The sequence below is a fragment of the Schistocerca cancellata genome, chromosome 3, assembly GCF_023864275.1.
Source record: "Schistocerca cancellata isolate TAMUIC-IGC-003103 chromosome 3, iqSchCanc2.1, whole genome shotgun sequence".
NCBI lineage: Eukaryota > Metazoa > Arthropoda > Insecta > Orthoptera > Acrididae > Schistocerca > Schistocerca cancellata.
The window spans coordinates 265,189,839-265,261,927 of NC_064628.1; the positions used below are offsets into that span (position 1 = coordinate 265,189,839).

The 72,089-nt window shown below is 39.9% G+C and overlaps 1 protein-coding gene and 1 non-coding gene across 2 annotated transcripts; one reads left to right on the forward strand and one right to left on the reverse strand.

Moving 5' to 3' along the window:
- Nucleotides 1–11,487: 11,487 nt before the first annotated feature.
- LOC126174916 (uracil-DNA glycosylase-like) lies at nt 11,488–53,004 on the reverse strand. Its single transcript, XM_049921353.1, has 6 exons — nt 52,536–53,004; nt 52,266–52,416; nt 45,143–45,185; nt 30,279–30,367; nt 29,712–29,890; nt 11,488–12,095 (listed from the first exon to the last, which is right to left on the reverse strand). The coding sequence occupies exons 1-6, from the start codon at nt 52,821–52,823 to the stop codon at nt 11,940–11,942; spliced, it is 906 nt and encodes a 301-aa protein (XP_049777310.1). The 5' UTR covers nt 52,824–53,004; the 3' UTR covers nt 11,488–11,939.
- A 784-nt stretch (nt 53,005–53,788) lies between these two features.
- On the forward strand, nt 53,789–53,863 carry Trnas-uga (transfer RNA serine (anticodon UGA)). The gene has a single exon. It is a non-coding gene; the product is annotated as a tRNA-Ser (tRNA).
- Nucleotides 53,864–72,089: the final 18,226 nt, after the last annotated feature.

Genomic DNA, 72,089 nt, shown 5'->3' on the forward strand with positions numbered 1-72,089 from the left:
TGTGTGTGGCCCCTATGCTAGGCAACCAACGATTCAGTCTCTCCAGTGCAAGACATATGGCAGAATCTCGATCGTATAACTCCATAACTGACAGATGCCTTAGATAGACGCAGTTGTCACCTGATTTCACGCATAAGGTGCAGTCATAATAAATGGTAGTAACAGAAAGTGTCGCATCAGTAAGACGAATGTCTGGGGGGGATTGAGTTGGACAGTATTTGGTGGTCATCTGTTGATTGATGTAGAGCTCTGCACCGCACATCTCCTCCCAGTCGAACCCGGAAATTGGCACTTTAAAACACTTGAGTACATGTTCAATCTCGTTATAGCTTGGATCCCCCAGACATGATGCACCTCTATAGCAATGTTCACACATTTGTATCCACTTGAGGTTAAATTGTATGTGGTGATGAAAAGCGTGGCTGCACCAGACGTATTCTTATCTGCAGTATCTAAACTCTGTGGAGACACTATCACAGTAATGTTCGACTGGGATGAGTCATATGTCGGCACCCAGTACTGACCCCCATCTTGTTGTTTAACACCACCAGCATTCAATGTGTCGTGTGCAGGTTGTGTATCCTCATCACAGAAGTCGATCTACATCTACATTTATACTCCGCAAGCCACCCAACGGTGTGTGGCGGAGGGCACTTTACGTGCCACTGTCATTACCTCCCTTTCCTGTTCCAGTCGCGTATGGTTCATGGGAAGAACGACTGCCGTAAAGCCTCCATACGCGCTAGAATCTCTCTAATTTTACATTCGTAATCTCTTCAGGAGGTATAAGTAGGGGGAAGCAATATATTCGATACCCTATCGAGAAATGCACCCTCTCAAAACCTGGACAGCAAGCTACACCGCGATGCAGAGCGCCTCTCTTGCAGAGTCTGCCACTTGAGTTTGCTAAACATCTTTGTAATGCTATCACACTTACCAAATAACCCTGTGACAGAATGGGCTGCTCTTCTTTGGATTTTCTGTATCTCCTCTGTCAACCCAACCTGGTACAGATCCCACACTGATGAGCAATACTCAAGTATATGTCGAACGAGTGTTTTGTAAGCCACCTCCTTTGTTGATGGACTACATTTTCTAAGGACTCTCCCAATGAATCTCAACCTGGCACCCACCTTACCAACAATTAATTTTATATGATCACTTCACTTCAAATCGTTCCGTACACATACTGTGATTCCCTGTGATTGTAAACTAACACAAAATTCAATTTTTAGGCATGACTATTGCATTTTCTATACTGTACTGAAATGTTTAAAAAATGATTTCTTACTCTGTGGCTGAGATGGTTTCTCAGGTTCAAACTTCATAAGCTCAAACACAACCTTACATGGCTAGCCACAATATGACTAGAAGAATGTGTTCGCATTGATAAGGCTGATATGAAGTTGTCTTCCAGTGGGGGGGGGGGATGTGGCTTCTCACTGCTTTCCAGTTACAGTACCAATAATGCTGGGCCAAGAGGTTTCTGTAATACGGATGCCAATTCCATTGTCTTACTCTGAGCACATGACATAGCCATACATAATACTTTCATCCTCGCGACCTGCAAACACCTGTGAATATGATAATGTCTGGGTTGGCTGACGAAGACAGTTCCTCCCAATTTCTCTACAATTATGTTCCTGATTCCTTCATACTTCTGCAATGAGCCACATTTAACAAGTATTTCCGCTGACATAATATACATGTCGTCCCTCTTATCCAGAAGTTCATGGACGGATATATCCTTTTCGCTTTGAATCTTAGATTTCACAACCTGCAACAAATAATCAATACGTTTCGAAATACTAGTTTTAACTTCTTCTGTGCTATCAGTGGTAAAGAGATGAGCAACTCCTTGTCCTGCTCCAACAAGTGTGCTATGTGAGCTATAGGATCCCACCTGGCTGCTACTGGTTCAGATGCGGCGGTGGCTGTTCCTGTAGGTCTCGACGAGATGGCGGTCGAGGCTTATGCAGGTCTGGACGTGTCTGCGGAGCTGGGCATGTTAGCACTCGATCCTGTTGAACAAAGACGAGGAAGCATTATATATGGTCCAAAAGTGAAAAGTCTGAAAAATACTAAAGCTAACCAGAGAGAGAACAATGTGATGGGTGAGACTTTTCTGTTTATTTCTATTCTGCATGACTATGCTGGAGTTTCACTGCTGCTGTTGTCGGCGCTTCATGGTTTTTCTTCTTCTCCTGCTGACTGACTGACTGAACAAGACTGAGGCCCCAGAGCTGCTGAGCTTCACCTATATCTACTACAATGACATAATCAGATACTTCAACCCTACTGGCTGAAGTCGAACACGTGACTCTATTAAGGGCTCCTATTGGCTTCCACCATTTACCCTCACCCCAGAACGTCATCAGCTGGCGTCATGGCAGAGCCTTCTGGTAGCAGCGATATCAACTAGACCCACACCAAGTGGTGGATACAGACTGTATATGGCCATCTTGAATAACGGTACTTGCGTCCTCACCCAACGTCACAGTAGCACCCTCTGGCGGCGACGATATGAACTAAGTCAGTTGGACTCTGGAGCTCGTGGTGAACACACTGGGTGCCACCATCTTGAATAACGGTACTTGCGTCATGATCTGACGTCGGGAAGGTCACAATTCGTAGTAATAGACGGAAAATCGTCGAGTAAAACAGAAATAATATCCGGCGTACCGCAATGAAGTGTTATAGGCCCTCTATTGTTCCTGATCTATATTAACGACATAGGAGACAATCTTAATAGCCGTGTTAGACTGTTTGCAGATGACGCTGTCATTTACTGTCTTCTAAAGTCATCATATGACCTAAACGAATTGCAAAATGATTTAGATAAGATATCTGTATGGTGCGAAAAGTGACATTATAACCCTGAATAAAGAAAAGTGCGAAGTTCTTCACATGAGTACTAAATGAAATCCGCTAATTTTGGATTACGCGATAAGTCACACAAATCTGAAGGCTGTAAATTCAACTAAATACTTAGGGATTACAGTTACAAATACCCTAAATTGAAACGATCACATAGATAATGTTGTGGGTGAGCCAACCAAAGACTGCGATTCATTGGTAGAACATTTAAATGATGAAACAGATCTACTAAAGAGACTGCTTACACCACGCTTGTCCGCCACATTCTGGAGTATTGCTGTGTGGCGTGGAATCCGCATCAGATGGGACTGACGGATGACATCGAAAAAGTACAAAGAAGGGCAGCTCGTTTTGTATTATCGCGAAGTAGGGGAGATAGTGTCACAGACATGATATGTGAATTGGAGTAGCAATCATTAAAACAAAGGCGTATTTCGTCATGACGGGATCTTCTCATGAAATTTCAATCACCAGTTTTCTCCTCTGATTGCGAAAACATTCTGTTGGCACCCACCTACAAAGGGAGAAATGATCATCACGATAAAATAAGAGAAATCAGGGGTCGCACAGAAAAATTTAAGTGCTCGTTTCTCCTGCACACCGTTCGAGAGTGGAATGGTAGAGAGACGCTTGAAGGTAGTTCATTGAACCCTCTACCAGGCACTTTATTGTGAATAGAAGAGTAATCACGTAGATGTAGATATCTATTATAATTTGAGAAGTGTAAAATTATTATATGTCTGACAATACAAACCTCCAGTCCATCACTATCCAGCTTCTGTGTTGTTTTGCCCACAAAAGTAACCAACACTAGAAGAGTACCGTCTGTATAATTTGTCTCAGGTTTAAGAAAAGATAGTTTTTCAAGCATTTCAATCTTTACGACATATTTATTGAAATATGTTTTTTACAATGATATAATTTTGCAGCTACATTCATTGGTCTAAATGCGTACTGTCACTAAAATGTGTTGCGAATAGCGTTAGTAGTAAAGAAGTAATAAATTAAAACACCATGCTTGATGTTGAAGTTTTACTGACTGGACACCAAACGTGCAGTAAGTAACAAACTCTTTTCCTTTCATTATTTTGTGAGGGGTGTCAGTGAGAAAAAGTTCAGATTCCGAATGGCTTAAAGGCCTGGTCCAACTCGCAATTGGATGCCACCTCTGAAACTTGTGTGTCTCTAACCTACCCCAATAATTCGACCAGTGAGATGGTACCTTCAGTTTATCAAGGAATCTGAACCACCTGTCGTTTCCAGCGAATCACTGAGGTGTGAAGGCTACGATAAAGAGAGATTGAAATATTCTGTGATCCAACTGGAATTCGATCCCGTAACGTTTCTGTTTCCATGCAAGTTCTTTACGGGTGGCACAGTGAAAACGTGAAGCTCCATGTATTGCTGGATGCAATGGTCTTTTGTGGGGTAGTTTGTTGTTGTCTTCGGTCCAAAGATTGGTTTGATGCCGCTCTCCATGCTATTCTACCCAGTGCAAGCCTCTTCATCTCTGAATAATTATTGCAACCTACATCCTTCTGAAAGTGCTTAATGTATTCATCTCCTTGTCTCCCTGTACGATTTTTAACACCCACACTCCCCTATTTTCTTCCAATACTAAAATGGAGATATGTTGATGCCTCAGAAAATGTCATACCAACTGATTCCTTCTTCTAGTCAGATTGGGCCACAAATTTCTTTTCTCCCCAGTTCTGTTCAGTAGCTCCTCATTAGTTACTAGAGGCCTGCATGACCGAGTAAGCGAGCACAAAATACGGGATGGGACGGGCACACCCTAGCTGGATAGGCTGCCCGCACTAGTTCTAGTGACCGAGTACAGATGCCGTGACCGAATACGTAACAGCTAACTTCAAACACATTACACGTGTCATTATCCGTGTGAGACTGCAGCCAGTACGGGCTTCTCATTTGTGGTGTGTCTCTCTCTCTGTAATCATGCAGCGCGAGGAAGCCAGTGCAATAAGACGTAAGACTGAAACTAATGTTTACACATGGAAGAAACGGGAAGGTCTAAAAACCCAAGTGTGGAGTACATTTCTGTTGGTTGTAGACGAAACAGTGCGTCTACTGGGTACGTATCGTGCATAAACTGCTCCACATTATTGTGCTTCCAGTCGGGAACCACTCATTTAAAGAAACACAGTTGCAAGAAACCTCACAAAGATACAGCTCCTTCAGGGATACCGGCAGTAATAAAAAATAGTATTACAGAAAAGTGTGTTGCAATGTGTGCTAAAGATATGAGACCTTTTAAAGTTGTATCCAGTGAAGGTTTCAGAGAACTAGGCCAAGAATTAATACATCTAGGTGCGCATTATGGAGAAGTTAACGTGGCAGATGTCATGCCACATCCCTCTACTATAAGTAGACATGTCAAAGCTGATGCAATACGAAACAGCATAATGCCTTCTGTTATTGCGGAGCCGCGTGGGATTAGCCGGCCGGTCTTAGGCGCTGCAGTCATGGACTGTGCGGCTGGTCCCGGCGGAGGTTCGAGTCCTCCCTCGGGCATGGGTGTGTGTTTGTCCTTAGGATAATTTAGGTTAAGTAGTGGCTATGCTTAGGGACTGATGACCTTAGCAGTTAAGTCCCATAAGATTTCAAACACATTTGAACATCTGTTATTGTGGAAGTTATTAATGAAACATGTGCTGCGGCAGTTGATATGTGGACTGATTCGCATGATCAGGTGCACTACTTGACGCTTACAACACATTACATTAACACAGATTGGTCTCTTGTGAACAATGAAGTTAAGTAGACGGAAGTAAATATTATGAAAGAAATTGAAGAGAGGATGGCTGATTGGAACATTTCGCTGGACATGTTGCACAGTTTTGTTTTTGTCTCCGACCAGGGTGCCAATGTAATAAAGGCTTTAAAAAATCACTAAAGGATTCCTTGTGCTGCTCATTGTATAAACACAGCACTTAGCCATACTTTCGATGAAGGTAACTTTTTGTTAAATCATGCCCCGAACATCGCATCAACAATAAATAGTGCAAAATGCATTGTAAGGTACATTAAGAAAAGTGGCCTCTGTTCGTCTTTGAAATCATCGTTGAAACAAGAGGTCTGCACACGCTGGAACAGCTTATACGCTATGATGGAATCCTTACACACTCAGTATAACGAAGTTGCTGCTTTGCTGACGGGAAAGGACTCCGTTTACAGATTGCAAGGATATGATAATGAGCTTGCAGGAAAAATTACGCATTTTATGAGACCATTTAATGAGGCCACAGATGAATTAGAAGGCGAAAAAGAACCGACAATCCAGTTAGTTCTTCTTTGGTTTCACAAACTGCAACAAATCTGTAGTGTCAGTGACACTTGACTATCAGGTGAATAATTACTGCAGTTATGATACGTGATAGATTTATAATTAACTAGCGTAACTGATGTGTACTAACATACGTATTTTTTAAAGGAGGTACAAAGAATTAAAAATCGAGCCTTGACTTTCGTTTGTGAGAAGATTGTGATCATTTCCAGACATAAAATTGCTAAGTTTCTTTGGCTGTCTTTCCGTGATCTTAATATGCTTGAAATAAATGAAAAGCAGGAAATTCTTAGCAATGTGCGACAAATGTGTGCTACTTACGCAGGTACAACATGCAATCATTAACATAATCGTTTTTGCATAGTTACTGGAGAGTGTATTACGGAGAAACGGCAATGTTATATTTCGTATAATATTTTATTAACGTAAAACACCTCGTTTTAACGGGAACGTTTCGATGATTTCCACATCAGTTCTGTATTACTTATCTCTCTTGTTTATTATCATAGATCCTTCAAGTACTGTGTCATCACCACCCAGAAAGAGAGATCGTTTCAAGGAATGGAGGAACAAGATCATCCGCAACAGATGAAGTAGATCTCTACATTTTAATGCACCCCGGAGATGATGACATCTTAAAGTGATGGAGCAGACATGAAACAATCTGCTAGACGTATTTTATGTATCTCAGCAACAAGCGCACCTAGTGAAAGATGCTTTAGTAAGGCCGGCATGTTACTAACAAATCGCCGCAGCCAATTAAATCCGGAACGCGTTAGTGATTTACTGCTGATCAACAAGAACTATAATTTTATTTCTGTTGCAAACAAATGAAAAGTATGACAAGTTATGTCTGTAAATGTTTTTGGTATGCTTTCTTTATGAAGATGTTTGTCTTCTAGATTACAGGGAAAGCACTTATTTAATGTTTCTTATTAATGAAAGGAAAAATATATTTTCTGTTCGGAAATGAGAGTCGTTTTCTATCCGCGATTGTATTGAAATATCATTTTACTTTCCAAGTGCTTTATGCATTTAGCTGTCACCACGTACCCGTTCATGGAAACGTTACTTTTGTATTAAAAGAGAGAGATACAGAGATAAATACATTGTGTGTGTGTGTGTGTGTGTGTGTGTGTGTGTGAGAGAGAGAGAGAGAGAGAGAGAGAGAGAGAGAGAGAGAGAGAGGGGGGGGGGGGGTTGGATTTGTACAGTACAGTGCAGCTAGCCGGGGCGAGGCGAGGTGAGACATAAGCGGCTCAGTCCCCCTGTCAACAGGCGAGCCGTGTCCGGTCAAACATTGAGCGTTGCACTATTAGTTACGTAATCTACCATCTAATCGTCAGCATTCTTCTGCAGCCCCACATCTCAAAAGCATCTATTCTCTTGAAGATTAAAATTCCCTTGGTTGTTGTACCATGTCATTTTTATAAAATACTTTATAAACTTAAAACCAATAATTTAAATATTTTATACAATGACGCGGATGAACACCAAGAAGAATTTTAATCATAACACCAGCCACAAAAGGCTACGTAGTTATACTTGTTCTATTCTTGTTTAAACTGTTAATTGTGTATGTTTCACTTCCATACATGGCTACACTCCACACAAAAACTTCAGAAACGACTTCCTAATACTTAAATCTAAATCAATGTTAACAAATTTCTCTTCTTCAAAAAGGCTTTTCTTGCCACTAGAAGTCTACATTTTATATCCCCTCCACTTTGATCATAACTTATTTTACTTCCCCAATAACAAAACTCATCTACCACTTCAAGTCTCTTATTTCATAATCTAATATCGTTAGCATCACTTGATTTATCCATGTTTTGCTTTTGCTGGTGTTTATCTTATATCCTCCTTTCAAGAACTGTCCATTCATTTCAACTGCTCTTCCAAGTCCTTTGCTGCCTGACAGAATTACAAAGTCATCGGAAAATCTCAATGTTTTATTTATTTGCCCTGTACTGTAATTCTTTCACCAAATTTCTTTTGTTCCTGTTCTTATTGCTGAGTGTACAGACTGAATAACCCTGCCTCACTCCTTTTCATCTGCTGCTTCCCTTTAATGCCCTCAGCTCTTGCATATGCCATCTGGTCTCTGTACAAGTTGTAAAGGACCTTTTGCTCTCTGTTCTTTTTTCTCCTTGCTGCCTTCAGATTTTCAAACAAGAGGCTTCCAGTCAACACTGTCAAATGCTTTCTCTTTAAGTCTACAAGTCCTTAACCTGTCTTCTAAAAGTCATTATTGCGTCATGTGTTCCTACACTTCTCCAGTCCACACTTATCTTTCCCGAGGTTGGCTTCTGCCAGCTGGTTGGTTGGTCGTTGGTGTCAAAGGGACCAAACTGTGAGGTTACCAGTCTCTTCATCTGATATGTATCAATAATCCTCTGAGGAAGGATACAAAAGCCAAATCCTGGGAAGCCCAGTAGTAACCAAGATACAATAAGACAGAGAGAAAATCAAGGAGAAATAGGAGGGGAGAGGGTAAGATGGGTGAGCCACTCATTCCAGAATGCAAGAGGAGGACCACAGACCTTGCTTCTGCCAATTTTTCCATTCTTCTGTGATGACTGGGTTAGAATTTTGCAGCTATGACTTATTACACTGATAGTTTGGTAACTTTCACACCTGTTTTCTTTGGAATAGCAATTACTAGTCATTTTGAAGTCTGGGGATATTTTGACTGTCTTGTATACCTCACACACAAGATGAAACGGTTTTGCCATAGATGGGTCTCCCAAGATCATCAGTAGTTTTGACAGAATGTCATCTACACCCGAGGCCTCATCTTGACCTGGGCCTTTCAGTGCCCTATCAAATTCTTCTCACAGTTACAATCTCTTCTTAATCCATGTCTCCCAGTTCTACAGTATTGCCTCCCAGCTATTTCCCTTGTATAGACCCTCTATATACTACTCCCACCATTCCCTTCTTTGCTTAGGACTTGATTTCCATTTGAGCTCTTTGATATTCATATAGTTGCTTCTCTTTTTCCCAAAGGCATCTTTAATTTTCCTGTAGGCAGTTCCTATCTTTCCCTACTGATGTATGCATCTACATCCTGATGTTTGTCCTCCTTCCATTCATGCTTAGCCATTTTGCACTTCCTATTCGTCTTGTTTTTCAGACGTTTGTATTCCCTTTCACCTGCTTAATTTTTATATTTTCTCATTTCAACAATTAAATTTGATACCTTGTATTATCCATGGATTTCTAGCAGGCCTTGTCTTTTTACCTATTTGATCCTCTATGCCTCCACTATTTCATCTCTACCCTGCAGTGTGTGTGTGTGTGTTTTGTCTATTTTTGACAAAGGCATTGTTGGCCGAAAGCTAATTTCTGACAGTCTTTTTGTTGTGCCTATCTGCAACTCAGCATCTCCACTATGTGGTGAGTACTAACTTTCCTTTTCATAATGTTACATTCCATCCTGGATTTTCCATTGTTTGATCTCAATAATCTCATTTTTTCAGTGCATCCAGGTCCCATCTCCTTAATTTCCTGCCTTTTTGGAATTTCTTCAAGATTTAGTCTGCAGTTCATAACCAGTAGATTGTGAGGTACCTGACTGCAAATGTCCACTGCAAGCAGTCAACTTTCCAATGTTCTCTTGGAAACTGATTTGAGATGAACCTGAATCTCACTAACACCAACAATTCCTGTTGAGTTTGAACCCAACTGTCACTGGCAAGGTGTCACACTGGTCTCTGGTTCCTGTTGGTTAGGATCTTTTTACAAAGACTGATCTTATGCCATGTTACACTATTTGGTTGTATACAAATCCTTGTAGACATGCTGATGTGGTCACAGGCAATTACAAAAATGATGGTTCTTTCCTGCCATCATATTCTGCCTCCACACCAACCCAACTTACTCAGCTGATTCCATATGAACAACTATCACACAACACCCATCTCAATGTCACAATTTACATCAGTGGTGGAGGTTTTCATGACCACTCTGTATGGCACAGTACACAATGAGGCAATACGTTAGTGTCTTGCAATTCGATGCAGAAACAACTCGCATTGTCAGAGCGCATAGAAACATAGTGTAAGCTACTTAACTGGTTACACTGAGATGACAGAGATACAACACCAACCCGTATCACTGTTGTATCACCTGGCGCAACATAGTGCTGCTCACTCTATACAACTTGTGTTGTACAATCCATGAGGGAAATTTCAAATCACCATGTGCATGAGAAACAAAGATGAAGTAAAGCTACATCAGTGTTTGTATTTGTATTAGTTCTTATTAACTTTTACTTTTCATGTAAAAATTCAAAACCGCACTTTTGTAATTTGACCACTCTCCACGATGCAGTCTTCCTCATTTGCTTTTGAGGAACTATTGGGAAAAAAAAAGACAATTTCTCCATATCTTACAGTCTGACATCACAGCCTGATGACTGGTTTTCTTTTCATTATTGCAATACTTCATAAATAATGAGTAAACCATCGAGCATGTTTTGAAAAGCTTACAGTGACTAATGTAGTCGCTGGCCAGTTTAATAAGTTTGGTGGGTTTTATGTCTAGATTACTTCGTACAAAGTATAGCTAAGATATCTACATTGTTTCTAACAGCAGAAGATGGGCAATACCTTTTTCAATCTCCAGAAAATATGAGAGTTATACTGGAGATTGCCTGTGATTGGCAGATACTAGCCACCGACGACACTATTGCCACCCACTATGCAGATGGCTCATGTTTCTCTTTGTATGCTGCCAATACAAACTGAAGCTGGAAATGGAAAACTTACTGTACTGAAAAGACACCAGGAGTCATCAGCGGACAATGCTTTTACAGATTACACTTCATCGGGAAACTTTGAACAGGTATAAAATAGATTTGAAAGCTAAACTCTTGTTATTTCTGAATGAGCACAGCTAGACAAAGCCGAGAAGGACATCCACACCTACCAGTTCTACACCAACTACAGCACTCCACAGCGACCTTTATCCTTTTTTTTAAAGGGGTACTAATATTTTTTTCAGTCAGGTTATTATATCATAACAGACACAATGCTTATGAATTTATAAAACAAATAGTTATGCACTTACTGCTGAAAATGGCCACACCAACTAACTTGCACTAGTAAAAATTCAGGCTGTGATGGTCTTCATGAAGTACATGTTTTAGCAGGGCCTACACTACCCACACATTTGAGACAGACACAATGCCCTTCAGGTGAGATATATATAATGCAGAAGTAGTTATCAAGTAGAGAATAAAGCTAATGTAATGTACATCTTGATACTGACACAGGGAAGTCAAAAATATTCATGACAACACATAGAAAGTAAGCGTTTATTTACACAAAGGAACATTCATACACTGCATCTTATCAGCTAATACAATGCTGAGAGATTCTTGTTTCACTAATTAGCTATCAGACTTTCAGTACAGGTCTTGCAAGTACAAAAATAATACTTCACCATTTTTCATGGTGATCGGAAAAATATTTGTACTCAAAATTTGTACTGCTGCAGGTAGGTATGGTTGAACTAACAGCCTTAAAAGACTATACACTTAATACAGCTCCAGTACAGAACTTTTTCAATTTGCTTCACTAATGTAAATAAAAAAAACAAAAGAAAATAAAAAAAATAAAAACATATGACTCTTTGTCACTGTAAAATCTATAGGTAAGAGCAGATCACAGTACTGTGGAAATTATGAACACAAGTACAGAAACTAATATCATCAAATTGGCACATAAAAATAAAGGAAGTACTGAAACACAATTTAATTGAGATCTTCAGGGAGGTGACACCAGTCAATCTCTCCACGTCCAGCCTTTCTTAGCAGCTCATTGCACTGAGAGAAATGCTTGCAGCCAAAGAACCCACGATGAGCAGAGAGTGGGGAAGGATGAGGTGCCTTTAAAAGATGATGTTTTTTCTGGAAATGAAAAAACTTTACTATGGTGGGATTTCTGCAAATGTGTCACCTTAATGGCCCCCTCCCCCCATTCACACACACAGGCTTTGAAATATACATTGGCAAAAGAGAAATTATATAAAAAACAGTTGGCAGAATTTATTATCAAGAATGAGAATTTTAATTTAAAGCTTAAAACATTTGCAATGACAGTTGTAGAATTGTTCAGCCACCATCCGGACTACTCGGTTGAGTTTCAGGACTTGTTTAGTATGCTTGTGTCATCATCAGACATTACAGTTTTTGAACAGCACCAAAAACTAGTTGATAAGTCATTTACACCCTGTATTTTATGTTCACTCACTCAGATTGGTTTTATCACTGAAATGCAAGGCAGCATAAACAGGTGCTTTCTATAAGACTATGTCCATGCAAGAAGGCTGCACTCAATACCAATAACGCGATAGCTTCACAAGCAGAATTTTATCAAAAGCTTTGACAAAATGCAAAATACCACATGAACGCAACAGAAACAAAAGCGGCTCACATTACTAAAGAACTATTTGTCGTGGCACATTATTGTGCAACTGTTTCTCAACCTAAAACTGTGTCCTTAGGCATAATAAGTTTCACGAAAATTAATAAATTCAAATGGCAAAAGACAAACAGTTGGTGACTTATGTTCTGCTTGGTACTGGAAGGTCAGAATACAGACAAGTGTGCACACAAATTATTCCCCCTTGAAGGTGACCACTATCCATTATCACCATTTGCATCATTCAGAATTTTCTAACCATCATAGATTTCAGCAACACACATCCATGTATGTCTCCTAATGCAATCTGCCCAGCTTTCATTTAACTGCCTCACTCTATTCTCATCACTTAAATCTAACAAAGAACACCACTGGAGTACCTACCATTCCATTTCCCTAGCTAATGTCCTGTCCTGTCCACCATCCATTTCATTTCAGCGTGTTCTCTGACCGATCTGCTTTCCTCTCTTTCTGCACCCCCCCCCCCCCCCCCAAGGAGCATTTAGATGGGCCTATATTACAGCAATATTTGGCCACAATAGCATTGCTGTCAAAACTGCTTATGTTGCAGGTAATTGTCAAGTGGGTGCCATGTTGTCCACCAAGGGTGGAGGATATCAAAAGTATCTGAATACCCCAAAAAACATACATCACAGACCAGAATGGCGCACTCCGCAAATGCACAGGCTTCGAACGTGGTCAGATGATTGGATGTCACTTGTGCCATAAGTCTGTATGCGATATTTCCACACTCCTAAACATCCCTAGGTCCACTGTTTCTGATGCGATACTGAAGTGGAAACGTAGAGTACAAAAGCATACAGGCCGACCTCTTCTGTTGACTGACAGACAGCCGAAAGTTTTAGAGGGTTGTAATGTGTAATAGACAGACATCTATCCAGACCATCGCACAGGAATTCCAAACTGCATCAGGATGCAGTTAGACGGGAGGTGAGGAAACTTGGATTTCATGGGCGAGCGACTGCTCATACGTCACACATCATGCTGGTAAATGCCAAACGACATCACACTTGGTGTAAGGAGCATAAACATTGGATGATTGAACAGTGGAAAAATGTTGTGTGGAGTGACGAATCATGGTACACAATGTGGTGATCCAGCGGCAGGGTGTGGGTATGGCGAATGCCTCGTGAATGTCATCTGCCAGTGTGTGTAGTGCCAACAGTAAAATTCGGAGGTGCTGCTGTTATGGTGTGGTGTGGTCATGTTTTTCATGGAGAGGTCCTGCACCCCTTCTTGTTTTGCATGACATTATCACAGCACAGGCCTACATTGATGTTTGCTTCTCACTGTTGAAGAGCAATTCGGGGATGGCGATTGCACTGATCGAGCATCTTTTTATAATGCACGGCCTGTGGCGGAGTGGTTACGCAACAACAACCACCCCGTAATGGACTGGCCTGCACAGAGTCCTGACCCGAATCCTATAAAACACCTTTGAGATATTTTGGAATGCTGACTTTATACCAGGCCTCACCGACTGACATTGATACCACTCCTCAGTGCAGCACTCCACAACGAATGGGCTACCGTTCCCAAAGAAACCTTCCAGCACCTAACTGAATGTATGCCTGCGAGAGTAGCAAGCTGTCATCAAGGCCAACACCATACTGAATTCCAGCATTACGGATGGATGGCGCCACGAACTTTTAAGTCTTTTCAGCCAGGTGTCTGGATACTTTTTAATCACACAGTGTATCTGTCCTTGTCCTTTTATGTTCCAATCTCACTTTCACCTTTGTATCCTACTTCTCTCACCGACAACACAGCAGTAACACATCTGATTAAAAAAATGTTGCTTACCTTTCCTCTCTTTCTTCATCTCCCAGTACCTACTGAAACCTATATCTTTCTGAATCTCCTTAGTGTATTCATCTCTTGGTCTCCCTCTAAGATTTTTACCCTGCATCCTGCCCTCCAATACTAAATTAGTGATCCCTTGACACCTCAGAACATGTCCTACCAACTGATCTCTTCTAGTCAAGTTGTGCCAGAAATTTCTCTTCTCTCCAATTCTATTCAATACCTCCTCATTAGTTATGCGATCTACCCATCTAATATTCAGCATTCTTCTGCAGCACCACATTTCGAAAGCTTCTATTCTCTTCTTCTCCAAACTATTTATCACCCATGTTTCACTTCCATACATGGCTACATTCCATACAAATACTTTCAGAAACGGACTTCCTGACGCTTAAACCTATACTCAGTGTTAACAAATTTCTCTTCAGAAACTCTTTCCTTGCCATTGCCAGTCTACATTTTATATCCTCTCTACTTCGAGCATTATCAGATATTTTGCTCCCCAAATAGCAAAACTCATTTATTATTTTAAGCACCTCATTTCCTAATCTAATTCCCTCAGCATCACCCGACTACATTCCATTATCCTTGTTTTGATTTTGTTGATGTTCATCTCATATCCTCCTTCCAAGACCCTGTCCATTCTGTTCGACTGCTCTTCCAAGTCCTTTGCTGTCTCTGACAGAATTACAATGTCATCGGCAAACCTCAAAGTTTTTATTTCTTCTCCATGGATTTTAATACCTACACCAAATTTTGCTTTTGTTTCCTTTAATGTTTGCTCAATATACAGACTGAATAACATCAGGGAGAGGCTACAACCCTGTCTCACTCCTTCCCAACCACTGCTTCCCTTTCATGCCCCTCGAGTCTTGTAACTGCCATCTGGTTTCTGTACAAACTGTAAATAGCCTTTTGCTCCCTGTATTTTACCCCTGCCACCTTCAGAATTTGAAAGAGAGTATTCCAGTCAACATTGTCAAAAGCTTTCTCTAAGTCTGCCTTTCCTTAATCTATTTTCTAAGATAAGTCGTAGGGTCAGTATTGCCTCACGTGTTCTAACATTTCCATGGAATCCAAACTGATCTACCCCGAGGTCGGCTTCTAGCAGTTTTTCCATTCATCTGTAAAGAATTAGTGTTAGTATTTTCCAGCTGTGGCTTATTAAACTGATAGTTCGGTAATTTTCACATCTGTCAACACCTGCTTTCTTTGGGATTGGAATTATTATATTCTTCTTCAAGTCTGAGGGTATTTCGCCTGTCTCATACATCTTGCATCCCAGATATGCGTTTGTGGCCAGTGGAAGTGTACAAACTCAGAAGAGTGTTCCTGGAACCACTCTGTAGCAATTCTGGACATGTAGGGTGTCTCATTGTCCTGCTGCAATTGCTGAAGTCCATCAGAAGGCACAATGGACATGAATGGATGCAGGTGACCAGAGAGGATGCTTCGGTTTGTGTCACCTGTCAGAGTCATATGTTGACATACCAGGGATCCCATATGATTCCAACTGCACATGCCCCACACCATTACAGAGCCTCCACCAGCTTGAACAGTCCCCTACTGACATGCTGGGTCCATGGATTCATGAGGTTGTCTCCATACACATACATGTACATCCGCTTTATACAATTTGACACAAGGCAACACGTTTCCAGTCATAAACAGTCCAATGTCAGTGTTGATGGGCCCAGGCAAGGCATAAAGCTAGTGTTGTGCAGTCATAAAGGGTACACGAGTGGGCCTTCGGCTCCGAAAGCCCATATCGATGATGTTTCATTGAATGGTTTGGACGCTGACACTTGTTGATGACCCAGCACTGAAATTTGCAGCAATTTGCTGAAGGGTTTCACTTCTATCATGCTGAACGATTCTCTTCAGTCTTTGTTGGTCCAGTTCTTGCAGTATCTTTTTCCTGCTGCAGCTATGTTGTGGATTTGATGTTTTACCAGATTCCTGATATCCACAGAACACTCATGAAATGGTCGTACGGGAAAATCCCCACTTCATCGCTATCTCGGAGATGCTATGTCCCATTGCCCATGCGCAGACTATAACACCGCGTTCAAATTCACATAAATCTTGATAACCTGCCATTGTTGCAACAGTAACAGATCTAACAACTGCGCCAGACACCTGTCTTACATAGGCATTGCTAACAGTAGTACCGTCTTATGCCTGTTTACATAAGTCTGTATTTGAATACGCATGCCTGTATCAGTTCTTTGGCACTTCAGTATATATAGTCATATGTTGGTTATTGTGAGTTTGCTGTGTACAGTTATGAGGAAGTGGACAAAAGACAGAACTATGAATTTTACAAATGCAATTCATCTGCATTGGAGCTGTGGGAGGTTGAATTTAACTGACACAAAGATCACAACCTGACAAAACATTTTGGAAGCTATTGCTGATGAGCTCAGGATCATGCTTGATGCAGCATACAAAAAATTTCCAAGTATTTGAACCTGTGCCAAACACAAGGCACAAAAGTTGAATAGGAAAAGGGAAAATGCATCCACATGGTTTGCATTTGATGCCATGAGCTTTGCACTATCCCAAGACTATCCCAAGACATACCCGAGGCAGGAATTGGACAGTATAAACAGTGGTGCGTCCTGGTGAATAAAAATAAAATAAAAATTTTACTCTTATTTCAAACTTCATTTAATGAACTCACTCAGTCCTTCTACTAAAGCACTGCATACGAGGGTTGTTTGTTAAGTAAGGGCCGTTTTTATTTTAAAAAAAAAGATACAAATACTTTTGTGAAAAAACTTTTATTTTCTGATTCTACACACTTTTACCTATTTTTCTACATAGTTGCCTTGTTTACTTAAGCACTTGTCATACTGTACAACTAAGTTTTTAATTTCCTCTTCAAAGAATTCGGCCGCCTGCTCCGACAGCCAAGAGTTCACGGCCGCTTTCACTTCATCGTCGTCATTGAAGCGCTGCCCGCCAAGATGGTGTTTCAAGTACCAGAAAAGGTGAAAATCGCTAGGAGCAAGGTCGGGGCTGTATGGTGCATGGTCCAAAACTTCCCAGCCAAAAGAATCAATCAAATCCCGAGTCTTTTGAGAGGTGTGAGGCCTAGCGTTATTGTGCAGGAGCAAAACTCCTTTTGTCAGCATGCCGCGCCTTTTGTTTTGAATTGCTCTGTGGAGCTTCTTTAGAGTTGCACAGTAGGCATCTGAGTTGATTGTCGATCCTCGTGGCATAAAGTCCACTAGCAAAACACCGCGCTGGTCCCAGAACACATTTGCCATAATCTTGCGCTTTGACAGCGTCTGTTTGGCTTTGACCTTGACGGGTGAGATTGTGTGTCGCCATTCCATCGATTGTCGCTTGCTTTCGGGAGTGATATGGGATACCCATGTTTCATCTCCAGTGAAAATTTGACTCAATATGTCATCCCCTTCTTCCTCGTAACGAATCAAAAAGTCCAATGAAGTGGCAAATCTCTTCCCTTTGTGGTCCTCTGTGAGGAGTCTGGGTACCCACCGAGAACACAGTTTCTTAAAGTTTAGGTTTTGAGACACAATTTTGTACAATACCGATCTTGAAACTTGTGGAAATTCCAAAGAAAGAGTGGAAATTGTGAATCTTCTGTCCTCACGAATCTTTGTTTCGACTGCAGCCACCACATCATCAGTGATCACAGAGGGCCGGCCTGAGCGTTCTTCGTCATGGACGTTTTGACGGCCACTTTTAAAGTCTCTAACCCGTTGACGCACTTTACCTTCACTCATTGCATTCAAGCCATAAACTTCTGTTAACTGACGATTAATTTTTGCAGCTGATAGGCGTCTCGCGGTCAAAAAACGTATCACTGACCATATCTCACACGCGGCAGGCGATTCAATAATCGTAAACATTATAAAGTAGCACAGCGATGCTTACACGTCAGCTACAGAACTGCAAATTGCATCAGTGTGAATGGGAAGGATGCCGGCAAGTGGCGCGGTGGTTTGTTGCAGCGTCCGCACGAACTACGGGACTATACGCGCGAACTGCCCTTACTTAAAAAACAACCCTCGTACTTCTTGTACAATGGGACATATTTATGAATACTGAACTTTAAAAAGCAGCTACATTAAACTTGTGTATGAATCACTAGAAGCTAAAACTCTAAGGGTGATCACGAGTCAGGTTGTTACTGGTATACTATCTCTCCTGTCGCTATTGGTTTTAGCAAGTCTCGGACTAATTGCCTGTACCAGATATTCAAAACTTTTCTTTTAACTTTAGGATCAGTTTTTCTGAAGCGTTTCATTTACTGTACTTAAACAAAAAAGGAAACATCCACTGGAGTGATGTTTACAGTGTTCATGGCGTGAATGAAAAATATAACATTTTTACTAATAAAGTGCTTACCTTATTTGAACACAGTTTTCCCAAAACCAACCAAGGTTAGAGCAAAGTCTACAAAGAAGCCATGGATTACTCAAGGAATAGAGGTATCTTGTAAAACAAAAAGAAAACTATACCTGTCAATCTGAAACAGTTCCGATGTTGATGCTATAGCACATTACAAGAAATACTGCAAAATATTAAAGACTGTAATACGGACATCAAAGCAAATATATTACAAGGAAAAGATAGTCATATCAGGTAACAAAATAAAGACAATATGGGATATAGTGAAGGAGGAGGCCGGTAGAACCAGACATGAAGAGGGGCAAATAGCATTAAAGAGTAAATGATACATTGGTGACAGATGTGTATAGTGTTGCAGAACTTTTTAACAAACATTTTATAACTGTTCCTGAAAAGATGGGTTTGTCAGGTTCTGTAAGTGCTGCCATGAGATATCTCAGACCACACATTTCAAGTAATTTCCGTAATATGAATTTGACCCTCACTACCCCAGCAGAATTAATGTCCATCACAAAATCTTTAAAATCAAAAACATCTAGTGGGTATGATGAAATATCAACAAAGTCAATTAAAGAATGTGATTCTGAGTTAAGTAACATATTAAGCAATCTGTGTAAACAGTCGTTTATCAGTGGAATATGTCCTGAATGGTTGAAATATGCTGAATTTAAGCCACTGTTTACGAAGGGAGATAAAGAAATAGCATCAAATTTCCTTCCAATTTCACTTTTGCCAGCATACTCAAAAATTTTAGAAAAGGTAATCTACAATCAGCTTTATAACCATCTTATCACAAATAACATACTATCAAAGTCTCAGTTCAGATTTCTAAAGGTTTCTGATATTGAGAAGGCTATCTACACTTACAGTGAAAATGAACTTAATTCATTAGACAAAAAATTGATGTGTCAAAGGCATTTGACTGTGTAAATCACAATATAAGTCACAATATCCTTTTAAGCAAATTAGAATATTATGGTGCAACAGGAAATGCTGCAAAATGGTTCAAATCTTACATCTCTGGCAGGAAACAAAGGGTGTTATTAGGAGACACATGCATTAATCTATTGGGCATCATTCAACTGGGAACTAATTACATGTGGGGTACCACAAGGTTACATCTCAGGGCCCTTATTTTTTTCTCGTGTATATCAATGACCTTACATCAGTAACATTACCAGACGCCAAGTTTGTTTTGTTTGCCGATGATAGAAACATTGTAATAAAGTAGAAAAATCAAGTGTAGTCTTAGAAAGAACGGCCAATAAAATATTTTTAGACATTAATCACTGGTTCCTAGCAAATTCCTTGTCACTAAACTTTGAAAAAACACACTACATGCAGTTCAGTTCAGAACTTGTAAGGGGTGTCCCACGAGTATATGCCTAACATATGATGACAAGCAGGTAGAAGAAGTGGACAGTGTTAGGTTCTTGGGATTACAGCTTGATAATTAATTCAACTGGAAGGAGCACACCACAGAAATGCTGAAGCATCTAAACAAATCTCTATTTGCAATGTGAATTCTGTCAGACATAGGGGATGTAAAAATTGAAAAGCTGGCATACTATGCTTACTTTCACTCCATAATGTCATGTGGGATTACTTTTTGGGGTAATTCATCGAGCCAAGCTAAAGTTTTCCAGTCACAAAAATGTGCAATAAGAGTTATATGTGGTGTGAACTTAAGAACATCCTGCAGAGCCCTGTTTAGGAAACTGTGAATACCAACTACTGACTCCCAATCACTGTTCCACTGCCCACCATGCTTGGTTTTACAGCTGGTAAACAGTGACAACTCAAAATATAGTGTTTGACAGTGATGAAGATGAGGAAAAAGAAAACCTGTAAGTGGTTGCAGATGACAAACTGTGGAACAAAACAGTCACTGTAGAAACACCATGTTTAAGTTAAAAAACAAAAATGTGTTTTGCTAAAGGTGGACCCTATCCCAAAACATACAGATTCCCAATACATTTATTCCTTAATGAAATTTGTCATAAAAAATATATCACTTTTTCAAACCAACAGCTCAATTCATGGAATCAACATAAGAATAATTCTCACAAGGATTTAAAGTCAGTTACTCTTGTACAAAAAGATGTGCATTATTCAGGAAAACACATTTTCGATGACTTGCCAATAAAATTCAGTTTCAGTAAAAGATTTATTGGTGGCCAACTCCTACTCCATCGATGAATTTCTCAGTAGAACAAACTTGTGTGTGTGTGTGTGTGTGTGTGTGTCAGTACAATATAACTTATGCACCATTTCAGTGCAGTAACGTCTTCTTTGTAAATAAGTATTGTAGTATTTCTATTATATGTTTATTACCTTATAAATAAATAAAAATTTAATCTTAAATTCAGTGCATTAATGCAAGGTTAGTAATTGAGTGTTTGTAAAATGATTCTTTCAATACAGTGTTCATTAAAAAAATGATGATTCCACTTGGGACCAGTGGAAGATACATTAGCTTATTTATTTCAGTTGTAAATATTCGTCATGTATTATTGATTGTTCTACATCCTGGAGGATCTCTTCACTATGGATCAATTGGAAAGAAAGTAAATCTTATCTAATCACAAAGCTCAGTCTCTCTTGTCCTTTGTAACTTGATTCCTTGGATGATGCAAAAGCAGAAGAACCACACTCACCTCCAACAGCTCGCGTTCATCCATTCTGTGGCAAAAACATGGCACCTAGTAAACACTTCTGACCCACAAACACTGCCACGCGAAAGTGGTCAGTAATGTTGTAGTACACGTGACTGCAATTCGTGTGACTGCTAAATTGCTTAAAAGCCTCTCAGGCATGCAGCCAGATTGACTGATAGTTGTAGTACAAATTTTTGGTGGCGTAACATGCCATCATCAAGTTACTCCTGCTAGCCGATGTCCTGGGCCAGTGGGTGTGATACATATACCATTTGTCGCCCCCTTCCACTGCTCCGTGTATGGACCACGCGATGTGACAGAATGACAGCTAGAGGTGTGAAAATATTGGTCTGTGAGAGTTTTCTTCCAATAGACACTGTTCCCAATGTTCGTCCAGTTTTCTCCGAAAGAGAACATCCAAGAATGCTAGCTGACAATTTTGCTACACCTTCATGGTGAACTGAACTTGGTTGTGGACAGAGTTCAGGTGTTGCAAGGGAACTTTAACTTCATTTTTCCCACGAGGCCAAATGATGAATGAATCGTCAACATATCTGTAAGTTGCTTTTAATGGTGCAGAGTCTAGTGCCTTGTGTTCAATGTCTTCCATGTACATACCAGCCACTACAGATGACAGAGGTCTACCTACAGGCACATCTTCAGTTTGCTCATAGTAACGTCAACCAGAAAGAAAATACAGGGCTATTACAAATGATTGAAGCGATTTCATAAATTCACTGTAGCTCCATTCATTGACATATGGTCACGACACACTACAGATACGTAGAAAAACTCAAAGTTTTGTTCGGCTGAAGCCGCACTTCAGGTTTCTGCCGCCAGAGTGCTCGAGAGCGCAGTGAGGCAAAATGGCGACAGGAGCCGAGAAAGCGTATGTCGTGCTTGAAATGCACTCACATCAGTCAGCCGTAACAGTGCAACGACACTTCAGGACGAAGTTCAACAAAGATCCACCAACTGCTAATTTCATTCGGCGATGGTTTGTGCAGTTTAAAGCTTCTGGATGCCTCTGTAAGGGGAAATCAACGGGTCAGCCTGCAGTGAGCAAAGAAACGGTTGAACGCGTGCGGGCAAGTTTCACGCGTAGCCCGCGGAAGTCGACAAATAAAGCAAGCAGGGAGCTAAACTTACCACAGCCGACGGTTTGGAAAATCTTACGGAAAAGGCTAAAGCAGAAGCCTTACCATTTACAATTGCTACAAGCCCTGACACCCGATGACAAAGTCAAACGCTTTGAATTTTCGGCGCGGTTGCAACAGCTCATGGAAGAGGATGCGTTCAGTGCGAAACTTGTTTTCAGTGATGAAGGAACATTTTTTCTTAATGGTGAAGTGAACAGACACAATGTGCGAATCTGGGCGGTAGAGAATCCTCACGCATTCATGCAGGAAATTCGCAATTCACCAAAAGTTAACGTGTTTTGTGCAATCTCACAGTTTAAAGTTTACGGCCCATTTTTCTTCTGCGAAAAAAACATTACAGGATACGTGTATCTGGACATGCTGGAAAATTGGCTCATGCCACAACTGGAGACAGACAGCGCCGACTTCATCTTTCAACAGGATGGTGCTCCACCGCACTTCCATCATGATGTTCAGCATTTCTTAAACAGGAGATTGGAAAACCGATGGATCGGTCGTGGTGGAGATCATGATCAGCAATTCATGTCATGGCCTCCACGCTCTCCCGATTTAACCCCATGCGATTTCTTTCTGTGGGGTTATGTGAAAGATTCAGTGTTTAAACCTCCTCTACCAAGAAACGTGCCAGAACTGCGAGCTCGCATCAACGATGCTTTCGAACTCATTGATGGGGACATGCTGCGCCGAGTGTGGGAGGAACTTTATTATCAGCTTGATGTCTGCAGAATAACTAAAGGGGCACATATCGAACATTTGTGAATGCCTAAGAAAACTTTTTGAGTTTTTGTATGTGTATGCAAAGCATTGAGAAAGTATCTCAAATAATAAACTTCACGATAAAGGATGACAGCCAAAAACAGTTGCAGGATAAAAATTTATTAAAATTCTTTACCAAGGTTTTAAGTAATAGTGAAATTACCAGAGTAATACAGGCATAAAATCTTTAGTTACTTACTAAAATTACATCATGCAATGGAGATTAATAAAACAATTGTGCCAAAGGCGTCGACAATAATTAAGACATCTTCTTCATTTGTACAACATGACTATAGGCACAGGGTCAAAGCAAACAGTTTAGCACCATTACTTCGCCTATGAACTATCGAGACAAAGAGTGTGAAAGCACTAGGGCAGATGGTTTCGCCGAGAGAGGGCACTTGTATGTGCCAGACACTCGCGCATATTAAAATCCATGAATACATACATAAGCGCATCAAAAATTATTAAAAGTTGTGTTAATTCAAACTTTCTGTCTTAATAAATAAAACATATCAGACCATTTAAAAACATTTCTGTAAAATATAAAATATAGAAACAATTTACCTGTGTTCTAGTGTCAAACAGATAAAGCTTGCGCTATGGAACATCCAACGAGAGAGGACACTAGTGTAATGTGCGAGAATCTCGCGTAAAGTAGGCGGTGAAATACATACTAGCGAAAACAACCAAAATGTTATAATAAAACTAAACCATCTGTCGTGAATAAAAACATACTAGTCAATTAACCACACATACACATCAAAAACACAAACAACAAACATCAAAAATAGATACGTAAAATCCCAACAAGACAGGAAAAGTGCATTTCACCAGCATCAACAAGCAAGAAAACTAACTTTTAGTCAGCCAGACTATATTATATTAAGGCAAGGAGGGGTTTGAAACGGTCTAAAAAATTTTTGTTTCTAAGCTGCACCTGTTCATTAAGAACAAAACCATCTTTTAGAGACAGATGCCTGAAAATCTCTAATTCTTCAAGCAAGTCCAGTTTGTAACCTTTATTAGCTTCATGAAGCAACTCTACGTCGCCCAATTCACGTGGCGTATGCTGTAAGAGCCATAGATGTTCGGCAAACGTGGAATTATGTACGTTTTCCCCATTTTTACCTTACATGTGTTCTTTATACCTAACCTTAATGGGTCTACCTGTCTGTCCAATGTAATAGTTTGGGCAGTCGTTACAAGTAATTTTGTATACACCGGACTTAGTGCCGAGTTCTTCCCGTGCTCCAATGGTATGAATTACTCTTTGTTTCAGGCTATTATTTACGGAAAATGCAACTCTGTAACCGTATTGTTTCTGTAAAAGTCTTCTTATCTTATATGAAACGTTCCCCAAAAATGGAATAGAAATAAAGTTATTACCCTCATTCTTTTTCGCCCTGTTATCTCCTGAAGTTTAACATTTTACAGCTGTTTTTTCTTAACAATTTGGTCAATTAATTTGACACATTCTGCTTGTGTCTGTATATGTGTGGATGGATGTGTGTGTGTATGCGAGTGTATACCTGTCCTTTTTTCCCCCAAGGTAAGTCTTTCCGCTCCCGGGATTGGAATGACTCCTTACCCTCTCCCTTAAAACCCACATCCTTTCGTCTTTCCCTCTCCTTCCCTCTTTCCTGACGAAGCAACCGGGGGTTGCAAAAGCTCGAATTTTGTGTGTATGTTTGTGTGTCTATCGACGTGCCAGCGCTTTCGTTTGGTAAGTCACATCATAAGTTGTCTCCCCCCTCCATTGACCCTGTGTATGGATGGCATGACGTGCTGGCTGTGTTGGTGGGGGTAGCTTGTGTTTGGGAGTTAAATGATGGTCCTCAGTCCACACACAGCCTTCGTCATGCTCAGTGTTATGTATCCACTGCATTTGAAGAATTTTCAGTGCAAGGGCCCACACTTGACTAAATTGAAATCCATTGTCCTTGTTAATGAGGTTTTCATGTAGCTGGATTTCGATAGCAACCTTGTATTTACAGTCCCAATAGTGGGATGTGTTGTGCAGAATTTTTGTATCTTAGTATTCCATTTTGTGATTTGTTTCAAGGCAATATTCCACAGTTGCTGATTTTGTGGGCTACTGGAAGTCAGCGTGCTGTTTTTGTTCTGTGCACTTTTCTTTAACTGTGTGCGTGATTTATCCAACAGAATCATTCCCACACTCACATGGTACATAATACACTCCTTATTTCCAGAGTCCCAGGTCATCTTTTACTGTCTCGGAATCTGGGCTTCTGTAGACATTCCCCAAACTGAGCCAAGTTCTGATGTAGTGTTCACATTTACCAACAGACTCATAACTAACAAAGCATTTTGCCATATCTCCACCATGTCCACTGGTAGAGCGGAGGCAACTTCTTCTACTCCACTGATGGCTTCCGCAACAGGTACTGCTGCTTGGGGCAGAGTCTAAGCCATTCTCAAGGACAGACAATGCAGTGTCATCAATGGTTTTCCTCTAAGATTCGTGATGGTTCATCTAGTCTCTTGTTTTGGCTGTTTTGTGGTAGTCAGTTGAATTTTGAAGACTGTTTCATAGATGCATTTCATTGTGCCCACCCTATTTCTGAACGGGATGAACATTCAACCCACTCGCAGGTAATGGGGATGCGCAAGAATGCCAATTCCAGATACAGGAAAAAGAATCTCTCCAAAGTACTTTTACAGAATAGAGAGAGCAAAGAAACTTCACAAGAGCTGCCACACCACTTACCGTATTTACTCGAATCTAAGCCGCACTTTTTTCCGGTTGTTGTAATCCAAAAAAACTGCCTGCAGCTTAGAATCGAGTGCAAAGTAAGCGGAAGTTCTGAAAAATGTTAGTAGGTGCCGCCACAACTAACTTCTGCCGTCGGATATATGTAGCATGTAGCACTGCACAGGCATGCTTTGCGGGCACAAAGATAAATACTGGCACCAAAACCTCTGCGTCAAAAAAAAAAAAAAGAGAGAGAGAGAGAGAGAGAGAGAGAGAGAGAGAGAGAGAGAGAGAGAGAGAGTGGAAGACGAGCTTTCTTCTCCGCCCCGAGTTTCGACCACTGCATTACCATACATTATCCAACGAAGTAAATACAAATTCCGTATTGTTCATCTTCAAATGTAGCAGCATTTCAATGCACTACGAAAATCTGACTGGCAAGACTATTTGGGATGTTTGTCAATATGGCCAACTCTACGTTCTGAATTTTTTCCTACCTGTGAGGAGAGACGGTTGCTAATAGGAACTTTTTGAATTGCGAATAACATGCAGTATTCTCTTCACCATAAGAATAATACTAATATAAACATTTTGCCATGTATTCTTTCGTGTTTGCTGCTATACGAAACTAGAGTGAGACAACAGCAAAGGTGGAAGAATATACATATCATGTCATGTTTATAACCAAATTATTCTTATGCCTAATAGTGATGCAGTCAGAAATGAAGCACGGCAATTGGACTAGATTTTTAAATCTAAGATGACTAATTTCTGTGCAGAATGTAATGTACTAAAGAGGCGCCTGCAAAGATTTTCAAACGGAGAAACATTTTCGCTAAACTCTTGTTCAGAACATCTTCTATCATATGCAGTATATTGTTTGGTTCTTGTTGATCATTATCAAAGAAAGCAGCAGTGTAAGTAACAACAAATAGCAGTCTCTTGCCATTGTTTCGCTAATGAGACGATTTCTCTCTCTCTCTTTTAATTGTAAGCGGCGGTAGCGCACACAAAAGCAAGCCATGCTGCGAGTGGCGACAGGCCGTAAACACTCATTATCAGAATGTGACAAACAATGCATGACACAGTACAATAATGCATTTTCAGCTGAGAGTGATGCAAACACCTATAACAAAGAAAACGGCACTTATCAGATCAAAGAAAAATAAGCAATCAATTCAAACCAGACGAAGCAAGTGTAAAAGGAAGGGTACCCGTATAAATATGACGGAGCACTTGACACATAGCAATGGCTACCTGGTAAAGCTTACCTGCTAAGCTTACAACTCAAACCAAACTACTGTAGCTGTATCGTCATTCATTCAACCTAAATTGTGTCTCGTATTACAATGGACCAACTTTGTTTCGATTTGGAGGTGCGGCCTAAAACTTTTGTCTCCCCTTGAATTTCGAGTCTCATTTTTCATGTGCGGCTTAGATTCGAGTAAATACGGTATAAAATTTTTCTGAGATGGTCAAGCAAGTGCTAGACCACTTGGTATGGATTGACCCAATAATTTAACTATTTGTTAAAATTAAAATTTGCTTTCAGACCTCAGCAAGACTTAGTATCTTTTCGCTTTCTTTTACTCGGGAGACAAATGTTAGGATTACGTACAACAGAAAAGAAGACTGAATGAGAAAATTACAGTACCGAATGAATGGCACCAAAATATTGTCAATTAAGACTTTATACTATGTAAAACAATAGAGCATAGTCTTTCTTAAGCATTTAAGAAAAACAAGCAACAGATTTTTATACAGATTTAATAAAATATTCAATAAGATGAAGTCTCTGTTTACCAAAGCTTTCAATAAGTCTCTATTTAGTACACAGTCACGAAAGCAGAAAATTCTGTGTCAAATTCCATAAGCAAGTAACTTCTGAAATTCAGCAGCTGTTTCAATGCCTGAACTACATACAGAGAATTGCACTATAACAAGAAAATTGTAAGGCACATTAGGCAGCATATATTTGCATACATCAGTTCATCACAAATATCATATACCTACTACCACTGCAAGGATTAAATATGGCCAATGAAATGGATTATTACATTCGCTTCAACTCCTGACATACAATGGTCTCTGTATGTAGTCTCATTTACATTTAAAAACAATCATACTATACTGTTTACAAGCACGGCATCCCTCCGTTCTTTGTCAGTTGTGCCAGGACTGCAGCAGTAGAATCATGCACATGAGCCACAAGTTAATTATCTTATGAGGGAAAGACTCCATGGACATTATGAGACATTAAATCAAGGGTATTCTCCTCCTTAATTACTCCTAAATGATAAATACCAGTACCTCGATTTACAGAAATCATCATTAAACTAGATGCCTGCAATGAAATTCCTAACTCAAAACTGCTGGTGACAGTACAAGCAAAGGAGTATGACAAACAGTATCTGCTTGACGTACTGAGGAGTTTTGCTTTTGCTCTGTTTTCTATCTTAAATGTAGTCTGTTGAAGTCTAACAGAATGTTCTGGGGTCAGTGATTTCCTCCACTCAGGGACTGAATAATAATTTAATCCACTGGTTTCTTGTTTCAGAATGTTCAGTTTAGAGATCCCTAAAGATGTGGGATACACAGTGTAGGAGCAAAGTGTCATTTAATTGTAATACAGAACGTTAAGATATAGTTTTTAACAAATGGCTCCCTTATGTTAATCTTCAAAATACTTCTTTCCACAGATCTGAAGGTTCTCCTTCATAGGAAGATCTACTGGTAAACATGGTCTTATGGTGTCTGCACTTGGTGCATTTTGTGCTGATGATTGTAACAACCTGTGTGACAAACAATAGCAACCAAGTATGATGAATTGAAAGTCAGTTGTTAGTAGCCAATCAGAATACTCATTTGGAATTTTCCCTGGTTCAAAAATGAAGTTGGCTAGTATTTTGTTCTATTACATTAGAATTATATCACACTGTCATGAAATATGATAAGTATGTTACTGCGATGAACAATATCCCAGGCTACACCAGACATCAATCTATTGTGAAAATCTTATTTTCGTGCTGAGATACATTGCCTTCACCAACTAACAAATAACTTGTCACTTTTCAAAATAACCCAGCCCTCTGGATATGTTATGAGTCAATTTGTCAGCTTCTTCCATTCGCATTCATTGGCTTCGCCAACTCATATCAAATTGCCACATGCAAACTTAACCTAGGCCTTGGGGTTAGTTACAGACCAGTCTGTCAGCACATTAATTTTTTCCATTCACCAAATAAATATGAAAATCCGTAACCTGCATTAGGACTCATAATAACCAGAGTGCTCTCCATATTGAAAACAAATTTAATTCAATTCTTATTTCCTGCCAAAAGAAATCATTAGATTCAGTGAGTGTCACTGGCTATCATATCCTATCACCCAACTGCCTACAACTCACATCAACAATTTGCCAACATCAACATGCAACACAACAGGAACTGACACTATAACTGCACTAACCTGATTTACCTAATACACAATAAATGAATGAGTCATTCTTCACCTTTAAGTCATGCATATTTTCAGTATTTCCAAGACATACAAAAAAAGGAACATCAATTTCCCAATTATGACATATTTAAGTTTACAATAAATTACCTTGTCAACAACTGCTGCCTTCTTTTGTGCATATGATCCCCACAGAAGAAAAACAATATTGTTATGATTACTGCTGAGGTATTTAATAACAGCATCCGTTAACTGCTCCCATCCTTGATCCTTGTGGGAATTAGCATTGTTGCAACGAACCGTCAGGACAGCATTAAGTAATAAAACTCCTAGAGCAAGAAAGTAAAAAAGAAAATAAAACAAATTAAAAAATTTGGAAACACGACTCTCAGTAAAAATATTCACAGCTGTAGAGAAACAAATATTAACTTCCTCAGCAGTAATAATTTTGATGTCACTGCACAAATTTAAGAGTACAACTAATGAAACAGATTGAAAAGGGGAAGGATGAAATTAGAGAGATCCCGTTATTGTGGAATAGCGAACCTATCAAGAAATAGCTACCTTATGGGAATACAAAGACACAATGTGGGCTAGACCCCTACAGTGTTAAATGCTAAATTACCATGTTTAATAAGAATGTGACTTACTAAGCTGATGATGGATTGGTTTACAAAATAAGTGAACAACATAACAAATAAAGGAAGACAAACAAACCTTGACGAGCCCAGCCACAGAGATTTCCATGCACAGGTGCCTTGAAGCCTGGTATGTCAGTTCCCAGCTCCTTATACATGTTCAACAGACTGCAAGAGAGATTTGAATTTATTGCTTTCATTAATACTGTCAGAAGAATCACATGAGATGTATAAGCTTTATAGAAATTCTAGGGAGGAAAGAATAAACAAAAACAAAGAAAGGCAACCACTCACCTGCTGATAATGTAAGCATCTTACATGCAAACTTAACAGCACAGAAAATTTAAACTATTTCTTGAGAGAGCTACCCTTCTACTTCAGTTTAAGTAAAGCATATACTTTTCCACACATAGACATGTAAATTGTACATCCCATAGCAACAATGACTGTTTATGAGCAACTGCCCACACAGACAAGTGTCAACATAGAAGGAAGGAGTGTGCCAAAGCATAGGAGAGGATACGGGTTATGGCAAGCAAAGCATGTAGATCATGTAACATGCAATGACATGAGGGAGGGAAGGAAGGAAAGGAGGGGGGGGGGAGACAAACGAGTGCTGTTTGCTGCTGTTAACAATAAATATTATAATATTCTTTCTTCACATTTGATACCTTTCAATTTTCAAGAAATGGGTTATCAAACATCTAGTTTTTGTCTGGGACTCTTAAAGATATTAGTAGAACGAACATGTGCATTCTACACAGGTTCTGCTACACAATTGAATATATACTTTGGTTAAAATAACATTGTGATTGAAAATTCTGCGAGTCAAGCGGCACGGGGCTAGGTGTCAGCAAATTACAGTTCCACATGCTCACTGTGTTACCTGTTTTGCAGGCACAAGCCCCTTGCTGGGAAGGGCAGGTGAAGCAGGCTACACATCATACTCATACAACTACACCTACACCAACATTAATACTCTGCCAGCCACCTGACTGTGGCAGAAGGTACTTCTGGTACCACTAACTTATCCCCCGTTGAGCATATTCCACTCGCGAATGGCACCTGGGAAGAATGACTGTCAGTAAACCTTAGTTATTAGCTCTAATTTCTCAAAATTTTTTATCATGGTTATTTTGTGAGATGTATGTGGGGGGAAGTAATTTTCAATTGCATGAGCACATGGCTTCATTGGTATGAGTTGGCACCTCCACTCTCCACAACACATGTGTAAATCATAAATGTACTTTAAGGAAAGTATAGGCATATTTACGATTGCTTCCACATTTTCATGTTGGCAGCTCAACACTCAACTGTAAGACTGATCTGACCAGTCACACATGATGACACTAATGGAGCTACATTATTCCATTTCTATACATTTTGATTAGAAGCTTGAATTTGTTAAGACTTGGCATTCCTACTACCCAGTAGAAAGATACAAGTTTCATTTGTGATCAAGATTTCTTATCATTTAGAAATAATTTTCTTTGGGTGATTTTAAGCTGGTGTCAAAGATAGGCTACCCAAAAGCCAAGGTTTTTGAAGTTATAAACACGCAATGTGGCTGTTTGCAAGTTTTGTGGAACAATGGTGTCACTTATTATTGGACTTTAAGAGAATGTAAGTGATGCGTTGATAGATATTTTTAATTATCCAATGTGAGAACAGCATATAGAAAACATGCTACATAGTAATTAATAAATTATCTCTCACATTCCAACCAAATCAAACATCAGCATGTAAAATTTATTCAAAATATTCACAGTCAGCGACCTGTGGCCAATAGCTTTAAATATACAAAAATATAAGGTAATACAGATGATATCCTTATATGATAATGCCCCGCCCCCCCCATGAACCATGGACCTTACCATTGGTGGGGGTGGGGGTGGGGGGGTTGCTTGCGTGCCTCAGTGATACAGATAGCTGTACCGTAGGTGCAACCACAACTGAGGGGTATCTGTTGAGAGGCCAGACAAATGTGTGGTTCCTGAAGACGGGCAGCAGCCTTTTCAGTAGTTGCAGGGGGCAACAGTCTGTATGATTGACTGATCTGGCCTTATAACACTAACTAAAACGGCCTGAAAGCAAGGGGAAACTACAGCCGTAATTTTTCCCAAGAGGGTCATTCCATGTCAATTCAAACAATTTGAGAAAATGTTTCCGCTGATAAGTCTCAGATTTGGCTGAAATTTAGCACACCAATGCTACCAAGCGTGGAACACTCGTGTACAAAATTTTAAGTTCCCCTGCCAATTAGTTCCAGAATTATGGCTCGTGAAAGAAGGTGGCATGACCCGGAAATTGCAACCTGCATCTGGCAATCTATCTTCAGACCCAACTTCAAGTCTTAATAACTTTGGAACTATTCCACACAGTCCAGTGAAATTTTTACAACCCAGTAACATCCACTTAGAGAACACACTCTATGAATCAAAACACCAACAACATATTTCTGAGGGAAAATAAAAAATTCCAAAAGTGACTAAAAAAATGTAATACATTAAAAGGTACATATTGCAGGTGCCCTCTATGCCAAATATAATTCACTCAAAAAGGGTATACATTTTTTTTTTTTTTGTGGTAAGCTTAATGTGGCCTAAACACACACAGAACTCATCTTGTCCATATCAGTCACACAAACAAGAGTTACATGCACACGAAAATACAAAAATTTGAAAAATTACCTGAAAAACATGGATTTTCGAAGTGTGGTAGCACAAAAGGGACAAGCGATATCCAAGTCAAATTTCAAACACTGCATAAGTAGACCATAATATAATATGTGACAAAATTTCAACTTGTTATTGCAAGGCATTTGTGTACAATAAAAGTTGGAGATGTATTTGGTTACGTTTTCTTTTAACACGAATTAGCAAGTAATAGTGATGATGCAGACAGCTTGTTTCAGATAAAGCTGCAGCAATTGTTGGGAACCATTAGGCAACAGAAAGTTAAACAATGGTAGTTTTCAGGGACAGAATGAGACATTGTTAGGCAGGTACAACAAAGGAAACAAGCAACAATTACAGGTTACTTATGTTTTTAAGATTCTAGTTCAGACTGGTCAGTAATGTTTTGGAAAGTCAGTATGGAGGCAGAAGAGTGTACTAGTGGTGCTTTTGTTCAAACAAGTTGCAGTATTGGTAGAGCACAAGCATCTGAATGTCATAAAACAACATATGGAACAAAATGTGGCATTCGCTTTGACTGTATGAATCGGACCAAGATTTGTTGCTATGAAGATGCGGGTTACACCCTGTGGGCACAAGAAGTACAGTTCTAGGAAACTTTAGTGTTGGTTATCATCATATGAAAGTGTTTCTGGATAAGTATTCTTTCCTACAAAGAAGTTGCTTTGATCCATTTCAGATTCATAAGAAGACAGTGAAGTGTAGCCTCAACATGAAACCAGGACAAAAGTCATGTTCCAGGTGTGTTACACTGCAAAAAAATGAAGAATACTCTGATAATTTACATGACAGTGACGAAGAGTATCAGCCACCTAAAACCACAGCAGATGAGCAATTAAATACTTCAGTGACTGCTCTTGGTTTGTCTCCCATGAAGACACACAAAGTTGGGAAAAGAGACAGGCCCAGCTATGGTAGAAGAAAACTACAAGAAGCTCAAATGGAATTAAAACACAAAATAGCTGACACACTAATGGTGGAAGAGGAAGAACTATCTGCTCCAAGGAACAGAAATCATGCCAGAAATGCTCTGATTTAGACAAAATTGTGCACGATTTGAAAAAAAAAAAGTGCCATATCCACACGCCAGAAAAATGTAGCTATTCTTACCCTTGCACCTTCCAGCTGGTCTCTTGACTACACTGCAAAGGAATTCAATGTTTCTACATATATCGTAAAACAAGCTAGGAAAATAAAAGCAACCCAAGGAGTGCTTCCACAAATTCAGCAGGTTCAGGGTAAGCATTTGAGTTCAGAAATAATAGTGCTAGTGTCAGAGTTTTATGAAAATAGTGACTACAGCCGATTAATGCCTGGAAAAAAATACTACGTAAAGGTGAAAATGGGAAATGTACATGTACAGATGCAAAAAAGACTGTTGCTATGCAACATATGAGAATTCAAGAAAAGTATCCCAATACCAAAGTAGGTTTATCATCTTTTTTCAATATTCGGCCAAAATGGGTTGTGCCTGTAAGAGCAAGGGGCACACACAATGTTTGTGTATGTGAGACCCATCAAAATGATAAGCTGATGTTTGCTGCTATAAAAGATTCTGTCTTGCAGAACACATGAATAACATACTGTATGGTGAACTCCTTATGGATTGTTTCTTCAAACAATGGACACACATGGATCGCAAAAGTCTTGAAACAAAGCAAAGTACAGTGGAAGATTTTGCAGAAATGTGTTGTCAAAAAATGGACAAACTGACCACACACAGCTTCACAGCAACAGCACAATCTGCTTATCTCCAGTTTTGTAAGGATAATTTGAAACAAATTAAATTACAGTAATACTAGACTTTTCTGAAAGTTACGCATTTATCAAGATGCCATCCAAGGATATCATTGGGACAACAGTCAAGCAAATCTCCAGCCATTTGCGATTTACTGTAGAGACGAATCAGGTGATGTGTGTGTCATGAACCTGTGCGTTTTTAGTGACTGTTTAATTCATGATGCCATCGCAGTTCATGCCCACATTCGCACTGTCATGGCATATGTGAAAAACAAGCTGCCTCACATACATTTTGTGAAAAACTTCAGTGATGGGGCAGCTAGTCAGTACAAAAACTGTAAAAATCTCAAAAATTTATGCATGCATTACCATGATTTTCATATTCACGCAGAATGGATTTTTTTTGCAACAAGTCATGGTAAAAATCTATGTGATGGTATTTGTGCTACCATTAAGTGCATGGCATCATGAACTAGTCTGCAGCACCCTACAGAAGATCACATTCTAACACCTCTTCAATTATTTACCTGGGTACAGAAAAATATCTCTGGCATACAATCATTCTATGTTTCAAAAGATGAGGTGAAATCAGAAGCAGACTAGAAAACGTTAAAACTGTTGCAGGCACAAGGAGCCATCATCACTTCTCTCCAGCGGACTCTGACAATGTGCAGATGAGCAGACTGTCCGGTTATGACTATAGGTTCATGCACAACATGTGTCTTCACAGTGAGTCTGACTCAGGATTCAGAAGCAAAACAACCAACATACATCCAGGTTGCTATGTTATTGCTGTTTATGATGACAAATGGTACTTAGGATGTGTTGCAGAGTGCTGTGAAGCAGAAGGTGATGTATTTGTGAACTTCATGGCACCAGCAGGACCAGCAAGATCATTTCATTGGCCACGTTTGGCAGACAGGTTTTGGATTCCTTTTGAACATATTCTTATGACAGTTCCAGTTCCTACCACAGTGTCAGGAAGAAAGTATAATTTGCCACTCAATTTACAGAGTACAGTAGCTAAAGTGTAGGAGAACTTCTGTTCAAAGCACAATCGGCTGGTTTTTAGCAGTTAAGGTGCAGTAAACATTAATGATAGGTTGTGTAAATCTGCTATATGTTGTTGCTTCCTGATTAAACAGTTTCGGGAGAGGATAAGAAGAGGAAGAACAGTTTACGATATGTTTTTACAAAATTGTGTTATGGAACAATGGCCACATCACCAAATACATATGTCAATTTCCATTGTACACAAATGTCTTGCAATAACATGCTGAAAATTGAGATATGTATCATTATGGTCTACTTATGCAGTGTGTGAAATTTGGCTTTGATACCACTTGTCGCTTTTGTGCAACCACACTTCGAAAATCCATGTTTTTCAGGTACTTTTTCAAATTTTTGTATTTTCATGTGCATGTAACTGTTTGTGTGACTGATATGGACATGATGAGTTCTGTGTGTGTTTAGGCCACATTAAGCTTACCACAAAAAAAATGTATACCCTTTTTGAGCTAATTATATTTGGCATAGAGGGCACCTACAATATGTACATTTTAACGTATTACATTTTTTTAATCACATTTTGGAATTTTTTATTTTCCCTCAGAAATATGTTGTTGGTGTTTTGATTCATGGCACGTGTTCTCTAAATGGATGTTACTGGGTCGTAAAAATTTCACTGGACTGTGTGGAATAGTTCCCAAGTTATCAAGACCTGAAGTTGGGTCTGAAGATAGATTGCCAGATGCAGGTTGCAATTCCCGGGTCACGCCGCCTTCTTTCACAAGTCATAATTCTGGAACTAACTAATACTTTGCACACGAGTGTTCCACACATGGTACAACTAGTGTACTGAATTTCAGTCAAATCTGGGACTATGAGCTGGAGCCCTTGGTTGAACTGACACGAAATGACCCAAGGGCATGCAGCTTTACTGTATGGTTAAATGATGATGGCGTCCTCTTGGGTAAAATATTCCGGAGGTAAAATAGTCCCCCTATTCGGACCTCCGGGTGGGGACTACTCAGGAGGACGTTGTTATCAGGAGAAAGAAAACTGGCATTCTACGGATCGGAGTGTGGAATGTCAGATCCCTTAATTGGGCAGGTAGGTTAGAAAATTTCAAAAGGGAAATGGATAGGTTAACGTTAGATATAGTAGGAATTAGTGAAGTTTGGTGGCAGGAGGAACAATGTGGTATCGATAGCTACGATGCCACAACGTAAGTGCACTCTGCTAGCTTAGCACTAAGGTAGACACCAACGACAGCGCACCCTAGCCGGGACGGGAGAGCTCGGCGAGCTCCGCTCTAGATTCTGCCCATTTGATCAAGAGCAGACGGCTGGGACACTTCACTTCAGCTTTGCTTCATATACTTAAGACGGGTTTAAGGCTTGCTCATCATTACAAAGTAACGTATGCCCTGTATATATTCAAGCACCAGTAAACCACTTTTACCTTCTTGTAATACCGACTTGTGTGGTGTCACCGCCAGACACAGTGATTGCAGACCGAGCGCCGCCACACGGCAGGTCTAGAGAGACTTCCTAGCACTCGCCCCAGTTGTACAGCCGACTTTGCTAGCGATGGTTCACTGACAAAATACGCTCTCATTTGCCGAGATGATAGTTAGCATAGCCTTCAGCTACATCATTTGCTACGACCTAGCAAGGCGACATTACCAGTTACTATTGATGCTGTAAAACATGTACCATCAAGAGCGATGTTCACCATTTATGGATTAAAGTTAAGTATTCCACAGCTACGTCCTTTTTTGCTAGTCTCATTTCCTTGACCTGTTCTAGACCTCACGTCAGCCTGCATGAGCTAAAACGCGTGCCTTTCAGCTTCCTCTCATAGTGGGTTGGCTCTCTTGCCAATCCACAACATCTTGTATTACCTGTTCCTGCTCCTACTCACTTCCTTCATTCTGCCAACCTTTCAGTTTCAGGAGCAGACCCACGCGCTGCCTTCCAGGTGGGATACAAAGAACAAGACTTTTGGTCAGGTGAATACCGGGTTATACATACAAAATCAAATAGGGGTAATGTAGGAGTAGGTTTAATAATGAATAGGAAAATAGGAATGTGGGTAAGCTACTACAAACAGCATAGTGAACACATTATTGTGGGCAAGATAGATACCAAGCCCACGCCTACCACAGTAGTACAAGTTTATATGCCAACTAGCTCCACAGATGACAAAGAGATTGATGAAATGTATGATGAGATAAAAGAAATTATTCAGATAGTGAAGGGACACGAAAATTTAATAGTCATGGGTGACTGGAATTCGAGAGTAGGAAATGTAGTAGGTGAATATGGAATGGAGTATAGAATGAAAGAGGAAGCCACCTGGTAGAATTATGCACAGAGCATAACTTAATCATAGCTAACACTTGGTTCAAGAATCATAAAAGAAGGTTGTATACATGGAAGAAGCATGGAGATACTGGAAGGTCTCAGATAGATTATATAATGGTAAGACAGAGATTCAGTATTTTAAGACATTTCCAGGGGCAGATGTGGACTCTGACCACAATCTATTGGTTATGAACTGGACATTAAAACTGAAGAAACTGCAAAAAGGTGGGAATTTAAGGATGGGACCTGGATAAACTGAGAACCAGAGGTTGTAGAGAGCTTCGCGGAGCACTAGGGAACGATTTACAAGAACAGGGGAAAGAAATAAAGTAGCAGAAGAATGGGTAGCTTTGAGAGATGAAATAGTGAAGCTAACAGAGGATCAAATATGTAAAAAGACGAGGGCTGATCGAAATCGTTTGGTAACAGAAGAGAGACCGAATTTAACTAATGAAAGGAGAAAGCATAAAAAGCCATAAATGAAGAAGGAAAAAAAAAAAAACACCTTTGGAGAAAAGAGAACCACTTGTATGAATATCAAGAGCTCAGACGGAAACCTAGTTCTAAGCAAAGACAGGAAAGCAGAAAGGTGGAAGGAGTATATAGAGAGACTATACAAGGACAATGTACCCAAGGACAATATTATGGAAATGGAGAGGATGTAGATGAAGATGAAATAGGAGATATGATACTGTGTGAAGAGTTTGACAAAGCACTGAAGGACCCAAGTCAAAACAAGGCTCTGGGAGTAGACTACATTCCATTAGAACTACTGACAGGCTTGGGAGAGCAGGCCAAACAAAACTCTACCATCTAGTGGCCAAGATGTATGCGACAGGCGAAATACCCTCACACTTCAAGAAGAATATAATTCCGATCCCAAAGAAAGCAGGTGTTGACATATGTGAAAATTACCGAACTATCAGTTTAATAAGCCACGGCTGCAAAATTCTAACACGAATTCTTTACAGATGAATGGAAAAACTGGTAGAAGCCGACCTGGGGGTAGATCAGTTTAGATGCCGTAGAAACGGAACACGTGAGGCAATACTGACCCTACAACTTATCATCGAGGATAGTGTGAGCTCAGGAGCGCCCTAGTCTCGTGGTTAGCGTGAGCAGCTGTGGTACGAGAGGTCCTTGGTTCAAGTCTTCCCTCGTGTGAAAAGTTTACTTTCTTTATTTTTGCAAAGTTATGATCTGTCCGTTTGTTCAATGATGTCTCTGTTCACTGTAATAAGTTTAGTGTCTGTGTTTAGCAACCACATCGCAAAACTGTGCGATTAGTAGACGAAAGAACGTGCCTCTCCATTGGGAACCGAAAACATTTGATCGCAAGGTCATAGGTCAACCGATTCCTCCACAGGAAAACACGTCTGATATATTCTATATGACACTGATGATGGAATGTGCGTCACATGACAGGAATATTTTGTCGACCCACCGAACTTGTACACTTGGCGATTTAGGTTTTGTTGTGGGTGTGATAATCACTCCCAAAAAAGTGATGAAAACATAGAAGTTTGTCACATAAACTGCAACAAATGAATGCAACAGTTTCACAGTTTTCACTGTGCTCTATCGAAACACGTTAACATTTTCAAATTTTTCCGTGTGTAGACCGTCAAATCCTGCATATGTCCAAGCAAATCTGAACATGTCCTGGAATTTTGGAGAGTGAAGTTGAATATGTGTGAGTGCCTGAACTTTGATAACTTACACACGATCACACCAACAATACTACTCTGTGTACCTGTGCAGCTTCGCAAAATCATAGAATCTTTTCACAAAGTATTTCACTTGCCGAAAACCAAACACATCTAACAGTTGCACAAGAGGTGTACAACCTGGAGGAATGGTAATCATGTCTACTCCCACACTAAAATTGTACAATGCCTGATCCTTCTGTCCTGTATAGCGGTCAAGGAGTAAGGCAAAATCTTTGTCCGTGTAAGGAGCAATCACACGTTCATTAAAGTCTTTCAGTAGTCTTTTCTCCATTTTTCCTGATGCACTGCAATTCACAATGACATTCGGCATTTGCGCATGTACCCTATTAACCTGTTGCTGAACTTGCGGTCCAAATACACCATTTTTTCCCTGCAAACATAAATAAAATGTAGGTAAAAGAAATCCTGATTAGTTCACAGCATATTGTACCAGACATTCCGTGTTGCCTTCTCCAACTAACTATAACGTGCGGGTCGATTTTATTTCATAGTTAAAACTGGACTGATCTGTGTTGATAATATTTGCATCTTCATACTGTTGGAATCTGACGTTAGTTGCTGTAACAAAAGTCTTGGAACACACTAAAAGTTCTTCCAGTTTATTCGCGTAGTTCTTGCTTACATATTTCGTAATCTTCCTGCTTGTAATTTTGTATTTTCTTTTGAACGTGACAAGCCAATGAGATGAAGCCTTGAAGTCCAGGCCAATTTGTTTAGTGTAATGCTATCCCCAAATCTGTAGGTCCGTATCATGCACTGCACTTAATTCATTTCTGGCTTTAATAAATTGTCGGTATACATTGTTTTCTAGATCACTGAATTTCTGTCTTCAGGTTCCACGACTTCTTTGCAATATTTAATTGTGCTTTTTTCCTCCATCCTTTTAAATTTTTTAAATTTATTTGTTACTTCAATATATAATCTATATTTGCGTCTTTTAATTGGTATTGGACAGGGTGTCTACGTGGACAAGAAAAAAAAATTCCCGGATTTTTCCCGGATAAAAACTCAATTTCTCCCGTGAATCTTAAAGGTCTTATACCGGCGGAGGACGTCCCAGCACTTTAGGAAACGAAATCCAGGAAAACAATGCGTTTGGAATGTTGTTTGATGCGAGACAATATGCACAGAGTTTATTTTCGTATTGCTAAAGTATATACACAAATTCCACAAATTACCGCACGGTAGCTTCCGAAATGCTAAAATAGAGATTGCGTTGAGCGATGCACTTTAGTCAGCCAGTCATAGCTCATGTCACGTGACCTCGCTAGCGAATGACGGCAGTTATTCAGAGCACGAGGCCTACGAGAAAGACAGGCCGCGGCGCGTACGTTACGAAGGTAGGCCGAGCTCGCTCAATACAGCAAAGTGCGTTTCTACACCGGTTAACTCGTAAGCAGATGTGTATGTACGAACGAGAATTGCATCCTCTATTGGCATCCACTGTTATTAGTCCTACAATGATAGGAAGTCCGTAGGCCTACTAACAGGATCTAATTTGGCAATTAAAATCGCGCCAAAATGATTATCAGTTGCTTAGAAAAGTCGAAGTGTTCTGGCATGAAGGGACTTGTGACATTGCTCAGTAACACATTATGCACATTTTTTTGAAGGTCAATGGAACTTTTTGCCATCGTTTGCATAATTTTTTATCTATGAAAGTACAACATTAAATATGAAAACTAACTTGAAGCTCGGTCTTTTTTTAGCATGTGTTACACGTTAAGTCATATCAAATACAAATGTACCGGTAAAATTTTAAATAGTGGCATAAATGACTTATCTTCTGGGCCCGACATTTTTCAAATGGCTGATCCTCAAAGTGTTACGTTTTGAATGAGAGTTATAACGCCCTGTGATTTAAGAAATGCACTGCACATTCTCACACGTAACATAAATCATATTGCGTGGAAATTTACTTCGAAAGTAACGCATCTCAAGCCACTATTCGTAATATTTTCTGGTGATCTGTTAGAAATGTAAACAATTGTGACGTCACACACATCGAATGCATATTAGTTGTTACGGACGTACTGCATAATCTTCGACCTAAATCCTTTGACACTTTTTACCCATTTTCTACGCAACTAAACTTTTATTTTGGTGTTATTCTCTGATTTGTGTTTCATTGCTGCAATATTATTTAGCAGTAGTGGACTAAAGTTCTTTGTCAGCGTATCAGATCTTACACGTCACACCTACAAAATTTTAACTGCAATCTAAAACAACGAAAAATCCCGGAATTCTAAAAAATTCCCGGGTTTTTCCCGGATTTGTCCCGGATGAAAAAATTCCCGGGTTTTTCCCGGAATTCCCGGATGTCCCGGGCCGTATACACCCTGATTGGAGCATTTCTTTCATGTAACCCAAAGGAATACCATCAGATTGAAGTCGCAGTATTTTCTCTACGTGTTCTTCGTACGGATCGTCAACAATCTCATCATCTGGTACATACAGCCCCGCAGCAATCAGCAAGGTATCGTCATCACCACACGTACTGTTTATCAACAAATGGAAATAATCATACAAATGTTAGACAATCATTCGATCCGTAAAGGAACTTTCCGATTCCTTACAGTTCGGAAAATATTCATTGACCTTGTTATTAAAGTCACGAGCTATATCTGCTGGATTCATATTGCGCACGGAATACATCTCACGTATTTAATGTACTCTCGTCAAAAGTAGCGAACAGTCAACTGCCAGCCATGGAGCCTCGTTAGCAGGAATACTCTCTCTTCCGTGCGCTGTAGTTGATTGACGTGTGTTTCGGTGTTTGTTTAGGTGTAGCGTCCCCATACTACGGCACAGTTACCTCGCATCGGACAGATAATAATTGTCTGAAAATAAAAATTTAAACTTTTCACTCGAGGGAAGACATGAACCAAGGACCTCTCATTCCGTAGATACTCACACTAACCAAGACACCACGGCGCTCTTGAGCTCACACTATCCTTGATGTTGCCTATCTTGCGCATGAACTACTCAGTTTCTGTATTTTGCTAATTTTTTTCATAGTTCCACACAACTTCTTCCTGTTTTCTCGATTGATCTGTGTTCAGTTTTTCAAGGCCTATCCACTGTGCCAACTTATAACTAAATCTGAAGGGGGTGCGACGGGCAGGTTCCCTTGTTAGAAAATAGATTAAGGAAAGGCAGACTTAGAGAAAGCTTTTGACAATGTTGACTGGAATACTCTCTTTCAAATTCTGAAGGCGGCAGGGGTAAAATACAGGGAACAAAACGCTATTTACAATTTCTACAGAAACCAGATGGCAGTTATAAGAGTCGAAGGGCATGAAAGGGAAGCAGTGGTTGGGAAGGGAGTGACACCGCGTTGTAGCCTATCCCCGATGTTATTCAATCTGTATATTGAGCAAGCAGTAAAGGAAACACAAGAAAAATTCGGAGTACCATCCATGGAGAAGAAATAAAAACTTTGAGGTTCGCTGATGACATTGTAATTCTGTCAGAGACAGCAAATGACTTGGAAGAGCAGTTGACTGGAATGGCCAGTGTCCTGAAAGGAGGATATAAGATGAACATCAACAAAAGCAAAACGAGGATAATGGAATGTAGTTAAATTAAGTAGGGCAATGCTGAGGGAATTAGATTAGGAAATGAGATGTTTAAAGTAATAAGTGAGTTTTACTATTTGGGGAGCAAAATAACTGATGATGCTCGAAGTAGTGAGGATAGAAAATGTAGACTGGCAATGGCAAGGAAAGTGTTTCCGAAGAAGAGAAATCTGTTACCATTGAGTATAGATTTAAGTGTCAGGAAGTTGTTTCTGAAAGTATTTGTATGGAGTGTAGCCATGTATGGAAGTGAAACATGGACGGTTAATAGTTTGGACAAGAAGAGAATAGAAGCTTATGAAATGTGGTGCTACAGATAAATGCTGAAGATTAGATGAGTAGATCGCATAACTAATGAGGTGGTATTGAATAGAATTGAAGAGAAGAGAAGTTTGAGGCACAACTTGACTAGAAGAAGGGATCGGTTGGTAGGGCATATTCTGAGGCATCAAAGGATCACCAATTTAGTATTGGAGGACAGTGTGAAGGGTAAAAATCGTGGAGGGAGATCAAGAGATGAATACACTAAACAGATTTAGAAGGATGTAGGTTGCAGTAGGTACTGGGAGATGATGAAGCTTGCAGAGGATAGAGTAGCATGGAGAGCTGCATCAAACCAGTCTATGGACTGAAGACCACCACAACAACAATGCAGATGATTAGGTAAAACAAACCCTTAACATTCAAATGCACCATTAGTAGAGTCCTGTTTGACACAATCATGTCGTCTAAATATCTGGACTTAACGATGCAAAACAATATGAAATGAAATGAGAATAGTGATGGGGAAGGCAAATGGTCAACTTTGGTTTATTGGGAGAATTTTAGGAAAGTGTGGTTCATCTGCAAAGGAGACCACATATAGGATGCTACTGTGACCTACTCTTGAGTATTTGGAACATGCACGTGGTCACATTAAACACAGACATTTAAGCAATTCAGAGGCGAGCTCCTAGATTTGTTACAATAGGTTCAAGCAACATTTAAGTATTACGGAGATGATTCAGGAACTCAGATGGGAATCAATAGAGGAAAGGTGATGTACTTTTCGAGAAACACTATTGAGAAAATTTTGAGAATTGGCATTTGAAGCTGAATGCAGAACGATTCTACTGCCACCAACAAACATTTCGCATAAAGACCACAAAGGTAAGGTATGAGAAATTAGAGCTCATTCAGAGGCATATGGATGATCGTTTTTCCTCGTTCTACTGTCCATGGAACAGGAAAGGAAACAACTAGCAGTGGTACACGGTACCTTCCACCAAGCACTGTACGGTGGCTTGCAGAGAATGTATGTAGATCTACGACATATATGTTGAATTTTCTCACTTTGATAGAATTAATTTGCAATCAAAACTAGTGTACGAACCTAAACACAACAACAGATTAACTATTGATGTGAAAAGCTTTCCATTTCACAGTAAAAAAACTAAATGCCTGTTTATTCAGTTGTACAAGATATAATCAATGTTTTAATTCCTCTCGAAAAAATAAAGTGATGTACTCAATGTTTTGTTTACTGGTAGGTAAATGTCTGCAGTCCTGGTACTCGCTTAACTGCCTGTGCCACAATATCTTGCATGCCTATATAAAAATAATGATTTTGTTTTGTTTGAGCTCCTCGAGTGGTGTGATGAAGTATGTAACCTTTTTTCCCAATGTGATAATCAGAACTATATGACTACCACTTAGTTTATTACCTGAAACTATTCATACTTTGGCTACATGAAAATGACATGCCGCCAGACTTGTAGTATGGGAAAAGTTTTCAGAACAGCATTGGCTCTTTTCATAACACCAGAAAACAGTAAACTTTACTGTTACATACCTGGGTGGAGGTGGTACCCCACGAGGTACACTAAAACACAGTCCTAAAAGCAAACAAAATAAATTGTGTCAGTACAATTAAATTATCACTGTTCTGTATAGTTTTTTAAATTGTGGAAGCAGCTATTGCACTTGACAAGAATACTAGAGGTTTGACATTGAGATATTCTGAATGAAGAAAATGGTTCAGACAGACAGACACAAATAACAAATTAGAAAGGCTTAAAATTACTACGCTAGTAAGTTGTTTTAGTAAGAAAATGTTTCAAATTTTCAAATGAGTCAACAAATTAATGTGTGCAATATATTTGCCCAAAGGCCACAGACCGACTGCTGTTTGTGTGGCCAACACAGTAAGTAATATATTTATCCATTTCATCACATCTTACTGCTACGTGAAATGATCTTAGATTTTCTCAATGTGACACAGAGGTTAAGGTACAAGACGTCAGTTGAGAGGACAACAGTTGAAATGACAGGATAGTTCCTTTTGAAAGTTGACTTCCTTTCCTTTCAGTGACAGTGTTCTACCACTAATGATCTTGTCATGTTGCCATTAATGCCTAGTCTGCATAACTTTCTTTTCTTCATAAGATGTGCCTGCTTCCAGGTTGGTTGAAGATCGCAGATCACCAAGTCTGGAGGGGGGGGGGGGGGAGAAGGCTGTCTACAACAGAGATTAGTTTCAACACTACAGTTACTTCCTAAACATTCTCCAACTGAGGGTTGTCTGCCCTTGCCTTCCTTCAATCTTTGACGTGAATTATTCATGCAGTTGTTTGAGGCCTATAGTTTAATGGTGATGAAATGGTTGTGCAGCTTGACATTAATTTTTTGTCTTTTTCATGGACAGATCATTGCCAGAGGTGAAAGAAACAACAAGTGGTAAAAAATCCTTGAACCAACAAAAGATTGAACCCGAGATCCTTGGTTTTGTAATCTGACACTAACCTTATCATCAAGCCACATGCTATGTACAAAAACTGAATTATAAACAAAATTTAAAATATGTGAATAGGATAGTTGCTACTCACCATATAGCAGAGAAGCTGAGTCATAGATAGGCACAACAAAAAGAGTCAAAGTGTGCTTACAGCTAACAAGGCCATCATCGAAAGTAGAGAACATATCTGCGTGCTCACTCACGCACGTGCACATGAAAGCAGCTGACACACTTGACTTCAGTCTCTGGCTACTGAGGCCAGACTGCGAGGCAGCAGTCCATGATGGGAGAAGAAATTGGGTGGTGGAGATGTGGAGAAGGCTGGGACAGGGAGGGAGAGGGATACCAGGGTAGGGGTGGGGAGATGGTAAAGCACTGCTTGTGGGAGCATACAGGGACAAATGGAGAGAAGGTAGAACAGCTAGGTGCACAGTTTGGAGGTTAAATGGAGGGCTTGGGTGGGAGGGTTTGGGTAGCAGAAAATGAGAGAATAAAATGACCGTGGGTGTGTTGGTGGAACAGAGGGCTGTGTATTGCTGGAATGTGAACAGGGAAGGAGCTCAATGGGTAAGGGCAATGACTAATGAAGACCTCCACCTCAATGATGGCTATGACAGTACCTCCGTCCATATCAAACCTACCAACCACCAGCAATACCTCCAATTCAACAGCTGCAATGCATTCCATACCAAAAAGTCCTTTCCATACAGCCTAGCCAAGCTGCAACCAATGTGCTGCATTCTATGTGGGCATGACAACCAATAAACTGTCTGTCCACTTGAATGGTTGCCGACAAATTGTGGATAAACAGCTGGACCACCCCATTGCTGAGCACACCACCCAACACTATGTTCTTCATTTCAAGGGCTACTTCACAGCTTGTGCCGTCTGGATCCTTCCCGCCAACAGCAGCTTTTCTGAATCGTTCAAGTGGGAATTCTGCTTGTAAGATATCCTCTGTTCCTGTAACCTTTCCGGCCTCAACCTTCGTTAGCCATAGTCCTTACCCATCTAGCCCCTTCACTGTTCCCATTCCAGCACTACACAAGCTCTATATTCCACCAATCCACCCAGAGTCTCTCTCTCTCTCCCTCCCTCCCCCCTCCCCCTCCCAACCACACACCCCAGGGAGAATGTTGGGACAACAGAGGAGGCTCTCTCCTGGAACTGCAGAGTATGCAGTAGGAACATTTTGATTGTGGAACAGGAAAGGAAAATCTGTGTCCTCCAGGCACACTTGAAGGAAGCAAGGAAGAAACTCTTAAGGATCAAGAGATATAGGGGGGAGAAGGGTGGTTGGGAACTGGCAGCTGGTAGGAGGATAGGAAGAAAGTACGTGATCTGACAGTTTTATCAACAACACCACAACAGGTATCTACCACTGCCAGAATTAAGTGGAGAAGAGCCTCAGGAAATGTGCAGCACACTTCAACAGAGGCCAAGCCACCTAGGAATATACAAAGTGTTAGGAAGAAGAAAGTGCTGTTGCTAGGTAGTAGCCATGGGCGAGGAGTATGCCCTCAGTTACAGGAAAGTTTAGGGGCAGCATACCAGGCCACCAGTATCTTCATGCCAAATGCAGGGTCTATATGTAAGAATTTTACAAAAGAGGGCCATGTAGTGATAGTGGGTGGGGTGGGAAACAGTTTAGACAGGAATGGGGCGTATGACATAGGTGGTGACCTGGACAAGATAGCTTCCCTGACTCATGGCACCAATGTACACTTTGTTGAGCTGTTCCGGCGTCATGATCGACCACACATTGATGGAGCTGTGAAGCGAATCAATGTAGGGTTAGGGATGGCTCCGAGGACAGCCATGTTTGCTCATGTTTCTCTGGTGCTCGTCAAGACTATCAACAGATGGGGGCTTCACTAGGCATGGCCTACACCTAAACAGGACTGGGAAGGGAAGATTGGTACAGCTGATTCATGAATCTCAGGCCACACATGGTCGAATACCTGTTGTATATCTATAGGAAGGTGCTGGCTGCTGCAAAAAAAAAGTCATTTAATGACAGAATTATAAATAATGCAGGGAATAAAAGCAAAGCAGCCTGGGATCTTATAAAAAAGGAAACGGGGAAAGGCAAACAAATGCAGAATAACATACTGCTAAGGGAGGGGGATAAAATAATAAATGTTCCACAGCACTTGGCAAACTATGTAAACGAGCATTTTTCAAGTATTGCAGAGAAGTTACAGCTAAAATTCCCCCAAACAAATATAACACACGTAAATAATGTTGCACTAAATACAATGATGTCACTTCCAACCACAGAGAACGAAGTCCATGAAACAATTCAAAAACTAAAAAATGAAAAGTCAGTATGCTGAGATGAAGTACCAATGTGTGTACTGAAATAATGCTTAGGGATTATACAAGGCCCCATAACAAACATAATTAATGAATCCTTCACATCAGGGACATTTCCAGAGCAGTTAAAACAGGCAAGAGTTTTGCCTTTGCTTAAGAAAGGTAATACAGAAGACTTACAACATTACTGGAAATTAACGGAAACGTCCGATTCCACCCGTCTGTTTTGACTAATGACGTCACAAATATGGCAGTAACAACCATTCACAACAACTCCCATATCGCAACTATGATGTCATTATGTAAACATGACAACAAAACACAAATATAGATCGGAATACCATCAAACATATAATCCTCCAAAAATATAATGAAACTAATGGGACAAGTGGGGGTTCTTGGGTGGGAACAAACTAAAAATAAACACACACCACTAAACCAAATGACAAAAACAATAAAATGGAACAACCACAACCTTCCCAAAATGAACTAGAAACAATATCCACTGGAATCGAACACTTCCCTTGACCTACATAGGTCAACAGAAACTACAGATACCAAATCATATAACCCTAAAAAAAACACAACAAAACAAAATTGGAATCTAACACCTCCCTTGACCTATATAGGTCGACAGCAACTACCGATACCACACTATAAATCTCAAAACTTTCACCACCACCACACTTAATCCTACTAATATTATTATTATTATTATTAAAACAAAAAAACCTAGAAAATCAAAATTGGAATCTAATACTTCCTGTGACCTTACGACATCTCCACATATAGCCGACCCTGGTCCGAGATGCCAAAATTTAAGTGAGCCTCATTTCTTCACGACACACTGAACACTTCACGACTTCAGCCAACAGGCCGAATAGCTGAAGAAACTTTTTATCGCTGACAACCGAAAACTGTTGACCTTGTCAGTCATACCCATACCTACCAAAGACATAAACAACACAATTTAGCAAAATTCACACACAACGAACGGAAAAAAAACCTACAATAACGTCGACATAACAAAACCAAAATCGTTAACTCACTGAAAAATATTCCGCTGAACGCACCACCACCACCACCACCACCGTTAACACACACGTGCACTGCTACAACACAAATGAATCCCATATGCCACATTACATGCTACCCATAAACACACCACCAGACAGAACCACCGACCACAACAATACGCCACCTATAAACATGCCACACACACAATCTAAACCGAAAACATCACCTAACACACAAACACACCACCAGAGAGCACCACCTATTACATCAAAACGACACCTACAAACACACTACTCTCACAAACTAAACTTCGTGCCATCATGATGTCACACACAACAGCCATATGCCACGGGTTAAAGCAGACGGGTGGAATCTAATCCTATTTCCCTGCTGTCAGCATTCTCAAAAATAATAGAAGCAATTATGATACACAGATTAATGAATTACCTGAATAAATATAATCTTTTAAGCAAATCACAGTTTGATTTCCAAAGTGACAAAAATACAGAGGCAGCAGTAGTAGAATTCACGAAAGTTGTACTTGATGCTCTTGATAAAGACGAGTGTGTCACAGGAATATTTTTGGATCTTTCTAAGGCGTTTGATACAGTCGACCACAAGATTCTATTAAATAAATTAGAAGCATTGGGAATAAATAAGAGGGGTAGCTAATGACTGGTTTCGATCATACCTAACGGATAGGGTTCAAAGAGTAGATATAACACATACTTCAAATGCATCCAAACATTTAGTAAAACACTTATCACAACCAAAATACATTAATACACGGGTTCTGCAAGGTAGCATATTAGGACCAATGCTGTCCCTGATATACATCAATGACTTTCCCAGTAGTGTTACTCATGGTGAAAAATTCCTCTTCGCTGATGACAGCAATATTATAGCCACTGAGAAAACATGAGAACTCCTTGCCAAGAAAGCAAATGAAACTCTCAAGGAAGTTTCTGATTGGTCAATAAGTAATAAAGTGACATTGACCATACAGGAAACTAATTTCATGAATATCAGTTTGAAGAGAAAAAAATGGCAATGTTAAATTAAATGTAGACGGCACCTCTATAGACTGTGTAACAAATGCAAAATTTCTAGGAATGAATATTGATTCGCAGTTGAAGTTGTGTAACCACACAAAGGTACTTGCAAACAATGTCATCAGCATGTATGCCCTTAGAATCTTATCATCAGTGTGTATCATGGAGTTTCTTTTAGTTACATATTATTCATGTGTACACTCAGTTCTTAGCTACGTAATTCTTTTTTGGGGAACAAATGCACAAAATATGAACACAAACTTCAGAAAAGCGCCATAAGAATAATAACCAAAAACACTAGTCAAGCAATTGTAAAGATCTGTTCAGGACACGGGATTTTAACTGCCCCATGTGAATACATTTACCAGTCAGTTATACACATTAAAAATAGCATTGGTAATTACTTCACAAACAGCTGTGTCCATGACCACGCAAGAAGAGATAGACTCAGCTTACATTTACCAAGGAAAAATAAACATAAAACTCTGAACAGCATTTTCTACCAAGGAATAAAACTGTACAATTACCAAAAGAGATTAAAGAAATTGCCAAAACACACTTATTTGAAAAAGCAGCTAAAAAGTACCTGTTATGCAACACAATTTATATAATGAAGGATTACTTAGCTAAAATAAGGTAGGGGTTTGATAAAAAATGTTATACAAATAAATAATAATAATAACAATAACAATGATTATGAAATATCCAACATTCCACATAACACCTTCACTTTATGTTTTTTTCCCTTCTTTTTTTCCTTTCTAGAAATACTTACCCCCCCCCCCCCCCCCAAGAGATGCATAGCACAATACTAACACCTCTTCCTCTTTCTGTGCTCAACAGCTCTCTCGGTATGGAGGGATGCTGACTCAAGTTTTCCAGGATAGCAAATGGGAAGTTGCAGTACAGAAAATGGCGCAGAGATCACCAGTGTGTGTGTTATATGAAACAATGTGTGTATAGTGTGTGCAGTGACATAGTGAGATATGAGTCAACAATGTGGCATTACATTAATATGTTATTTGTAAAATGTATTTTATACCAGGAGTAAATCTAATTCTCTCTAACTAGAAGTCTATAGCTAAATATATGTTTACACAAATTAGCTTTTTTAAAATTAATCTAAATTTGTACATATTTTGACATGTCCTATATCCTTGTAAAGATAGATCTACGGATGAATAAAGCTGCTGCTACTGCTACTACTACTACTGCTGTTGCAGCAATCTATATTGGATTGGAAAATTGGATGGTAATAACATATTTTAGATAAGTACTAACATCTGAATTTTATCCATTGTTCTCTCCATATTCTCGAAGTTTCCATTATGTTTTGATTTGTAAATCCGCAAACTTAATCAGAAACAGTAAGGAGTGAGCATTACTGAAACAACGTTAGCCTAATGGGTAATGAGAGAGACTGACGTGGGCTGATTCACACTTGTGTACAAAATGAAACGGGTATCAACAGACGTTGCAAACCAGAAACAAACTTCAACACTGTTTAGTGCAATCATCATCGGGCAAGTAACCCATGTCATAACAATATGGGTCAACAGATGCATATTGAAAAAGAGTTCAAATACACTTTTGAGGACATTCGTTTGTAATAAACGATCTAGAAATTTCCCACAAATTTAAAAACTACAACTAATCGAGACAACCAAAATAAATATTAATGAAAACAAAAAATTTTAATGCGAATGCAAGCAAAAATTCTCAGTGTTAAGTATAACTGCCTGACTATTGTTGCTAACTTTACATCACGTAATACTAAAAATTGTTGTAACACTTGCCATGCGCTTGCCCAGGGTTGTGATACGGATCCTGTCCAAGGATTACAACTTTCACATCTTTAACGGAGCACATTTGCGTCCATGTCCATACCTTATCCTCTGGGGGGAAAATTCGGCTTTTCCCACGCTCCTGTTGCAGGAATTCGCTAAGCTGCAAAGGAAAAATGGCTTAAAATTAGTTTCCTTCTCGTTATTTCCAATGGCCTATTGGAGGAAATAGTGTAAAAACACACACACACACACACACACACACACACACACAATTTTTACCTTCTCAAAATACGGACTTTTAAATTCCGATTCCAGGGCCTTGAACCAAGAGACACCAATACTATGATGTAGCGCAGGATACCTCTTACTGGTAAGCTTAATTTTTGCAATCACAGCGTTCGGCCACTCTCGGGGTGAAGATGTGGGCGACTCCGTTTTCGATTCTACGCCTTCCTTTGTGCTCTCTTTAAATTTCTTCGTTGGTGTCTCATTTTCTGAAAGAGATGATAGTGGCCTTTTGATCTGAACCGGTTTAATGAAATTCAGAATACTCCTCTGCGCCGGCATCTTGACTTTTTCCGAACTCCACAGAACAAAGGCACACGCGCACTAAAACGGCATACTACGGTCACAATACATTTGACGCGTTCCAAGTTACCCGCGCAAACACAATCATAACTGTTGCGTGCCTTGGGTTAGCTTCCAGAGGAGCTGAAAACTTGCACACCACGTACCATCGCCATTTGTGCCAGTCACAATGCATGAGGTAAAACCCACAGTCGACTGTAATGCGGCCCCTAGAAGATCAAAATTCAAAAACATTGCGCAATATTACTGTCTTTCGGAATTGTGGACGATAAAAATGCTGCTGCTGTGATAATTGCTCTACTTTGTTGCAAGCAGAAAAAATAGGTAAAAAATTGGTTCAAGGAGCATCAAAAGTCACTCACGAAAACTCGTTGAGAGAATTGAGATTGAACGAAAAAACAACCTCATAAATTTATGTGTACATATGGTACAACGTTCTTATCCACTATGCGACGATACCTTGGTACTGCCAATTCATTCAAAGACTTTAAATTTACAAGTGGAGTTTCACCTTGTAGTATTTGAGACACAGGTTTAGTTGTGGAAACGTGTCATACAATAAAACATGCTCTAAGGGACTATATTTGGGTAAGTAATGTATACATAGAGACAAATTTCTACATGTACTTTTAACTATGAATTTAAAAAATCTTTCTTCATGGCCATTCCCTGGATTTTCTGAGCGATAAATCATACGATTTATCAAAGCAAACAAAATCTTCAAGGCAGTTTACAATTGGTGAGGTAGCAATAGAGATTCACTGAGCATAAAGAAAACAAATTCCATGAAATTCAGTTTCAAGAGGACCATAAGAATAACAACGAAAACTATTAGTCGAGCTCAATGTAGAGATTTGTGCAAAACAGTGTGGATTTTAACTGCACTGTGTGAGAACGTTTAGGCAGCTGGCGTAAGTAAATCTGTGAGGACGGGGCGTGAGTTATGCTTGGGTAGCTCAGTTGGTAGAGCACTTGCCCCTGAAAGGCAAAGGTCCCGAGTTCGAGTCTCGGTCCAGCACACAGTTTTAATCTGCCAGGAAGTTTCGTTTCAGCACACACTCCGCTGCAGAGTGAAAATCTCATTCTACATTTTAGTATAAATTGTACAATCTAAAATAACACTGATAATTACGGCACAAATAGTTCCACCCATGACCATGGAACGAAATCTAAACTGGACTTATATTTACCAGGAAAGAATAAACAGGAAAAACAAAATAGCATATTCTATCAAGGAATAAAACTGTACAGTGAAATATTAAAGGAGATTAAAAACATTGCTAAAACAAACTTATTTAAAAACGCAGTTAAAAAGCGCCTGCTGAGCAATACATTCCATACATTGAGGGATTACTCAGATAATGCGGATAAGAGGGTTGGTAAAAAAGGTAACACAAACAAACAATAATAATAAGAAAACGTAAAACATTCCACACAATAATATCAAACAATATTTTTTCTTCCTTTTTCCTTTTGTGGAGAAACTTACTGTCAGGGCTATGCAACGCTCTTTTTCAGCTCAACATCTAGCTCTTTATAGACTGATACTGACTCACTTTCTCATGCTGCGATGGGGAAGTTGAGATGCACAAAATGGTTCTGATATTAGCTAACAGTGTGTAGTGTTATGAAGCAATGTGTGTACAATGTGTATAGTATGAGCAATAACTAGGAGTGGGAAATGAATTTACAGTGTAGCATTAGTCTCTTTCATTATTAAATAGCTTATTTGTAAAACAGTATAAACCGAATAAGATAGCACTGTTTTAAGCACAGTGGCCTTGTATTCAGAAGGGCAGCAGCTCCAATCTTCATCCAGCCATCCAAATTTAGGTTTTCTATGGTTTCCCTAAGTTACTTCATCAAATGCCAGAATTGTTCTACTATAACACCACAACTGTCTACCTATCCATTCTTATCTTACTAGACCTGTGAGTCTGTAAATATGTCTGTATATGTTAATTTCTTTATTTTTGCCATTCTTCAATTGTAATACCAAAAGATATCCAGCATCCTTGTAAAAGAGATCTATAGATGAATTAAACTACTACTACATTCTTAACACTTCTGTTTTTGTACTCCACTGACCTAAAATCACACAGTGCCAGCAATGATTTATAAATTTCAGTGCACTGTAATAATAACGCTCTTTCATCTTGTTTTGACCTTATTTTCCACGCAACAGCAAACCTAAGCTCCCTGCTGTGTGTGGCATTTGAGCTCACAGATGGCACAATACTTCCAGGCAACACGATATACTTCCAAAGTTTTTGAAGTTCTCGGTACTCTTACACAGCCTCTCAATCTCACTCCTAGGAAGTCAATATTATTGTCCATCTGGGAAACATTCAATATTGTTGACCATCTAGAGGGCACACAACACAAGCTGGAGTCATAAGAAGTGGCAACGCTTCGAGGATACCTACTGTGGATGAACAGCACTGTGCTATCGGAAATACAAACTGGAAACAAAGTGCCAACAATGAATCAAGTGCTACACACAACCAAATTTTTTTCTAAATGGATGGAGCTGCAAACAGAATATAAAAACGTACAAACTACTGATAAGTAAGGGCAAGATACAATAGGACAAAAATGTATGAAATTCTAACCAGAATGTATGATTTCTGGTAAAACAAAATTTGGCGTCATGTGACCACAGGCAAAATGACACCAGTGTCAATAGAGACAACGTTTAGGACCTGGTGCGCCTATTAGAGAAGTAATATCCTGTTCTCTGAGGACATTTGGCAAGAATGAAAATGGGCTAAAAACATTTAATTTACTTATATGTCACCAGAAATTAAAAAAAGAGTTTATAAAATTTCAGGGAAAAAATTACAGATCAGGCTAAAAATGCCAAGAGACTCCACAGTACTTCCCATAAAGACCAAACAAACTGAATATTACAATGTGCGATGACTGAAAAATGGGGAAATATGACTAGCAGAATCTGTCACTGAAACGAGAAGCAAGGGAGCCATTGGTATTAGTGAGATGATACTACATAAGTTCATTGCTGATAGATTCGATATTGCGAATTTTAGTGGACAAGTTTACGATACTACAGCTATAATGGCCGGAAAACAAATAGGTATGCAGTTACAAGTAAAATCAATACAAATGCCAAATTTATGTCCTGCTCAAATCACTCGTTAAATCTGGTTTGCTTGCAATGGCCTCAGTGAATGTGAATTCAGTGAGTTCTTTCGCAAATTGGTACGTTCTTATGCTTTCTTTTCTACGTCTGCACATCGATGTAAAGTTATGATGATGCTACATGCAAAAGTTTGAAGAGAATTTGGGACATGGATTGGAGCGCAAGAGGCACTGCATGCAAAAGCACAAACACACTAACGGACAAAGAATCTTTGTTAATCGTAAAGCAGTTTCTTGGGTCTCTAGCAACTGGTGCCGCATAAAGAGAATGGTGCCCAAAATTATCTGCAAATGAAGGGATTTCACATAAATCATCATACTCTGAAAATCCGCATCTTACAGATGGTACTGGAAGGGAAACGAGAGGAATTCGTAGATGAGGCTTTTGCCAAATGCCTAGTTTGTGCCAAACTAGGCATTTCTACTGAGCCTCTAAGACGAGTTAGGAAGAGGCACATTTCTGGAAACAGAAGCAGAGATGTCACCTTATCGCATGAAAACATTTTAAAACTAAAAATGTTTTCTTCATTAAATAAAGCAACTGCTGAAATTCGAGAAAAGTTCCAGAAGCTCCATAATTTGGTTGAAAAAATGCCTTCCTAAGGCTTGCAACAATAATTGGTGTCAATGATGGGGAACGCAACCTCGACCAAGCTGCTCAAGATATTGACAGAGAAGAGTCTACACTTAAGTGGGTGCATCTACAGGCTTTCATAGCTACAAGAGACTGTAAGAAACAACTTATTGTTCCAGCCCACTGCATTTACTAAAGTTTATTTTTGAGTCCAAACTTGAAGGGTCGTTACCTAATGTAGTTATAATGCTGAGGTAATCCTCATAGCTGCCACAAGCAATGTCAGTTGTGAGAGAATCCTTTGTACATTGACACTGATAAAAATTATTGAGTATCTACAGTGATCAATTTGGGTTTAACGAATCAAGCTATTTTTGCTATCGAAAAAGAGGCAAAAATTAACACTGACACTGACTTGCAAAAGAAACCCAGAACAAAATTTTATTTTAAGAAAGACATTTTATTTTTAATCCATTTGAAATATTGTCAGAATATCACTTTCTTTTGCTTTCCATTTTTTCATGCATTTTACAGCTGGTGTAAGGTACGTTAGTGCTTCCATGAACTTTGGAACTTTATACTGATGATGAATGTGTTTTAGTGATTGTTGTATTTCAGACTAATTTATAAATATATGCATAGCGAGCATAACCCCTTCCAGAATCTTACTCGTAGTGTGAAACACTCTTTAAGCGAATAAATTTATCTGATATAAATTAATGAAGAATACGATAATGCATTCCACGCAAAAAAGTATAAGAGTTGTATGTTATAAAGTATATCGTAAAGTATAAAGTATATTATGAAGTATTTATATTATAAGTATAAAAGTCATTCAAAGAATATTGTACATACAGTATTATGTGCTTTGTTACTCATGATACATAACTAATTCTTTTTTACTAGGAAGTTATATGTAGTCATTTGTTTCTGACAACACTTCAACACTTGGGAAAAAATAAATTTGCAGTGCGCGTAGTCGCTGCTTTATTGAGGGGATGATTTTCAGTGTACAATGCAACTGATTCCCATGCTTTCAGCATCTCTCTTATTGCACCAGGAGATCGCTGCTTTGCTGTTACTGCCTCCTCCACCTCTTCTGAAGAACTCCTCTCCACAACTTCCTGCTGTGAAACGCACTGCTACTCCACAAGATCTTCAGTGGTCATTTTTTGACTGTGCTCTTCCACAACCTCATCAATATAATTGTTATCCACTTCTAGTCCCATTCATTTGGCTGAAGACACAATCTCATTGACTATAGTCTCCACATGTACTGACTACATTGCCTCAGAGTCACATTCAGCAACACACTCCAGCCACTTCTACTTCTTACAAGAAGAAGTGAGAGTTCTCTTGGTAACCACTTCCCATACCTTTTCGATCATCTGGACACAGGATACAATGTTGACGTGTTATTTCCAAAATTCTCTGAGAGTGAGATTGATAGTTTCAGTCAACTCAAAGAAATGCTCGAGGAGTGTTTTAGTGTGGGCTTCTTAAAGTTAGGAATAATCTGCTGGTCCATAGGCTGGAGTAATGGAGTGGTGTTGGGAGGCAGAAATTGGATATTGATGAATTGAAATTTTTCAAGGAGGTAGTCTTGTAGGCCTGGAGAATGGGTAGAATCATTGTCCATAACAAGGAAGACATGGAGTGGCAGATTCATATCAAGCAAACATTTTTTCACCAAAGGATCAAACACTTCATTGATCCAATCATAAAAAGGATCATGTGTCACCCAAGGCCTGGTGTTGGACCTCCACATCACATTTAACCTGCTCTTCTGGAATTTACACTTCCTGAAGGCTTGTGGAATTTTTGAATGGCAAACAAGTAGCGGTTTAATTTTCAAATTGCTGCTTGCATTAGCAAAGAATAGCAGTGTGACCCGGGCTTTCATTGGCTTTGGAACAGGCAATGCAGTCTCCTCTGCTGTTATAAAGGTGCGGCATCTTTTTTCAGAATAGGTCCATCTTGTCACAAATAAAATCCTTTTGTGGCCAATAACCCTCCAGAATCTATGTGCATCTTGAAGTTGCTAATGAAGTTCTTTGCTGCCTTTGTGTTGGAGCAGGCTGATTTTCTGCACTTCACAACTTCTTCACTTAAACTTCTCGAACCATCCATGGCTTCCCTTAACCACTTCTTCAGCAGTCGATGGTCCTAGCGTCTTCTTAACGAGGTCAGCAAAGATCATTCTCGCATTTTCACAAATAACGTTCTCGATAATAGTGTTCCCTAGCAATTGTTTCTCATTTATCCATATAAGGAGCAACCTTTCGACATCATACAGAACATGAAACTATTGTTTAGATACTCTTGTCACTCCCTTTGAAGCATCTGTCTTATTAATCTTGTCCTTGTTCTTGAGGATGTATGTGTGTGCCAAATCAGCAACGCTCACATTCTGTTCGCGATTTTTCAGTGATTTTACGTTTCATTTCTAAGGTCATTTTCTCTCTCTTATGGTCGTCTTCTTGCAGCTTTATCTTCAGGGGATATTTCTATGAAAATAATTAAAATTTACACACACAAAAAAAGAATGCGTGAACACAAGTTTAGAAAAATGTCTGATCACAAGCTTCACTAAGTTAGTAGCAGAAAAAGCGCTAAACCCAGATTAAAGTGCGTACTAAAGACATTGTTCATATGTCGCTGCCGGCAGTGAAAGGTGTTCATATTGTTGAACGTCTCCCCTACCGTGCGGGAACGGCTGGTGACATCACACTAAACCCTCGTCGATTGTTATGCGAAACATCGTTCGTTAATCGAGTTATTCTTTTACAATTTGCTTTGCTCGTTGTGCGAATTGCACTTTATGGGAGGTGCTCGTTAAGCGAGGTTTCACTGTCGAGTCGTAAGGGGTGGGGGAGGGGGACGATAGTCAGATGTACGATGTTAGCTCACATTGGTTGATAGTAATTGATTAGTTCCAAAACGATGACTTCTGATATCTACCTCCCAGAGACAGGGGCCAAATTGTTGGGGCCAGATAGTACAGCAGTACAACCATGTTATAAAGAACTTTCTGTACTGTGGATGGGTTGTGTGGGGAATGAGCATGGTGACTGCTGCAGGACGACACAGGGTAAGGGAACCATTTTCCGCAACACGTGCAATGCAAACATATTTCGATTTGCAGCGATCATCTGAAACGGTACAAATTGCACATGGAAATAAAAAGATTTCATGTTCATGTCCAAATGTTGTTATTATTGGTAACAATGGATACGATATTAAATTAAAACTGTTGTATCAGAATTATGGTACTGTTAGATAGCAAACATTGGCAGTAGTTGCAACCCACATGAAGATTTGAGACTTCTACCGACTTCTAGCGATCAGAACTACAGTAAAAAAGGTTCTTTATCATAATTGTACAGAAATAATACAGATTTTCCTTGTATTTTTATAAATTAATTTCATTATATGTCTCTAAATCTCTAGTTTCGCAGTTGCAACTGAAGTAGCCATGAGATAATAGACCAGCGCACCTGATGGACTGGCTGGTTGTGAGAACGAGACTCTAGGAGTTCAAATACAGCAAGGGCGGCAATGTTAAGAATGGGATGGACCAATGAGAGACTAGCATAGTGTGGTGGGAATTTCAAATTGAAAATATTCAATTTATCATAACTTTACATAAACGGAATTTTATGGGATTTTTTTTACCACTCATGTGACAGATGCTCAATTCTAGGACCGCATTACTACTTGCTTTGGGTCACATGCAGCCCATGGACAGCAGATTCGACAAAGCTGGTTACATCCTTATATCATGTGTCATTTCAAACATTAGCTCTAGAACCTACCACACGACTGCAATCGAAAGGTGACATCATGCTTAAATTAATACATAAGCACTCAACCTCGAAAATCAGAACCCTGCAGCCTGCAGGACGCCTGTGTTCTAGCCTCTGCAAAGGTTTCTTATTAGCTTCTCGAAATGTCCAGCCTGCAGGACATTCATTTCAGATTAAATTTTTCAGCTAATAAGTTCATGGTAACAGACTGACTGGCTTCCACCTCAGTGAAAATGAAATGAAATGTCGTGTGACAAGGGTCTCCCATAGGGTAGACCGCTTGCCTGGTGCAAGTCTTTCGATTTGACGCCACTTCGGCGACTTGCGCGTCGATGAGGATGAAATGATGATGATTAGGACAACACAACACCCAGTCCCTGAGCAGAGAAAATCTCTGACCCAGCCGGGAATCGAACCCGGGCCCTTAGGATTGACAGACTGTCGCACTGACCACTCAGCTACCGGGGGCGGACTATAAGCATTCTAATTGTTCTTTCTCCTCTTCTTCTACCATTTCTTTCCTCCTTGGTTTCGCTTTCTGTCATGATCACTCATTACTATTATTTTTATCCTGATGTTACGAAAACTTTATAAGTCAAGACAGACTCTTGCTGGTGTCGGAATTCTCCAGAATACTGCAAAACCTTGTTCAACATAATTCACCCCATGAGCTAGTGGTAAGCTGACAGAATGGAGTGTGTCTGTCCATATGCAAACTGGATACACCATGTGTAATGGGCAGTGGAAATGCTTCCTGAGGTCTCACTGACAAGGAATTATTATAGACTTATACACTTAAAAGTACTCCCCAAACCTAGTTTGGAGTAACATCATTTACTGCTATGATAGCCCTTACTTGCTGGCTCAAACATTATCTGTTACAAATTATTTACTTCCTAGTGCACGAATGCGTATGCTTTCTTTGTTGAAACTGTCTTACATCAATGAAATCCTTCGTTGCTTTTATGAACAACTCACACAAATAAATCATATAAATAATTTCGAAAATGATGTGTCAGTGTAAGTGAAAGAATATAGATTACTTAAACATTTCAGTTGGAAATAATAAACCTATAATCGATTACTCTTATATTTGTTATCAGATATCTGGTTCTATCTTTTACCTGTAGGTATTCCTGTTTAAGAAACTGTCATAAAACAGAATAAGATACCAGTTGCAACAGTTTAAAAAAAACTCTATACAAAGCCTTAACTTATCACAAAACTATTACCGAACTAAACTTAGCTCCTCTGGAACAGGCCATGAAGACCCAATGGCACAGGCCGGCCCCTATGTCATCCTCAGCCCACAGGCATCACTGGATGCAGATATGGAGGGGCATGTGGTCACCAAACTGCTCTCCCAGTTGTATGTTTCTGAGACCGGAGCCGCTACTTCTCAATCAAGTAGCTCCTCAATTTGCCTCACAAGGGCTGAGTGCACCCTGCTTGCCAACAGCGCCCAACAGACAGTGGTAGCCCAGTCCAACAGTTCTTAACTTCGGTGATCTGATGGGAACCGGTGTTACCACTGTGGCAAGGCTGTTGACCAAAAACTATTTAACTCATTAATTAAAGGCAACACAACAGAAATGAATGTATCAAAATAGCTCATCAGAAGCAAGTTGTCTGTCGAACCTGATGTCTTACCTATTGTTTATACCGACTAAAAGAGTGCTGATTTTTTAAAAATTTAAGTGACTGTACAATATCATTGCTGATCACTTGGCACATGTTACATGTAATGCATAATATCCAGTTGATATCATCTTTTACATTTGTTCAGTTGAAAAACGTATGTCCATATCATACAAGATACACCACACTTGACAAATTTTCGTCATTTGTTAAAATTCCATACTTGACCATTTAAATGTGAGTAATGTTATTGGTTTTTTTTGTCTGTTCGACTTATTTATGTATTAGGTTGTTGTGTAGCTTTGTAGCATTCTTCCATATGTTTAATGAACACAACAGATATTCATAACAGAGACTATACTCATCAACAACGTATTCTCTTTTGCTGTTTATAAGTTTCCAAATGCTGGGGTAACTTTTTGATCCCATGACTGTAGTAAATCACATGGTTGAGGTGAAAAACTCGTCGAGCCATATATGGAGCGCATTTTCATTCAGAAAGTAAGTTCCTTGAAGGTTATTTGATGTAGAGCAGAAAAGATGAAAATATGAGGGCGCAAGATCAGGTGAGTACGGTGGGTGCGTAATGACTTCTCTGTCCTAACTCCGGTATAATGGTTTTTGTCAGCCTAGCGAAAAGTGGGCGGGCATAATCATGCAATAGCATCACTTCAGCAGTCTTCCTGGTCGTTGCTCTCGAATTGCGTCTGCAAGATGTCTCATTTGTTGACAATAGATGTCAGCACTGATGGTTGCACCTTGGTGAAGTACACACATATGGCCACCCACTGTTATTTGTGATTATGGCTTAGCGCTTGTGGTAGCCATACACCCGATTTTTGTACCCTTCCCCACTACAGGCAGCTGTCACACAATGATGGAATGATCACAGTTTATCACATTTGCCAGTCCAATGGCATTAACGCCATAAATGGCGCAAATGTTTCTGGGTGCCTCCACTGCTGTCACCCCTCTACTGAACTCAAACAGAAGAATGTGTCGGAACTGTTCTGATTTCTCCACTTCATTATTCCATTTTCTAGAGTCCACAGCTCCACTCCCTATTCCCAATGAGAAAAGACAATATGGAAACTCAATTAGCAACAATGAACTACAAATGAAAAATGACAATTTTAAACAAACTCATTGCAGTCAAAATACCCACACATAAAACAAAAATGCTATGAATGTATGCACCTGCTTAATAAATACAATACACCCTGCCATATATTTGACTTCTGCACTATGTCCTGTTTCCATGTTCAGTAGTTTTTCCAGGACCTGGATGTGCGCCAGTCCCAGCTCAAATCTGCCTGACAGATGAACAATGAGGGCCATTGTGACAGCCAACCTGAATGTGGTTTTTGGCAGTTTCCCAAATCCCACTAGTTGAATAAAAGGCTGGACCCACATCCCAGCTCAGACACATATTAATGCAAACATTTAGAAAATTTTCTTACATATCCATACAGAGCTTACACAAGACACAGATTGATGGTATGCATGAACTCAGCCATGGAGAGGGGGTGAGGTGGGGGGGGGGAGGGGAGAAATAGGAAACTGGTGGCTGTATTGATAGATATTTAGTCTCCTCAAATGCATAATCAGCGGAAGCAAACACTTGATAAAATTCCTTCTGTTACTATTTGATTGTGAAGATATCAGTGATCCATTCTTGTGCACATGTGTGATTAAACATGTAAATACATGAAGAGTAGGACAGTTTTGTTTTTAACCTGTAATGATACATTAATTCCAGAAATATGACTGTCTATTTGACAGCTGCGCTATGTTGTCATATTGAAGGCTCTGGCAGTAGGCTACAGAACACCCAGCCTCCTTGAGAATGGCCGACTGTCGTACCAATGTGACGAAAAGATTCAAAGCCATTTAATTTAGTGCAACACGTCGTTTCTTCCCAAAACCACTCAAGAGCTTCACTAACTACAGCAATATGGATGGCTATCATGCTACTTTCATTTGTTTGATTGTACTTGGTCAAGGTCCAAGGTTCTAAGACTTACAGAGATTCGTACATTTGTGTAAAGCTGTGTTTCTACAAGCAATGACAATTTGCATATGCATTTTCCCCAACTCATTAAAGCCTTTGGACGCCAGTAAGTGTTTACACACATGTGGTCGGAATAGTACCACTTGCAAAGTTTCCAAGATGGTGTCAATTAAAGTAATTTGTTTGGACAGTTAATGTGTTAGGTTGGTGCATACGTTCGTAAAGGTTTTGTTTTGCATGATGGTATTCCAGTTGCTGTGGGTTTACTTATCGACTGTCATTTTTGTAGTTCATGGGTCCTATTTGAGGTTACATATTGTCATTTTGTCATTTGGAGACAGGGAGTGGAGCTGTAAAGCGAAGTGCCAAGTGGAGAAATAAAAAATTCCGACACACTCTTCTGTTTGAGTTCAATAGAGGGGTGGCAGCAGCAGAGCCACGCAGAAACATTTGCGTCGTTTATGGGGCTAATGCCACAGGACAGAGTATGGAAACAAAATGAAGGATTGTTTTGACAGACTCTCCACATTCAAGGGGTTTAATGAAGCACTTTAATCCACAGCAATTAATGTCAGTATACTCGAGAACTGGCAGATGTGATGAATTGTGATCGTTCCACCAGTGTGCAACAATTGCATGCAGTGGGGAAGGGTCCAAAAATCGGGTGTATGGCTACCACAAGCACCAAGCCAAAACCACAAATAACAGTGGGTGGTCATATGTGTGTATTTCACCAAGGTGCAACCATCACTGCTGACATCTGTTGTCAACAAATGAGGCATCTTGCAGACGCAATTCAAGAGCAACGACCAGGAAGACTGCTGAAGTGATGCTATTTTATGATAATGCCCTCCCACATTCTGCTAGGCTGACAAAAAAATTATACCGGAGTTGGGATGTCATTACGCACCCACCTTACCTGATTTTGCGCCCTCAAATTTTCGTCGTTTCTGCTCTATATCGAATAACCCTCAAGGAACTTCCTTTCTGGATGAAAATGTGCTCCAAATATGGCTTCACGAGTTTTTCTTCTCAACCATGTGATGTACTACAGTCATGGGATCAAAAAGTTACCCCAGCATCAGCAAACTTATAAATAGCGAAAGAGAATACGTTGTTGATGAGTATAGTTCAAAAATGGTTCAAATGGATCTGAGCACTATGGGACTTAACATCTGAGGTCATCAGTCCCCTAGAACTTAGAACTACTTAAACCTAACTAACCTAAGGACATCACACACATCCATGTCCGAGACAGGATTCGAACCTGCGACCGTAGCGGTCACGTAGTTCCAGACTGAAGCAACTAGAACCGCTCGGCCACACTGGCCGGCGATGAGTATAGTCTCTGTTATGAATATCTGTTGTGTCTATTAAACTTATGGAAGAATGCTACAAACCTATGCACAAACCTAACACATTGGTAAATCTAGCACACACACAAAAACCCGATAACATTACTCAGATTTAAATGGTCAAGTATGGAATTTTAACAAATGACGAAAATTAAGATGCACGAAAACGTAAAATTTGTGCAGTGTAGTTTAGCTTGTATGCTATGGTCATACGTTTTGCACCTGAACAGATGTAAAAGATGATTAAGCGCATTAATCCACAATGGCCCACGTCAGTGTACTCGAGAACTGGCCAGTGTGATGATCTGTGATCGTTCCACACCGTGTGACATTTGCATGCAATGAGGAAGGTCCAAAAATCGGGTGTATGGGTACCACATTCTCTAAGCCAAAATCACAAAAATCAGCAGGTGGCCATATGTGCATGTCTGCTTGCTCATCATCAATTGGCCCATAAACAACACCTACCATTCCGATACTGTATCGGTACTGGTGACGATAAATGATGTCTTTATGTTAAAGTGAGGAAAAGAAAGGAATGGTTGAGGCCAAAGTAGCAAATCCTCATGCAATGACTTGCACGCATCCACAAAAGATAATGTTACGCTTCTGGTGGAACAGCAATGGTGTGGTATACTACAAATTGCTTCCCCTAGGTGTAACCATCACTACTGATATTCACTGCCAACAACTGAGACGTCTTGCAGATGCAGTCCAAGAACAACGAGCAGGAAGATTGGGTGAAGTGACGTTACTCTACGTTAACGCCCGCTCGCATTCTGCTAAGCACAAAAACACTGTACAGGAGTTGGGGTTGAGAAGTCATTCTGTACCTACCTTATTCACCAGATCTTGCGCCCTCAGACTTTCATCTTTTCCTCTCTCTATCGAACAACTTTTAAGGAACTTCGTTTCTGGATGAAAATGCGCTGCGAACATTGCTTGATGAGTTCTCCGCTTCGAAAGCATGTGATTACTACAGTGGCGGAATCGAAATGTTGCGCCAGCGTTGGCAGACTGTTGTAAATATTGGAGGAGGATATATTATTGATCACTAGAGCCTCTGTTATGAATATCGGCTGTGTGTATTAAACTATGGAAAAACGCTATGAGCTTACGCACCAGCTTAAAATTTGCTAAATTTTAGCTCAAGATTTTGAGTATCGTTAATGAAGAGAAAACAGAGCACTAAATACTGACCACGAAAAAGATTCACCACAGAAACCATCTATGCGCACCAAATACGCTAAAAATGAACGAAGTGACATTTGAATATATGTTGCGAATGAGTAAAATTAGTTTTGAATACCTTTAGATATGCGTTTCTTTTTCTCTTCGAAAGACAAGTTGTCAAACAGCCTGCATTACGTTACAAGTAACACTGAGGTACCTGGTTACTGGAGACAGTCTTGGTCTCATCGTAATATGCTTTCTGCAATCCTAAAAGCATAATTTCTAAGCTTTTATGTGAAATGATAGCTGCTATTTACAATAACTCTGAAGATACAGGAGAAAGGACAAATAATTTTCGAAAAAGGCCATTGCCGCTAAGGTGTTCAAGGAGTAAAACATCTATGGAAGAATAAGAAAAACACTGTAAGGGCGATCTTAACAAAGCTGTGTAAGGACTGTTTGGTGCAACCAGAATTTCACAGTGTAGACAGCTAACTCAACAAAGCTATACAGTGTGTGTTATCTATGTGGAAGATTATCCATGAATAACCGATGAGGATGATTGAATTTTGTGTAATTAACATCTCAGCACCAGTTACAGACAAACCTACATTACTTACTAACATATTTGTTAATTATTAGTTTTGAGCTGTAACATCACATTAAGATTTCAGTACCGACACTGCTTAATATCATCAGCCTTGATCACTTTATATTTACTGTGAGATAACGGCCTCATCTAAAGTTACCATGAATTACATTCTTCCACTATGCACATTCACTTTTTCCTTGTTCGTTTTCTAATGTTATCTATCGACATAACATTATTAGGTCACCACAGACCACCAGTAGGAAACAGAACATTCCAATGAGGAGATTTTAGCATCAAAGACAATAAAAATACAGACTGTAGGTGGCCTATCAGTTCATGATGTTCAAATGGCAATCCTAAAACTTGCTAAAAGGAAAACAGCTAATACTTACAACAGAGTTATGTTACAATGATGAACACTGAATTCATCAACATGTTTAGAAATTGGGTAAGGCAGCAATTGTGGGAAGAAGCTACGATGAAACTACAATGGATAAGAAACTTTATTCGTTTCCAAACCTTTTTCTCAGAAACTCTGAAGTCATTTCCCCCCCAAACAGAAACAAAACTTAAATCAAATACAAGCAGGTGGGAAAACTGTATAACAGCAGGATTCATATATCATGTGACAGCAAAAAGGAACTTTACATGGAACAGAAGGATAGTATAAACAGAGCAGTGAAAATACAGTATAAGAAGCTGTAAAATCTTATTGTGTAATCAAAAAGGCCAAGAACGTGCATTATGCACAGCAAATTAACAGATCAAACAATAAAACTACATGAAAAATCATAAATCTGAAATAAATAATGATCAAAAATTAGAATAAGGAGGGATATCAAAGTTCATGGAAAATGGGACAGACAAATATAATATGTAAGAGGCATCATCAGAATTGAATAAATTTTTCCTCTCTGTAGCTGAAAATATATGAACAAAACATTTGGCCTCTCTAAGAAGCCATACAGCTAATTAATCTCACTTAACGTACAACAACTACATTATGTAAATCACCAGATCTCTCAAAAACAACAGCTCTTCTGGATAATACAGCATATCAAACAGGCACTAAAGTGCTTAACCAGCAACATAATGTGCTATTTATGAAACTAGTCTGTGAAATCTGAGGTATTTCCTTATAGATTAAAACACGCTACAGTGATGACAATGTTCAAAGGTGAAGAGAGGCATATTATTTCAAAAGTGTTTGAAGGGGTAGTGTACAACAGGACTCTCCCCATAGAGAACAATATTCAGTCCCACAAAAGACGTTGGAGATGGACTGAACTGTATAAGGTATTCTTAGGGGATTTTTTATCTCAATAAAGGTATTAACGATGTAAAACATAACTTGTTAGTACAAAAACTCCTATACTATGGCATCAAATGCAAATCACTAGTATGGCTAGAATGTTGCTTACATTGCAGGACACAAAGAGTTGCCCTGACTGGTACAGGTGAAGAATTAAAACCAGAGTGGGGAAGTATTAAGTACTGTGTTCTCCAGGGCTTGATCCTTGAACCATTTATCTTCTTTAAATACATTAATGATACACAAACAGCAGTAAATAACAAGGTAACATGATACCAGTGTCTTGATCAAAGGGATGAAATGCTCAATACAAATTACAACTGAAACAATAACACATCAAGTATGGAAATGATTCACAGAAAATAATTTATCATTAATTCTTTAGAAAAACTACAAGATCTCGAAACAGGTATCAGTGGGCAGAATACTATCATCGTTCCAGCAAAGTCATACATGTAAGTTGTGTTTGTTCTTGTTCTCCCCGTAATAGGAGAAATATTAAATTACTGATTTTGGTTTTGCTTCAGTTTCCTACAACAAAAGAAGAATGGATAGACATAACGAAAGGATCTGAAGAAAAGTGGCAATTTATAAACCTCACTCTGGAGCCAATTACTTCAACTACAAGGACTTCTACAGTGTCGTTTTACTCGCTTTGGTAAATGCACATTACGAATTCGTATTTGTTGATGTGGGGAAAAATGAAAGAATGTCTGATAGAGGAATTCTTGAATACACAGAATTCTTTCATGCACTGCAGAACGAACATTTACATTTGCCACGTAATGACGAAACTACACTCCTGGAAATGGAAAAAAGAACACATTGACTCCGGTGTGTCAGACCCACCATACTTGCTCCGGACACTGCGAGAGGGCTGTACAAGCAATGATCACACGCACGGCACAGCGGACACACCAGGAACCGCGGTGTTGGCCGTCGAATGGGGCTAGCTGCGCAGCATTTGTGCACCGCCGCCGTCAGTGTCAGCCAGTTTGCCGTGGCATACGGAGCTCCATCGCAGTCTTTAACACTGGTAGCATGCCGCGACAGCGTGGACGTGAACCGTATGTGCAGTTGACGGACTTTGAGCGAGGGCGTATAGTGGGCATGCGGGAGGCCGGGTGGACGTACCGCCGAATTGCTCAACACGTGGGGCGTGAGGTCTCCACAGTACATCGATGTTGTCGCCAGTGGTCGGCGGAAGGTGCACGTGCCCGTCGACCTGGGACCGGACCGCAGCGACGCACGGATGCACGCCAAGACCGTAGGATCCTACGCAGTGCCGTAGGGGACCGCACCGCCACTTCCCAGCAAATTAGGGACACTGTTGCTCCTGGGGTATCGGCGAGGACCATTCGCAACCGTCTCCATGAAGCTGGGCTACGGTCCCGCACACCGTTAGGCCGTCTTCCGCTCACGCCCCAACATCGTGCAGCCCGCCTCCAGTGGTGTCGCGACAGGCGTGAATGGAGGGACGAATGGAGACGTGTCGTCTTCAGCGATGAGAGTCGCTTCTGCCTTGGTGCCAATGATGGTCGTATGCGTGTTTGGCGCCGTGCAGGTGAGCGCCACAATCAGGACTGCATACGACCGAGGCACACAGGGCCAACACCCGGCATCATGGTGTGGGGAGCGATCTCCCACACTGGCCGTACACCACTGGTGATCGTCGAGGGGACACTGAATAGTGCACGGTACATCCAAACCGTCATCGAACCCATCGTTCTACCATTCCTAGACCGGCAAGGAAACTTGCTGTTCCAACAGGACAATGCACGTCCACATGTATCCCGTGCCACCCAACGTGCTCTAGAAGGTGTAAGTCAACTACCCTGGCCAGCAAGATCTCCGGATCTGTCCCCCATTGAGCATGTTTGGGACTGGATGAAGCGTCGTCTCACGCGGTCTGCACGTCCAGCACGAACGCTGGTCCAACTGAGGCGCCAGGTGGAAATGGCATGGCAAGCCGTTCCACAGGACTACATCCAGCATCTCTACGATCGTCTCCATGGGAGAATAGCAGCCTGCATTGCTGCGAAAGGTGGATATACACTGTACTAGTGCCGACATTGTGCATGCTCTGTTGCCTGTGTCTATGTGCCTGTGGTTCTGTCAGTGTGATCATGTGATGTATCTGACCCCAGGATTGTGTCAATAAAGTTTCCCCTTCCTGGGACAATGAATTCACGGTGTTCTTATTTCAATTTCCAGGAGTGTATAAAGAATTTAAATTTTGTGTTTTTGGGTGATGAAGCTTTTTCACGGAAAGAGAGCTTCTTAAAACCTTATTCTCAAAGAGAATTAGATCACTACAGAAGAATTTTTAACTACAGATTACCACGTGCTCACAATGTTGTAGAAAATGGTTTTGGTATAATAACATCACAATTTAGAATTCTCCATACACCAATCAACATGAAGACCGAAAAGATGAATTACGTTTTTTTGGCCATATGTGCATTCCACAATTTTTTACGTAGATGAAGTAAAGGATACATTACAGTTACAGCATTGGACGTCGAAGATTTGGTGGACTGTACATTACATGTGGGTGACTGGCGAAAGGGAGCAGTGGAAATATCTGGTTTGCAGTGTCAAGAAATCCATCTATACGAGCAAAAGACAATCGAGAAGCATACAAGAAATATTTTGTGCCAGAAGGAAGTGTGCCCTGGCAGGAAGACATGTTACATGCTGGAAGAGCGTAACATGTTTCATTACATGCGAACTGTATAGTAAAAGATATAATATTGTTCTAACATTTTTCTGGGAGTTCTATTGCTATAAAATACACTCAAGTAACTGTACTATTAACAATATAAATACACAACTGTTAACTCACTTTTTCAAGTTGTCGTTCATTGTGTTGACTTCCACCATCAATTGTAATCTCGTTGATCTCATCACTGCCTTCACTGTCAATTCCATTGTCATCTTCACAGTCAGAGATACCGCTCTGCATACCCACAGAAATATCCTTGTTCGAACAACTCGCACTTGGCAGTAAATAAAAGCAAGTCATAGTACCACAAAGTTGGTACATAAATGTCATTGAGAGAACTGCCACCATGCTTACTGTCACAAACTTTCTTCAGCTCCTTTCTAAATGAGCCCCGTAAGCTTTGTATTTTTCTTGCAACAAAGTGGCGGTTCGCTTCAGAAAAAAACTGGTTTGCAAAATGCAACCAATTTATCATAAGCTTCGTTCTTTAAATTCTTATTTATGTAGTCTTTTGATCTCACTTTCCACAAGCACTGTTGCTCTTTGTAGATGTTTATAAATTCCGTTCAAATGGACTCAACTTCTGAGGTCATCAGTCCCCTAGAACTTAGAACTACTTAAACCTAACCAACCTAAGGACATCACACACATCCATGCCCGAGGCAGGATTCGAACCTGCCACCGTAGCGGTCGCGCGGCTCCAGACTGTAGCGCCTAGAACCGATCGGCCACTCCGGCTGGCATAAATTCCGTCAAAAAGTCCTTCGTCCAGCAACGGGAATCCGCCATGATAGCGTCGAGTACTGTCGGTTACTGACAACAACCAGCGGGAGAGCGCACTATAATTAACGTCGCTGTAGGCAACTCAGGGGAGCACAAGCAGCACACGTGAGAACGCCA

What these genes read in the sequence shown, in the direction of transcription:
- LOC126174916 (XM_049921353.1), bottom strand. Translation starts at nt 52,823, where the DNA reads ATGCCGGCGCAGAGGAGTATTCTGAATTTCATTAAACCGGTTCAGATC. An exon ending in CAACCCTGGGCAAGCGCATG is followed by an intron (nt 45,186 to 52,265) that starts GCAAGTGTTACA and finishes GTTTGCTTTTAG; the next exon opens with GACTGTGTTTTAGTGTACCT. An exon ending in AGGCAGCAGTTGTTGACAAG is followed by an intron (nt 12,096 to 29,711) that starts GTAATTTATTGT and finishes TTTCATTTCCAG; the next exon opens with AAAAAACATCATCTTTTAAA.